The sequence below is a fragment of the Peromyscus eremicus genome, chromosome 23 (genome assembly GCF_949786415.1).
Source record: "Peromyscus eremicus chromosome 23, PerEre_H2_v1, whole genome shotgun sequence".
Lineage (NCBI taxonomy): Eukaryota > Metazoa > Chordata > Mammalia > Rodentia > Cricetidae > Peromyscus > Peromyscus eremicus.
Window position 1 is genome coordinate 32,430,186 of NC_081438.1, and position 71,108 is coordinate 32,501,293.

The 71,108-nt window shown below is 52.9% G+C and overlaps 1 protein-coding gene across 1 annotated transcript; it reads right to left on the reverse strand.

The window, feature by feature from the left end:
• Nucleotides 1-3,833: 3,833 nt before the first annotated feature.
• On the reverse strand, nucleotides 3,834-58,855 carry Fam20c (FAM20C golgi associated secretory pathway kinase). Its single transcript, XM_059249568.1, has 10 exons — nucleotides 57,750-58,855; nucleotides 55,871-56,049; nucleotides 46,504-46,582; nucleotides 20,130-20,222; nucleotides 17,468-17,583; nucleotides 7,727-7,907; nucleotides 6,641-6,750; nucleotides 6,432-6,513; nucleotides 5,851-5,910; nucleotides 3,834-4,759 (listed from the first exon to the last, which is right to left on the reverse strand). Exons 1-10 carry the CDS (start codon nucleotides 58,340-58,342, stop codon nucleotides 4,510-4,512), a joined length of 1,743 nt encoding a protein of 580 aa, XP_059105551.1. The 5' UTR covers nucleotides 58,343-58,855; the 3' UTR covers nucleotides 3,834-4,509.
• Nucleotides 58,856-71,108: the final 12,253 nt, after the last annotated feature.

The following is a 71,108-nucleotide window of genomic DNA, read 5'->3' on the forward strand; positions in this document are numbered from 1 at the left end:
GCAGCCTCTGCTAGAGTCTACCGTGAAACAGCTGTATTTGGGTCATTGCATGGACCTGTGCAGTAACTCATAAAAGTGGAAATAGTGAAGATATAGAAATGCAGCCGGAAGAGCATCAGGTCCCTCTGGGTGAGTGGGAGCAATTACAAACTGATGGAGAAATCTTTAGTTTATGTAAAACAGGGGTTCTCAACCTTCCTAATGCTATGACCCTTTAATACAGTTCCTCATGTCCTGGTGACCCCCAACTATAAAATCATTTCGTTGCCACTTCATAACTGTAATTTTGCTACTGTTAGGAATCATAATGTAAATAGCTGATATGTGACTCCAAGGGGGTCATGACCCATTGGTTGAGAACAGCCATGGCATGGTCTATCACTGTAACAAACAACTGCCACTTTGCTGGCTTTAGCTAGCAAGACAAGTGCTTATTTCTTTATTTAGCATGTGTATGACATATGTGTATATGTGTATGTGTGTGTGGTGTATGTGTTTGTACACGTGCATGGGTGCAAGTGTGTGTGTGTGTGTGTGTGTGTATGCATATGGAGGCAAAGATCAACGTTTTTCTTTGCTTTTTATTGTAAGATGCTCACTTACTTGAGCTCATTGACTGGCTAGCCTGTCTGGCCAATGAACTTCCAGGATTTGCCTGTTTACTCTCTCCTCATGCTTGGGGTATAGACATATGCCACAGTACTTAGTTTTTTATGTGGGTGTTAGGGATCTGAGCCCAGGTCCTCATGCTTGTATGACATGAGCCATCTTCCCAGACCCACATGGAGCCTGCTGGCCAGGGCTCCTCAGCCCTCATGTCTTTCTGCTACATGGAGATAGCCTCCCACAGAAGAGATCAAATGTATGGCAGCTCATGCATCTTGTACCCTGTGTGGCCTCCATGCTTCTCCCCGGTATATCCTCCTGTGGTCTCACAGCTCCTTGGATTGGGGTAAAAGGCAGGTGTGAGTTTCAGGAGTTAAGGTTCTTTGGTCCCTCTAGAGACTTGTGGTACCCACAGCAGGGACTGTGGGGGTGAGGATGATGGGCCAGGAGGATGAAAAGAAACAGGTGCGGCCAACCTACCTCCTGTGCATGCAGGCTGAGGTGAGGTGCCATGAAACCCAGTGAGCGCACAGGCCAGAGAAGAGCAGGAAGACTGGCTTGCATGCTGCGGAGCATCTGCGTTTGACCCGAGGCCACCGCCTGGGTTTTGCACCAGCCTGAGTATCCATGCTGTCCTGGAGTGGCTACAGCAGATGCTGGTGGGCAGAAGACTCCATGCCTCCTCTCACTGACCTCTTGATCCTCTCACAGGGAGGGAGGGCATACCACTCCCAGAGGGCACCAAGGTTCTGGACCCACTCCCAGTCTTTGCTCAGCATCTGGTCCTGCCATTTGCATGGATTCACTCTCTGTTCTCTCCTTCCATCATGTGGGTCCTGGGGATTGGATTTAGGTCATCAGCCTTGGTGACAAACACCTTTACTCACTGAGCCATCTCATTGAATTTGTTTTATTTTTGAGATGGGGGTCTCACTCTAGCCCAGGCTGGCCTGGAACTCCCAGCCATCTTCCTGCCTCAGCTATTACCTTATAAAAATGTTAAAAGGACCCGTGGCATTGGAGTAGGGGCCACCTGTGTGAAGTCACTCACCCTTTCCACCTCCATCAAGGCCCTGTCCCCAGTCACACTAGTGCTTGGACATCAACCTGTGGAGGCGGGGTGTGCCTGACATCTTCATTTCTAATGAGATGTCTGTCCCGGGTGATGTCTGTGCATTTGCAGTTCTCACAGGTCTAGTGACTTGGTCACATCTCTATCTCTGTCACTTCTGTAACCCAGTGATAAAGACACTCCTTTCAGTCTGGCCTGCCATAGGGTCCCATAGGCCTGTTGGTAGTGGAGGACCTTAGAAGGATTGGAGTAATGGTGAGGAGATGTCCTGGGACCCCTGTGGCCATGGACAGGGACACCCGCACAAACCAACACTTGTGCCCTGCCTACTGGAAGCCTGCATTGGAGTTGGCACACGGGACAAGGGAAGTTGGCCTGTCCTTGGCCAGACTGCCAGACGGTAGTTCTGTTTCCTCCTTGAGGCATGGGGCAAGTACCAGGCCTTCTGCTGAGACAGGAAGATGGGAGGCAAGTTTGGGGGCCACTTGATCACTGTTTAGTTCCCCAGTGGTTCAGTGGCCTTAGGCCATCTGCTGGTATACTGTGCAGAATGTTCCCTGGGCCCAGGTGGGGACTTGGGGTCCAGCAGGCCTCAGCATCCCCAAGTGTTGAAGTGCCTGACACTGTGTTTTCCAGCTCAGGAACCTACTGGCTTAGGGTCTGACTTCCCGAATCTGAGCCTCAGTTTCCCCCATTAAAGGAGGAAAACAGGGCTGGGGAGACGGCTCAGGCCACGAAGTGCTTCCTGTGCTAGGTTGAGGCTCCGAGTTCTGTCCTCAGAACATACACACACACACACACACACACACACACACACCCAAGGCATGGAGGTGGACACCTGGAATTCCAGTGCTGGGGAGGCAGAGACAAGAGTTTCCCGGGACTCCAGGCCAAGCAGTTAAACCAAATTGGTGAGCTCCAGGTTCAGTGAGAGAACCTGTCCTAAAAAACAAGGTAGAGGGTGGCACAGGAAGATATGTGACATCAGCCCCTGCCCCCCACCACACACACACCTGAACTGCATATACACACATACACATCTACACAATAAGCTGGCCTTGTACTATTGCATCTGAGAACATCAGGGCTTTAACTGTTGGGTTCTAGTGCCACTACTGAGCCTCCCCCCTCCCCCACACACACTAAGGGAGTGGCATGTGAACAGGTCACAAGGTGACAGCTGGGAATGCCTGGAATAGGAGCAAGCCATGTTTTTTGGCATTCTTGTGACTCAGGAGTGCAAGGGTCCACAGTGGGTCCTCGCCACTGTCCTCTCCTGGACTCTGCTTCTGGGAGGAGGCCCAGCCCCTGACCAGTACAGCAGCAGCTTACTGGAAGGAGGTAGATCCTTCCAGCAGACGGTGGGGGGGTGGGGGAGAGTCTGTGGTAGTTTGAAAGAAAATGGCCCCCAAAGGAAGTGGCACTATTAGAGGTGTGACTTTGTCGGAGTGGGTGTGGCCTTGTTGGAGGAAGTGTGTCACTGTAGAGGCGGGCTTTGAGGTCTCATATATGCTCAAGCCACACCCAGTGTTTCAGTTCACTTCCTGTTGCCTGCATATCAAGATATAAAACTTCCAGCTCCTTCTCCAGCACCATGTCTGTCTGCATGCTGCCATGTCCCACCATGATGATAATGGACTGAACCTCTGAAAATGTAAACCACCCCAATGAAATGCTTTTCCTTTCTAACTTTATAAGAGCTACCACAGTCACGGTGTCTCTTCACAGCAGTGGAAACCCTACCTAAGACAGGCTCTGAGCCCCGAGGCCAGCAGCGCAATGGCCTGCAGCTCTCACTGGGCCCCTGGGCAAGCCCTTCTGTGGCTCCTGCTCGGGTATGCTGTGGCCCTACAGAGGGCCGTGTGGATGCCACCCTTGGGGGAGCCTCCTGTGGCTCAGAGCCCCGAGTTTTTCAGGAGCAGGGCAGGATGTAGCTGAGCTCACATCACCTCCCTTGCCCTGCCCCTTTGAAGCACAAGCCTTGCCTAGCCTGATTATCTACTGGGAGCTGTGCAGGCAGCTGCCTTCACAGCCCTAACGTGCTGAAGACCCAGGTCACAGAGACAGCGTAAGGGCAGACCTTGGCCACGTTGTAGGGCTGCCTAGGAGGACAGCTCGACCAAAGAGCAAGTCCCCACCCTGGAGAGCCACGGCACACGCTTGCTGTGTCTTTATTGCACCGTTACCTCACTGCAAACTACTCCACAAAAATGTCCCAAGGTGAGCCTGCTGCTCTGGGGCCACGGGCCCTGCGTGGTGCCTTAACATCCATTGTCCAGAGCTCAGCCAGGGGAGGCAGTGTCCACCTCCAACCAGTAAGGCCTGGCTACTGTGCGGCAGTGGACAAGTGGATGGCTGGTCGTCTGTATCCAAAAATCCATTCTTGGGTGCCCAGCTGCCCCCACACAGGCCACGATGTCCAGCCGAGCATCCCCTCCCTGCAGCTCTGCAGCCTCGGAGGGAAGAGGATCCGGGAAGGGGGAGCAGAAAGTGCATTGTAATTGAGAGCCAGAGTGTGATCACATCACGGAAGGTCCTCTAAGTGGCCCAGCGGTGATCTCTGGTCTGCTGGGTGGCTCTCCATTGACAGGAGTGTGAGCCTTTTGTGAAGTACAAAATAGTAAGTAAAGGTCCCTCTGCTGCAGGTCCAGAGTGCTTTGTCCGGTCTCTGCTGGACCCAGAGGCCCACACATCCCTATCAGAGCCATGATGGAGACCTCAGGCTCCCTGCCGCAGGTCACGCTATGGGGATGACCCATCCCATCCGAATTCACTGAATTCACAGGTGGCTCGGCTCTGCGCTCCTCCTTCCTCACAGGCAGCGCAGGTCACTACCTCTCAGTGGAGGCTCTGTGCTCAGTGGCTAGGTCGTCTTCCACCACACTGCTCAGCCCATCCTTCTCCACGCAGTCCCGTATGGCCTGCAGCACTATACGCAACCGCCTGTCCAGGGCCTCCAGGTGCAGCTGGTAAAGCACTGGAGCCACCTTGTCATGCTGCAGGGACTCGGCCATCAGCAGGCTCAGTTTGTGCTCCTCCTTGGCCAGCAGCTGCAGCCTCAGGTAGGTGGACCTCCGGATCCTGAAGAGAGAGTGGGGTGTCACCACCGGGAAGGAAATAGGGTGGGGGCTCTGGCGGGGTGGCATCTGGAGAGAGAGACAGAGAGACATAGAAAGGCAGGGACATAGAGACACACAGATGGAGACATGAAGACAAGAGACAGAGACATGGAGAGACAGACAGATATATATAGAGAAACACACAGAGCTCAGAGTCAGAGATGGAGACATAGATAGCGGTATGTAGGAGGGTAACTGAGATAGACAGACATGAACAGAGCCAGAGAGATGAATAGAGGGAGATAGACACAGAGTGGACAAGGAGGCCTGAGACCCCAGACTTCACGGTCTAAGTCATATGGAAATGGGTCATTCTAGATCAGTGGTTCTCAACCTTCCTAATGCTGTGACCCTTTAATACAGTTCCCCATGTGGTGGTGACCCCCCCACCATAAAATTATTTTCGTTGCTAGTTCCTAATTGTAATCTTGCTACTGTTACAAATCGCCATGTAAATATCTGATATGCAGGATATCTGATATGCGACCCCTGTGAAAAGGTAGTTGACCCCCAAAGGGGTTGTGACCCACTGGTTGAGAACTGCTGTTCTAGACATCGATACAGTCCTGTCCAGAGGGCAGGTGACAGGACAGGCACCCCAAATCTTGAGGACAGATCCAAGACTGGGGTAACTGCTCACCTGGGAGACTGTCCCTCCTCAACTGTCCAGTGGCCCTGGCCAGATGTACTCTGTGCCTCCAGAGGGACATAAGTAATTTGCTCCGGGAGCCTATGTCCAGCCACCAGTGTGTATGTGTGTGTGTGTGTGGGGGGGGTAGGTTTGAGAGGCCGTGGAAAGTGGGCAGGATGAGTTTGGTAGCCATGGGCAGGACAGAAGGACCTTTTGTCTGGACTTACAACCCGCTGAGAACCCTTATAGGTGGGAGGTGCCCAGGTGAGGCTTAGGGAAGAGGGGTCAGCAGAAGCCTTGGGCAGTGAGGTGAGATGGGCTTGGTCTGTGGATGCCTGCCCACCGGCTCCGCCCCCTGCCTCTCAGGTAGTGATTGGCTGCAGCTGGGGCAGGGAGCCGTCCAGCCAGGCAGGGGCTCATACCTGCAGCACTGATGAAGAGGTGCTAGAATGGAAAGCTCATCGTGTGAATATTTCCCAAACCTGCAGGAGGAAGGTAGAGTGGTCAGCTGGAAAGCCAGAGAGGGTACAGGGCCCCAGCCCTGTAGGGCCCCACCTCTCAGCACCATGGTGCCGTAGTACCATGGCAACCTCGTAAGGATCATTGGGGTCAAGGCTGATCCTGGCCATGTCCAGCATTGGCAGTATTGATTTTTTTTTTTTTTAATTTGGGGATGGTATTCTGCCTTATTAAGCAGAGGTTAATGGCCTCTCCCAGGCGGAATTGATGGCTTGCTGGCCCTTATAGTCAAGCCACAGGATCTCTGGCCTCAGTTTCCCTAGGGTAACAGGAAGGTATGATAGGAAGTACTCATATGGCCACTGCCATAAATCCAGCACCCTGTGGGAGTCTTCCCTGCCGAACGATGCACGCCCTGACGTGTCTTGGACCCAGCCTCTCAGGTGATTCCCCTGCCCCAGGGACTGCATCTCAGGCTAGGCTAGCCCCCCACGGGTGGGGGATGGCTGGCTTCCCAGGGTCTTCAAGGGCACGGAAGACTCACCCACGCCCATTGTCCAAGTGTATGATGAAGGTCTCATTCCCGAACTTCTCAAAGGTCTCGTAGTGATGTCGGTCCATGTTCCCTGCGGGGACAAGCACGCATAACTGCTCAGAGGCCTCTGCCCTTCCTGAGCTGTGGGTCACCAGGTGGTCCCCCCAGGCAAAGGTGTCTAGGTGTTCCTGGCAGCCAGCACGCCCTGTAGGACGTACCCATGAGGAAATCGAAGACAGTCATGTCCATGATGTCCAGGATTCGGTGGCCACTGTCGTAGGGTGGCGTCTGCTTCACCTCCTCACAGTAATCGGGGTCCACTTCCCACCTGTGGTGGGGAGGAGGGGGCATAATGAGACCAAGATTGAGGGCCTCTCCTCTGAGTGAAGAGGGAGGTCCAGGCCAGATGCTTGGCGCTTCCTGGCTCAGGAGATCATGGGCCAGTAGGTTCTCATTTTGTAAGAAGGATTCACAGTAGGGGTGGAGTATCTGGAGAGACACATCTTGGGACAGGCTATGAGGCTGAATTCACAGGAAGGAGTAGGGGCCTGGGAGGTGATGAAGCCATTCTTCCCGCCTAGCTGGGACCAGGGCTGAAAGCATTATTGGCTGGTGTCATGTTTTTTATGGGGACGGGCTGTCTTTTCTAGCACCTAGCAGACAGGGGTGTGGGGGAGGTGGTTGTGTTTTGAGCAATCCCAGTGGCAGGCCAGCACCTCTCCTACCTCTTAGATAGGGACCCTGTGGTGGTGAATACTATCAATTTGACTGGATTTAGAATCACCATGGAAACACACCTCTGGGTGTGTCAGTGAGGGTGTTTCCAGAGGGTTTTAACTGAAGCAAAGACCCACTCTGAATTTTGTGTGTGGGTGGCACCATTCCCTAGGCTGGGGTCCTAGGCTGAATAAAACAGAGAAAGCAAGCTCAGTATCTCATCTCTCTCTCTCTCTCTCTCTCTCTCTCTCTCTCTCTCTCTCTCTCTCTCTCTCTCTCTCTCTGCTTCCTGACTGTGACCAGCTACCTTGGGCTTCTTCTGCCGCCATGCCTCCCTCATGATGATGGACTGCACCCTCAAACTGTAAGCCAAATGCCATCTCTTTACATGTCAGCAACAAGTAACCGGGACACATGGCTGCCACTGTCTCACAGCGGCACAAGCGGTGCCCTTTGCACTGTCCTTGCTGTGCCTTTTGACCCTGAGCCACGGGCTACTGACTCTGCCCTCCAGGCCCGGTGTCCTCGGCTATGGCTATGCAGTAGGCAGAAGCTGGCCCGTTAAGTCCCTGGGGTGCCTGACTCACTCTGCCTTCTTTCGCTTGTGGTAGGAGCGACGCCAGGGGTTCCGCCACGTCTTCCTCTTGGCCAGCGACAGGTCAGGCAGGAAGGCCGCCAGGGAGCCTTCAATCTGGTCGGGCTTCCCGCACAGGGCATGCTCCGTGGAACAGTAGTAGGAACACTCCCCATAGAAGCAGATGTTGTTGGCTGAAGAAGGGTAGATCCAGTCAGTCAGTGGCTGCCGCCCCTAGAAATGCCCACAGTGCAGCTCCGGAGGTACTTCCGTCCTCACAGCCAGGACTCGCCACACAGTGGCTGCCACTACTCCTGATCCCACGCCCCGGAACACCCTCGGAGCCACAGGGAGTCAAAGTCAGGCCCTGTCGAAGTCAGGACTGCTTGCTGCTCACACTCCAATCCCCTAAGATGGACTCAGGCTCCTGAGAGTAGAGAAAATGTAATCATACCCCTGAGGAAGCTCTAGTATTTATCTGCAAAGAACAGTTACAGCCCAGCCATGAAAGGAACCCCTTACTCGGGCAAAGACATGAACAGATCAGGTTCCAAAGAAATACAGATGGGGTCTGGACAGGCAGAGATCAGTGGCAAAGGCTGCCACAACCATGAAGACCTGGGTTCCAGCCCTAGCACTCATGTAAAAACCCGGGTATGACAGCGCCATGCTCAGAATCCCAGAGCTGGGAAGGTGAGACAGGAGGACCCTGTGGCTCACTGCTGGGCAACCTGGCCTACTTGGTGAATTCTAGGCAAAAGTGAGGGACCCCATCTCAAATAAATAAATAAATAAATAAATAAAAATAAAGGGCCGGGCGGTGGTGGCGCACGCCTTTAACCCCAGGACTAGGGAGGCAGAGGCAGGTGGATCTCTGTGAGTTCAAGGCCAGCCTGGGCTACAGAGTTCCAGGAAAGGTGCAAAGCTACACAGAGAAACCCTGTCTTGAAAAAAAAAAAAAGGTTGATAGTGACTGAAGAAGAGCCCCCAAAGTCTCCACACATATGCCCACAGACACACACTTGCAAATGGTCATAAAGCCCATGGGAAGACATTCAGTCATCTCCTTCATCTGGAAAACCTGCACCAAACCCACAGTGAGAAAGTAGCTCACACCCTCTTGGACGGTGGTGACCAAAGGGCCATATGGTGACATGTGTCAAGGAGGTAAAAAGCCCTGGGCTCCCATCAGGGTCATCCAATGATGAAGACACTGGGAAGACAGCCTAGTAGCTGTCAGAGGGGTACATGTTGGGATTGGCTCCAACCCAGCTGCTCCAGCTTGGGTTCCCAGCATGTGAGACCTGGGGAAACATTTCCATGCTCAAGCCTGTGTGGCTCAGAAAGGGAAGAAGCCACCTAGACACCATCAGCCAACACTGGAGAAAGGAAACAGTTTTCTTTCTTTTTCTTTCTTTCTTTTTTTTTTTTTTCTTTTTTTGAGACAGGGCTGGCCTGGAATTTTCTATGGAGCAGATGAATTTTGACTTGTATGTGTGCATGCATGCATGGATGTATACATGTGTGTGGGGAGTACAGAGGACAATCTCAGACACCATTCCTCAGACACTGTCCACCTTGTTTTGGCGACAGGGTCTCTCCCTTACCTGATGCTCGCCAAGCAGGCTAGACTGACTGGCCAGCAAGCACCAGGGAAGGGCCCTGTCTCCACTTCCTTAGATCTGGTATTACAGGTGTGTGACCCCACAGTGAGCATTTACTTCTATCTATTTATTCATTTGTTTGTTCGTTTATTTATTTATTTTAAGCGTGGAGTCTGGGGGTTGAGCCAGGGTCCTCGGGCTTTGAAGACAAGCACTTTACGGACCGTGCTCTCTCCCCAGCCTCGAACCTTGAACTTCTGTTTCTCCTGCTCCCACCTCCAAGTGCTGGGATGCCAGTATGCATCACTACGACTGGTTTATGTGGTGCTGGGGATGGAACTCAGGGCTTCGTCACTGCTAGGTAAGCCGTCGGCCAACTCAGCCACCTCCCCAGTGACTGGGTCTGCTTGTGACCCCAATATGGGGGATGTTCAGACAGGGCGATCCCTGGAGCTTGCTGGATAGACAGTCCAGCCCCATCAGGGGGCTAGTTCCAAATTCAATAAGAGAAACTGGCATCAAAGAAGACATCTGATGTCAACCTCTGGAACACACACTGTGGTAGTTTGAATGTAATTGGCCCCCATAAGCTCCTTAAGGAGTGGCACTATTAAGAGGTGTGGCCTTGTCGCAGGAAGTGTGCTCTTGTTGGAGGAGGCTGAATGGCACACACCTTTAACCCAGACCTCGAGGCTGGAGGGCGCACCTTTAATCTGGGCCACACCTTCTGTTGGAAGTGTGTCACTGGAGGGGTGGTCTTTGAGGTCTTTTTCTCAAGCTTCCCTCAGTGCGACAGTCAGTCAACTTCCTGTTGCCTGCAAGATGTAGCGCTCAGCTCCAGCACCATGTCTACCTGCATGCAGCCATGCTTCCCTTCATGAACATAAGGGACTGAAACAGTCAGTCAACTTCCTGTTGCCTGCAAGATATAGCGCTCAGCTCCAGCACCATGTCTACCTGCATGCCGCCATGCTTCCCTTCATGAACACAAGGGACTGAACCTCTGAAAGTGTAAGCGAGCCACCTCAATCAAATGTTTTCTTTGTAAGAGTTGCCGTGGTCACAGTGTCTCTTCACAGTAATAAGAGCCCTAACTAAGACAACACACACACACACACACACACACACACACACACACACACACACACGAGGAAAAAAATAATACGAAACAAACTCTGCAAAGCACACCTAAGCTGTATAGCCATCAGAGGGGAAGGAGGCCGGAGAACTGCCAGGACCAGGTCTGGAAGGGGCAGGGGTGGGAGGGGGTATGTGTTATCTATGATTTCGGACACACCCGTGGCACACAAGTCCTGGCTGGTCAGGCTCACTGCCTCTCCTCTCCCCTTCCCTTCTTGGCCTCACCACCCCTCCCTAGTCAGTGCTGCGTAATTAAGGTGGAAAGGATCAAAAGGAGACCAGCCCACTGCAGCTCCAGGTGCTGATGCAGTTTTAGCCAGCTGCCCCTCACTCAGCCACCGTCACCCCTCACCCCTGCCTAGTCAGAAAAGCAGCAGAGGCCAGGCAAAAGCATGATCTGGAGGAGGAAAAATTCTATCCCACCTCTTGTTGGCCAGAACCATGAAATTGGATGCCTCTGTTAGCCCGCTGGCCCTACCTGAGCTGGGCTCAGAGCCTATCACGTTGGGAGAGGAAAGGAACCCTGTTTCTGCTCCATACAACTTGGTTTCACATGGGCATGAAGGACTTCCAGAAACAAACAAGGTGGGTACAGAGGACCAAGGTACACATACGAGACATGTCAGTAGAAACAGAGACAGACAGAAATGTGTTCCTTAGAGCTGGGAGCTTTAGAGGCCCAGCCAAACCTCTCAGCTGTGGGGCGCGGGGCACCAAACTGCCCTCTCTGAACTCTACTGCCCAGGAGCCACCTAGGATGGAGCTTTTGCAGGCTCTGTGCCTGAGCTTACAAAAGGCCCCTCTGAGGCCTGCCCCACCTGGAAGGGAGGGGCGTGCACCTCCTGACTGACCCAGAGCAGAGCAGCTCAGAAGTATAAGGGTGTCTGCTGTGATCAAAGGCTTTCCAGCTGCACTTAGCTCTCAGAAGCAGCAATGGCAATTTTGGCAGCGGAAGGATCTAGAAGCGCAAGCAAAGCAGAAACAGAGAATCCAAACAGACCCGGCTTTCTAAAGTAAGATCAAAGCTGCCTCCAAGACCCTGTGCTTCAGAGAAAACCAGACATCTGGAAGAAATCTGGCTGACGGGGCAGAGTGGTCTGGCAGGGACAGCTAGGTGGAGGCAGCTGTGTTCTAGAGTGGCTGGTGACACCCAGTTCTGCATAATGTCAAGAGTGAACCATCCAGGCCAGATGAACCCCCCTAGGGGGCCCTGACAGCTAGGGAAGATTCTTGGGGTTCATGGGGGGGCAACCAACAACTTGCAACCATGAGTTGCAAATGGGGAGCTGTGGGCCAGCGGATGGAGCAGCAGCTGCAGGGGGCTGTGGGGAGGGGACACCTGACAAATGGTGGGAAGCCCAAGGGATGCACAGGGCAATCAGCTGAGGTTCCCAACAAAGACATGTCTCATCTGCTCAGATGAGTATTTAGTTTAGTCTTTTGTTTATGGCAAACAAACAGGGCCCCGGGAACAGCTCAGCTGTAAAGTGCTTGCTGAATGAGGACCTGAGTGAGCTCCCCAGAACCCACATTAAAAAGCTGGGCACTGTGAGCCGGGCGCAGTGGCACACACCTTTAATCCCAGCACTTGGGAGGCAGAGGCAGGTGGATCTCTGTGAGTTCCAGGCTAGCCTGGTCTACAGAGCGAGTTCCAGGACAACCAGGGCCGTTACACAGAGAGACTCTGTCTAGAAAAACAAAATAAAACAACAAACAAACAAAAAAGAGCTGGATACTATGGCTCACATCTGTGATACCAACTTTAGGAAAGGCGGAAATGGTTGGATCCCTTTGGCTCAGTGACCAGCCAGTCTGGCTGAACCTGTAAGCTCCAGATTCAGTGAGGGACCCTGTCTCAAAACACAAGGTGGAAAGAGATGGAAGAAGACACCTGACGTTGTCCCGTGGGCTCCACATGCACCTGTTTGGGCGTGTTCATGTGCCAAACAAAAAAGAAAAACGAACGAACGAACGACATCCAGGATTCTTCAGTATTTCAAAGTGACCAAGCCCACAGTATATTGACGCTGCACTGGATGACCTTGGTGGCTCCTAGCTCCAAAGCCCTCATCTATGGCTGCTGCTTGGACCCCACATACCCTCATGAGCTGTCTACTGCCTTTCAGCAGGGCTGCTAGGGGCCTTGGGCCACAGAAAACACAGTCTAGCAAGTTCTTAACTTGCTGCTTCTGCCCTTCTCCTGAAGCCAAGCTGGATGTGGAACGCCACTGGTGGCAAATCATCTCCAGGGAGACTGTTAGGCATTTGACATTTGAGGGGACGTGACCTCACATCTTCAGATCCCAGTGCCAAGAAGTCATGGAACCAAAGAGGCCGTGTGTCGGCCCCCAAGTGGACTGAAGCAGAGAGGAGAGAGAGAGAGCACAGTGACCCATCTGGGACAGAGGGCAGCATGGCCTGGCAAGGGGCAGGAGGCTGAAGGTTCTGGTGGTGGAGGGGATTCACAGATGTCTGTATTTAGAGCACCGAGAGTGATAAATGGCATCTTAAATACTACACAGAGGGCCAGGGATGTCGCAGTTACTGGAGAAGTGAAGATCTGAGCTCCATTCCCCAAACCCACAGTAAAAAAGAAAGCAAGTTGGGTGGGGTTGGTGCACATGTGTCCCAGGCCTGGGAAATAAAGACGGGAGGCTCCCTAGGCCCACTCAGTGAGCTCCAGGCCAGGGAGAGACAGACCCTGCATTCAAAAATAAGGTTAAAGGTTCCTGAGGAATGGTAGCCAAGGTTGGCTTCTGCATGCAGATGCGTGAGCACACACGTGCATACGCACTCACATACCTACAGATGACACACATATGCACAAAATTCCATGAGCCGCTATAAAGCAGGGGCAAGGTGACACCTTCGTCACAGACCCATCCAGAGAAGCAGGAGAAGCTAACAAAAGTGCTGGGAACTCCTGATCCTCTGCTCTGGCACCTGGACCTTCTCCACTGGGGCAGAGATAGGGGAACAGGTTGTCAGGAGGTAGAGTGCAGTCCCTCCGTGTCCCCAGCTGTGGACTTCCCAATGGCTGTCCTACTACCCACATGGTGTCTGAGAGCTCTGGGGGCTGAGTTATCTGGGCCCACAGCTGCGGGGAGTGAGACCCCTGTCACTAGCCTGGATGCTGAGCCAGCAGCTCTGATCTGAGTGGGTGGTCTAGGTGAGTGACATTATTCAGCCTGCGTGGCCTCAGAAGGGAGTGTTCTCAGCAGTGACTGGCATTTAGACCCCTGCCTGACCTGCTCGGGATCATCTTTATTTCCTGTCCTCATTTGAGACCTCAGGATTGAGGCCTGAGGGGAAATGCAGAGTGCTGGGTCTGAGCAGCTGTGGCTCAGCCACTGCTAAACAGTGCCACCGCCAAGAACAGGGGGAAAATCACCATAACAGTTGCAATCAGGCCTGGAGAGATGATTCAGTCTGTAAAGGCCTTGCCACACAAGCATGGGATCCTGAGTCCATTCGCAGAACCCACATTAAAAAAAAGCTGAATGTTGTGGCATGTGCTTGTAATCACAGTGCTGGGGTAGTGGGGACAGGAGGATCCCTGGGGCTCGCTGGCCAGTCAGCTTAATGTAACTGATGAACTCCAGGTCCCAGTGAGAGACCCTGATTTAAAAAAAAACAAGGTGGATATCACCTGAGTAGGATACCTATATGAACAAGTACATACAAACATGAATGAGTGCACACACCCATATGAATGAGTGCACACAAACATGAATGAGCACACACACATTAATGAATACATACAAATATGAATGAGTGCACACATCCATATGAATGAATGCACACAAACATGAATGAGCACACACACATTAACGAGTACATACAAACATGAATGAGTGCACACACCTATATGAATGAATGCACACAAACACGAATGAGTACACACATACACATAAACTGAGTACATACAAACGGGAATGAGTGTATACACAAGTTGGATTAGACTATGCAGCAAAGGACAAGAAGCAGTGAGGTCTCCAGGCACAGCCAGGCTTCAGCTCAGCCCTGGTGCCTGAGAGGTGTGCACAGCTGGGGGGCATGGTGGTCAGTCGCTGTGGGCAGTGGAAGGAGCTGGAAGGCAAGAAGCTAAGATCTGGAGCTGCAGAAATGAGTGGCCACCAGGGCCAGTCCCTGTGGCTGAGGCAAGCAGGGGTCAAGATGGGAATCTCAGCAGAACCCATCTACAGCACAGGCTGTCTCGTGGGCCCAAGCAACTATGTGTGATATACTTCTGCACAGCTAACTCCAGAGACTCTCCACCTAGGATTGTCCAGCTCTTGATAGTCACAAGGAGCCAGGCACTAAGGAGCAAGGAAAGATGAATGTGTGTTTCCACTTTTTTAAGTAATCGTGTGCGTGTGTGTGTGTGTGTGTGTGTGTGTGTGTGTGTGTGTGTGTAGACCATAAAAGGACGTGGTGTTTCTCACTCTATTTGGAATCCCAGTGATCTTCCCGTCTCCGTTTCCCATAGCACTAAGGTTGCAGGTGTGTGAGGGTCCATGCCTGGCCTTTATGTGGGTGCTGGGGGGGGGGCGCATTTGAACTCATAACCGCATGCTCATGCAGTAAGCATTCTTACCCGCTGAGCCACCTCCCTGGCTCCCCTATTTCCTCTTATCAATGGAATCTGAGATGGTGGATGGTGGAAGCGGAGCTTCAGCGAGGCGTGGGTTCATGGCCTCAATTCTGACACATTTATGAATGCAGCCAGGAAAAGAACCCCGAGTGCTGATCCGCAGGGACGACAAGCGAGAGCTTTGAGGTTGGCTTTTGTGAGCCTCCAAGACTGAAGATAAAGCTGATGAAGGCCTTAATTGGATGTATCTGCGGGAACTGCAGGGGTGGGAGGCATGGTGAAGTTCCTACCTGCACTATCAGGGGAGTGTGGCTCCCACGGGGGCAGCTGCTCCGCACTCCCCGACCCTCTACCCCGCTCTGCTTTGTAGGATGTCTAGGGGACCCCTGGCACCTTCAGAATGTATAGCACAGAATATACAGGACAGTACAGGCTGGAGATGTAGCTTAGTTGGTAGAGTGCTTGGCTAGCATGAATGAAGCCCCAGTTTCCATCTCCAGCATTGCATAAAGCAAAACAAAACAACAAACAAACAAAAAATAGGTGTTGCCTCACACACCTGTCATGCTAGCACTTGGGAGGTGAAGGCAGGAAGATCCAGAGTTCAAGTCACTCTTGCTACCTAGAGAGTTCCGGGCTAGCCTGGGCCACATGAGACCCCATCTCAAAAATACATCAGGGCCCGAGGACATGGCTCAGTGGACAAAATATTTACTTCCCAAAATGAGGACTGGAGTTCTGAGCCCTAGAAAGAACTGGCCTGGTGTGGAGGCCACTTGCAGTGTTATCAGTCAGGACGCGGAGACAGGGGTAAGCTGGCTGGCTGGAATAGTAGGGATTGGTGAGATTCTGGTTCAGAAAGAAACCCTGACTCAGTAAGAGTGGAGATTGGACTAGGAATGTTCTGAAGTCATTCCTTTGAGGCCAACTTTGACCACACACACACACACACACACACACACACATACACACACACACTATAACACACACTCCCGTATACACATACACATACACATAAACACATACACACATATCATACATACCACATACACACACACAAACACCACACACTACACACACACACTATACATCGCACACTACACACACACACACACACACACACACACACACACACACCACATATACCCCCAAATAAAAAATAAACAACAACCAACAATCACACAGTAGGCAGAAGGGGTATTCCAGAGCCCGCAGGGGCATCAGAGAGACCTGAGATAAGCAGCTGGTCACAGGCCTGGACCACAGGGAAACTCAGAGCAGAGGGTTCGAATATTCATGCAGAGATAATAAGCACAACATGACTTGGTGTCTGTGTGTGTGTGTGGGGGGGGTTCACAGCGTGAAGACTGAAGTCTCATCAGTGTGAACACCCCAGCCACATACATCTCCCTGGGAAGCAGGGTGTCTAGCGGTGACCTTCAGTACACCAGATGTTTCTGGCCAGCGGCTGCATCTGCAGAGGAAGGCTGCTTGCCACATCTCCAGGGGGCAGCCCCACTGGCTGCTTTCTGATCTAGACAGGTTTGGGAGAACAGGGCTCTCACGACTGCCTCGGATACACAGCGAAACCCCGTTTCAAACAAATGAAACCACAGCCAGGTGTGGTGGTTCATGCCCGTAATCCCAGCGCTTACAATGCCGAGGCAGGAAAACGGAGAGTTTGGGGCCAGCCTGGTATACATAATGAGTTCCAGGCCAGCCTATCCCCCTAAAACCCAAGTCAAACCCTAACAACAACAACAAAGAACCCAATCAATCAATCAATCAATCAATCAATCAACTTAAATGCACAATGGACCACAATGGAAAGCCCTTTGCATGGGCACAGGAAGGTGTCACTAAGAGACCATATGTCTGCAGATTGGCACACATACATGTCACACATAGTGGCCACTCTAAGTGGAAACAGCTGCTAGGTAGATGAATTCCATGGTCTCTGTGATGGTTAATATTGACCGTCAACTTGATAGGCTCTAGAATCGCCTAGGAGACACACCTCTGGGCACGCCTATAAGAAGTTTCCAGATTAGGTTAAATGAGGTAAAAAGACCCACGCTCAGTGTGAGCAGCACGACCCCACAGGCTGAGGTCCTGGACTGAATGAAAAGGAGAAAGTGAGCTGAGCACCAGCATCCATCTCTCCCTGCTTCCTGACTGTGTATGCCACGTGACCAGCTGCCTCCTGCTCCTGCCACCACGCCTTCCCTGCCATGATGGACTAAACCCTGGAACTGTGAGCCACATAAACCCTTCCTTCCTTAGGGTGCTTTGGTCAGGACATCTCTGAACAACAGGAAGAGTAATCTAATCCCTCATCTTTTCAGAGGTGACCAAAGCCAATATGTGACCTAAGCCACATTAGTCCCCCACCCTACCCTGTCCTCAGCAAAGTTACCTGGAGACACGAAGAAGGTTCTCCACAGCTTCTTATCCCGTGTGACGTCCCGGATCTCCTTGGTCATGTTGATCATCCTGCCAGCCACCGGAGGGACTCTGCGGAAGTCTAGGATCCTGGTGAGAAAAGGTGGGAAGAGGGGTCTTTACTTCCTGGGGCTGATTCTCAGTGTCCGCAGAGGCCAGATGCTCTATTGTCACTCTTGAGTCGTCTGCCACACGAGGCTCTCGGGCTCAGCACAGCCCAGAACCATCAGTGCCGGGAAGGTGTGCACCCCAGAGGGACTGAAGCCTCTCAGCCTCATTCGTTGACTCTGGCCCAGCCTGATAACTAAAATGTGCCCCCATTCCAGGGCTAAATTTAAAAAGGAAATTAAATTAAATTACCCACTCTTAATGGGGCTCTTTCTGCACACATTGCCGCTTGCTTAATTAAATGGAGATGCCCGATGCTAGCTTTTTCCTGCTGACACAGGATGTCGAGATGCGTTGTCCTCGGTGGAGGGGTAGACAGAGGGGGAAGGACAGACTACATTCCTGTGATGAGGGGCCCCAGGACTTCACAGGACAACTGCAGCCAGCATCCTGCCACCCCAAGCTTCATGGCTCTGTTTTCATGTGTGTGGACACACGTGGGTGCGGCACATAATGTCAGCCTTGTGTTCAGTTCTCAGGAGCTGTCAATCTTGTTTTTGAGACAAGGTCACTCAGCAGCCTGGACCTCACTGACTGAGCTAAACTGACTGGTTATCAAGCCGCAGAGGTCCTCCTGTCTTTACCTCTCCAGCCCTGAACCGCAAATGTATGCCACCCTGCACTGAGGTACATGTCTGAGGACACAGCCCATGTGCAAGCATTTACCAACAGAGTCATCTCTCCAGCCCCATGGCTGGTTTATAAGGCGGTAACTTGAGTAACCTCATGGTGTACTCATGGGTTCAGGATGCTTAAATGTCTGCCTTCTGGGGATTTCTAGTTCCCAGGTAAGGTTTGTGATCTGCACCGGTCTCCCAGGATCCTGTGAGAGAGCAGATTCTGGCTCACAGGTCTAAGATGGAGCCTGAACTCTGAAGTTTAGCCAGCCCCGTGACAGCTGAGCTAAGATCTATGTCCAGCCATGGCTGTTGTGCAGTCAAGGGGGTCTTGAAGGCTGAATGCAGAGCCGTATCCCTCTTCTATTGCCTAGGCAGAGGTCCCTCTGTTCCCCGCAGAGATGACCCCAGGGTCAGGGCTGTCCCTTAGGAGACAGCGGACAGAGCCTCCCACCTATTATTACTTCCTATTGCCACTAAAACACCACTCCCTCCAAGGTGCCTTCCTGATCTGTTAAAACCCACAATGCCCAGGACTTCTCTCTGCCCTCATTTCTTCCCCCTTCATCCCCAGTGATACTATCTGCCATCTGCTCCTGCTGCTCCTTGCTGGGTGCAGGGGTGTTGGTGCCCATCAGGATCATAAATGCCATGAGGGCAGGTTGACTCTGGTTAAGGGTACGGGTGGCTGGCTCTTCTGGGGCCTCACTTTTCCCGGTCTGTAAGATTGATACATGAGGCTGGGGAGACAGCAGAGCCTCAGTTCATTATCTAGCAATCAAGTGTAGTGGCACACGCTAGTAACCCCAGCACTGAGGGGGCAGAAACAGATTGATTCCTGGGGCTCATTAGCCAACCAGCCACCAGCCTAGCCTGCTTGGGGCATTCCAAGTCAGCAAGTGCTTCTGACTAGTGGAGAGCTCCTGAGGAATGATACCTGAGGTTTTCTGTGCATGCCCCACACAGAAACACACACACACACACACACACACACACCCTGATGGGCCTATGATGGTTTAGTATGGAGCAGTTGTGGAGGTAACAATGGTGGCTGCATGGATCCCTAAGGCCAGGCCCGAGCCTCTCTGTAGGTGGTATACATGGGTACACAGAGGAATCTGGCTCTGGATGGCTCTTGGCCGTGTGCAGAGAGGGGACTCACCTGTTGAGGAATATTAGTTTAAGATGTGTTACATTCATTTAGGCTGTGGAATATTTGTTTATTGATGCAAAGATGAGTTGCATTTATGTTGCATTTGTTTAACTCTGTGAAGCTGTGTTACTGTGTCTATCTAAAACACCTGATAAAAAGTTGAATGGAGCCGGGCAGTGGTGGCGCACGCCTTTAATCCCAGCACTCGGGAGGCAGAGCCAGGCGGATCTCTGTGAGTTCGAGGCCAGCCTGGGCTACCAAGTGAGTCCCAGGAAAGGCGCAAAGCTACACAGAGAAACCCTGTCTCGAAAAACCAAAAAAAAAAAAAAAAAAAGTTGAATGGCCAATAGCTAGGCCGGAAAGAGAAATGGGAGGAGCTGCCAGGATATATAGGAGAAGAGGAAGGTGCGAGAAAAGGAGAAGGAGAGGAGGACACCAGAAGCCAGCCACCCAGCCAAGCAAACAGCCACCGAGTAAGAGGGAAAGAGAGGTACATAGAATAGAGAACGGGAAAAGCCCAGGGGCCAAAGGTAGACAGGATAATTTAAGAGAAGCTGGCTAGAAATAAGCCAAGATAAGGCCGGGCAGTCATAAGAATAAACCTCCGTGTATTTATTTGGGAGCTGAGTGGTAGGCCCCCAAAGAGTAAACAACAACAACAACAACAACAACAAAAACCAACAACCAACCACACTCACCTGTCGAGGTGGAAGGCAGCGATCTCTGCATTGTGCCTCTCGTAGTCAGAGAAATAAAAGAAGTCAGGTGGCGTCTCCTGCTCCCTCGTCTGCCTGTGGAACACAGAGACAGAGTCTGTCACCGAGAGGAGCTGCGGATGGAGGGGACAAGCTGAGGTGCGGGTGCAGCTGGAACCCAAGCTGACACACATTTCCAGATGCTACCCGCTAACCGGCTGCCAGAGGCTCATCACTGAGGGTCAAATGAAGGGGCCCGTGAGATGGCTCAGTGGGTAAAGGTAGCTGTTGCCACAGCTGAAGAGCTGGATTTCAACCCCCAGGACCCACATGACAGGAGAAAAGCCATGCTTAAAAATTGTCCTCTGACCTCCACATGTGCTGTGACATATGTACCGCCCCCCCCCATAAATAAGCATATGTTTCTTGAAAAAAATAAATTATAGGCAATGGGGAGATGGTTCAATGACTAAAGCCCATGCTTTGGATGCATGGGGACCTGAGTTTGATCATCAGGACCCACGTTTAAAAGGCCAGTTCTGGGAAGGCAGACAAGAGGATCCGTGGGGCTCACTGGCAAGCCAGCCCAGCCTACTTGATGAGTTACCAGTCCGTGAGGGATAAAAAACAAGTTGGGTCAGATGTGGTGGGACATGCTTTTAATCCCAGCGCCCAGGAAGCAGAGGCAGGCAGATCTTCTGTGAGTTTTAGGCCAGGCACATGGGAGAGGTCAGAATCTGCTCATGAGGAAAGTTGAGGCCACACTCATGCCTTTATATGTGGTCAGAGTATTTGAAATGTTTAAAGAGTATGTTGGCTATATGAAGCCCTCAGGTAGATAGATGGTCAGGTGTCGCTCATATCCTCAGCCACATAAAAGCCCCCTGCAGCACCAATGGCATCTTCAGAACCGTTGGAGCAAGCCTCTCAACCTAAGGAACTTCCTGTATAAAAAGGCATGAGGTCTTGATTCTCCTTTGGGGTCATCCTGAGCTCTCAGAACTGTGGGAGACCAGCTGAGGAGAGCAGGGAGCATGCTGGGTGGACAGGGGAACCATTAGATCACCACAGAGCCCTTCCTCAGTCAGGAAGTCTAAAGGTCAGTTGGGGCTGGCCAGGGGCTCCCATGCATCCATCCTCGACCCACAGGCAAGTGACTGGTCAGTCAGCTTGGGTCTTAGTCCCATGCCTCTGTGCATGTGCGTGCGTGCGTGCGTGCGTGCGTGTGTGTGTGTGTGTGTGTGTGTGTGTGTGTGTGTGTGTGTGTATGTGTCTGTGTATGCATGCTAGCCATCCTCTCTGGGCCCCAACACCAATCTTTGGCGGGTTGGCACTTGACCCTCCCTGTCTCCTTGCCAGCCAAAGAACACGAAGCTTTGAAAGGTCAGTGTCATTCCACAAGAATCAAAGGTCTCCCCACTGATGCAATTTGACCTTAACAATGTGAAATTGTTAGCCTGGCATTGCCCGTGTCCTTCTAACACAAAATCTGGGTCCCTCCTGGCTCCTTACTTCCACCCCAGGCCAGACAGGTGGGAACGCAGCCTGAAGGCTCACCTCCCAGGATGGATCTTTCAACAGCCATGCTGTTTTCTTTTCCAGGTGTGCAAATGAGGGCCTGGGGATCACCCCGCTCTGTGGGCACTTTCGAGCAGTCTAGGCCTGGATGCTCCCACAGTGGAGCCACACACACCTTCCAGGTCTAGATCCTTCTTTATAGGTAACACAGCTGAAGCTGCTGGGCCCTTCGGGTCCTCAGCCCCCACTGACAGGTGAAGCTAGTGTCTTACACACTGGTGAGTGATGAGATTTATAGATAAGGCTTCCTGTGGCCTAGGGTGGGCTTCAGGTAGCAGGCAGTAACCAAAACAACTCTGATAGTTCCCTGAACAAGACTTGATCAATCATCACATCCCCTCCTGAGCCTTCCAGAAGCCAGTGTGGGAAGGTGAGTGTGTATGTGTGTGTGTGTGTGTGTGTGTGTGTGGGCAGTGTGGACCCCATGACTCCATGGACACACACCTTGACAGGTGGATCACGGAAAATAGTAGTGGCCTCATACACCTGTGCCCATAAAAACTAGAGGACAACCCTGGGTGTTGTGTCTCAGGAGCTGTCCATCTGTTTGGCTTTTGTTGTTGTTTGTTTGAGACAGGTTCTCACTATGCAGCCCTGGCTGTCCTGGAACTCACTAGGTAGACCAGGCTGGCTTCAAGGCATCCGTCCGCCTCCTGAATGCTGCTGGGATTAAAGGTATGTGCCACTACACTACACTACTGCCTTTTTTTTTTTTTTTTTTTTTTTTTTTTTTAAGACTAGGCCAAGACTCATTGGCCTGGAATTCAACAAGATAGGCCAGGCTGGCTGTCCAGAAAGCTCCAGGAATCTGCCTGTCTCAGCCTCCCTATGCTGGGGTTACAAACGTGCACCTGTATGTCCTGCATCTGTCCCCCTATGTCCTGCATTTTACACTGGTGTGGGGATCAAAGCCAGGGGGGGCCTCCCACCTTCATAACAAACACTTTAATGACTGAGCTGTGTCCCCAGGTCCCCTAGAAGGGAGGGTGCTGACAGACTGATAAACTTGCAGGATGGATATCCACCGGACACTTGGCACGGGTCTCAGTGACCACTGAGGACAGGCCTCATGGAGTTGCAGTGGGCACCTGGGACCAGGCAGGGCTGAGTCAGGCAGTGGCTGCGGAGGGTCCATGCAGGGCTGAGATGGTTAACTTCTGGCCACCCACTCCAGGCATGCATATGTCGGCACATGCGTGCCGTCACATACCCACACAGGAACTGCACGTGTATTAACACTGTGCACATGTGTGACACACAGACACCCTACAGTGCAGGCCGTTGGGGGACTTTGGAAAGAAGGGGTTAAAACAAGCTCCTCTGATGCTTCCCAGGTCCAGGTGTGAAGGGGGGCCTTGAAAAGTCAGCCTGACTACCCCCCCCCACCCACCTGAAGAGCCTCCAAGTGGGACACACACACCCCCCAGCAACTTTCCTTCTGGAGTGCATGGATCCTGTTGTTAAAATACAACCTGTGTGGGACTGAGGATGTGGCTCAGTCGGTAGAGTGTACTGGGTTCGATCCCAGTGCCACATCAACCAGGCATGATGGTGCACACCTGTGGTCCTAGTGCTTGGGAAGTGGATGCTGGAGGAACAGAAGTTCAAGGTCATCCTGGGCTACTTGAGATTCTGTCTTAAGTTAAAAAAAGAAAAAAAGGAAAGAAATTCACAAAACCTGCATGGCCACTTTCGCTGACATAAGCCATCTTCCCTCCCACCTCCTGCATGTCCCAGGACAGTCGAGACCCCCACAGCTGGCCTTTGCCTGTGCTGTGCCCTCTTTTCTTTCTGGGAAGCTTGACTTGGCTGTCTTCTCTGCGTGCCCTATCCTGACAGGGGCAGAAGCAGAGTGGGGGCTCCCTCCCCAGAGCACTTGGCAGTGTGACACTGGAGGGCATTGTTAGCCAGGCTCCGGGAGAAGCATTGGGGAGGAGGGTGTCCCCTCCTCAGGATCCCGAGTGCAGCCAAAGGCTTGCCTCAGAACTGCTGTCTGAGGACAAAGAACAAGTGGGCAGCTGACCATCACCCTACAGTCACCTCCACTCACTGACCTGGGGATGACCAGGCAGTGGACCAGCCTTCCTGTCCACAATCTAACCCTCTCCCTCCCTCCCCCTGCCTGCTCCTTTAAAGAGGTGACATTTCTCAGATCCAAGGGGCCTAGAGCTCCATGGCTCCCTGAAAGGGCCTCTGGCATGACCTGATTCCTGGTTCTGCATCCCTGGGTTCAGACAGTTACCTTCTACCCTCCACGGAAGCTGGCTGATGTCCCAGACCCTCATCAACCCCTCCTCCCATCACAGCCTGCAGGTGTCCCTGCCTCCCAGGTATCTCCTTTCCTGGAATAACCCAAGGGTTCATAGAAATGGCAAGTGTGTTCTATTCAGAGGTACACCTCTCATGTTCTGAATGTCTCTCGGGCACTCTACATCCGTTCTGACTTGGGACTCCTGGCATTCTGTTCTTCCTTCCTTTCCAGAAGAATCCAAAATGCTGCCCTGTGGAACCTTGCCCCTGAGGAGGAGCAGGAACAGTGCTTGCCCCTCAGACCTCGATTTCCCTTGTCTGCACAGTAACGGAGAATACCAGAAGAGCCCAGCGTTGTCTCCAGGTGGAGCTGAGGTAAAGGAAGGAAGCATCCTCAGATGTTCCCCCAAATGACCCCAAGCCATGGTTCCTTTCCCCAGGCCACCAGCCATTCCCTGGCTCTCACTGCACTCCACCTGGAGGCAGTTTATTCCAGACTCCCCCAAGTCTGGGATCCATGCGAGCCCCCGGTCCCTCTGGATCTCTCAGGGCACTCTGGTGACGGGACTATGGCTACGGACAGCTTCCACAACGTATGAATCCGTTTCTCTTAAAGCCGGGTTCTGAGGCGACTGGCAGCCAAATTGCCCCTAAGTATGTGTGTGGAGGGGTCTGTTACACATGAGGGGCCCCACGCACCTCTTGTGACCTGCTGGGCCAGAGTCCTGGTGCTGGGCCCAGGAAGCTGCATTTTTAGTAAGCTTCTATGATTTCCCACAACCAAAGCTGGGGCCACTGCTGTGGGCATCCCACTGAGGCTCTGGCCCCTAAAGACTAGCCCCCTTATCATCCATAATTAATACCGACTTGCCTGTACCCGGCTCCCCCAAGGATGCCCGTAATCTCACAATAGAGCAGCATCTACCACAAGCTCCCACGGGAGAGGATTACATGGGATCAGGGCCGTACTCAGGGTTGGAGATGCTGCCATCCCCAACTCTCTACCAGAGTCTAGGGGACACTGGTCCACTGACATGTTGGAGCCACCATGCCAGCCAGAAGAAAACCCAAGACATTAGATACTTGATGCAAGTTACACGAAGTGCCTGACAAGCGTGCATACGAGGGGACCAGAGTGGGCCAGACACTGAACTTGTCCTCTTGCCCTCCGAATTCTCCAAGAGACAACTCCGGAGCTGCCACCCAACAGATTGACTCCGGTTGCCCCACACATCAGGTCCCTCAGACGTAGGGACACCCCCCCCCCCTCAGTTCAGCAGTCTTGTCCTTGAGGCTGGGTGGCGGCCCTGCTATTTATTATTACTCTTTGTGGTGGCCTATGATTCCAGCACTGGAAGCTGAGGCAGGGGGATCACAGGTTCAAAGTCTATTTTCTACAGAGTGAGTTCAAAAGCAGCCTGGGCAACTTACGAAGACCCTATCTCAAACAAAACAAAACAACAACAACAAAACCCCAAAACATAATACAATACTGCCACCGTGGTAACTTATGCCAGCCACCATGTGCACTGCTGACCTGCACCATAGCTAACAGGCCCTGGCCTGAGGAAAGCAAGGCCAGTTACACTGGGATCTGCTATATGGACGCCCAAGAGGCCTGTAGACTCTACTCCTCCCTGTTATCCAAGGCCAGCTCAAGTCTGGACCCTCCAGAGGCTTCTGGAACCTGCCACAGACTCTATTCAGGCTCTGGCCTCTTCCACACCATAGTGTTCTTGGGAACTGTTTCCCACCCTTCTAAGGCCGTGACCCTAAAGCAGTGACCCGGTCTGTGTTGAGGAGGCCTCAGAACAGAACTAATTCAGGTTCCGGAGGTCGTCGGTAGGACAGCTTCCCAGTGGATGTGTAGGCTCAGTGGAGACGCAAGAATGAGAGAAGCTGGGCGTTCTGGAAGATACTGACAAGATAGCCTGTGGGCTACTGTGTCAGATCTGCACCGAGATCAGGTGGGAAGTGAGGACCTTCCTTAGGAGACACTTGAAAAGTGCCCAGAACACAACCTTCTGCCTGGCAGCTAGCAGAGATCCCAGTGGGCAGCCGGGCTTCAGAGCCATATGCCGCCGGGGATAAGCCCAGGCCACTGAACAGTGGCACAGAGACATCTCTGGAGCTACTGCAGCCAGTGTTGCTATGAGACCTGAATGTTGCCCCTCATGTCCCTTCAGAGACCTGCTGCCTGGCACCCCTGTCCACTCTCACCTCTGGCTGGCAGACGTTGGCTGCCTTTGCTGGGTAGAGACAGAGTGTCTGCCTCTGGCCAACTTTAGGGTAGTGCTTTGGAAAAGTACTAGACCGCTGTGCCCCAGGCAGAGGACACATTTGGTGAACCTAGTCACACAAGTCCCAAGAGCACTCGGGTATGGCAGGCAGGTGCAAGGGTCAGCCTTTACCTTCCAGGAGGGAAAGATGTTATCAGACACTCAGAACAAGGAACTGCCTGGATCAGGGGAGGGGTAGAGCTACGAGGATGTGTGCTTCCTGGAACAGGAGGGGTCTTTGAGGAGGCTGGGAACCCATGGCCCAGGTTGGCCACCAACAGCTCCCTGCAGGTTAGGCCCAGCCAGATGGCCTCAGTGTGGCTGGGCAAGCTGCCACCCGCTGGAGCAACATAGCCATATCAGCAAGTGGGAAGTATCATGCTCACCCAACAGGCTTAGCATGGGCAGCCTGCTTGTGCTTTCTGGGGGGCGGGGTGGTGGGGGATAAGGAAGGCTCTAAGTTCACAGAAAAAAAAGTGAAAATAAGTTAGTGGCCAGCCAGGCATGGTGGTGCATGCCTGGAACCCAGCACTCAGGAGGAGGAGGAAAAGGATGGCCCTAAGTTCCTGGCCTACATAGGGAGTTCTAGGTCAAGTTGGGCTACAGAGTAAATAAAATCTACTCCCCCCAAAAGAGTCATCTGATGTATATATGAAATGAAAGAATTCTCTCCTAGGACTCATCTGGGGAGAGACTTTGTGTGTGGCCGTCACAACCCACCTGTGCGTCCCCCGGACTGCGGCCGACAGCATAGCGGAGTGGCACACCCTCCCTTTATAGAAAGATCTGGAGCTGGGGGACCGTGTGCTTCTGAGCATGGATGCTTGCAGCTTGTGCTGAGGACTTGTGGTGACACTGTCCTCATTTCAACCCTCCCGAAACCTCTGAGATGTGAGTGGCCCATGAGCCCTTTTCCCAATGGGCCGCAGTGTATTCTGGCTGTGTGCCTGAGGGGGCTTCAAGACAAGGTCCATGGTTCCTCTGCCCTGTTAGCACGGTAGGGCTCCACAGCCTCACAGTGGTAAGGGGGCCGGGCTGTCCTGTCCCCTCCATGTCCTCACAAGGGCTCTGGACCAACAGCTTGGAGTAAGAAGGGCCTGTAGGAGACTTTTGAACACCTGCCTTTTGGTCTATGTAGGTCACTCACTCAAGTGCACTTGAGGTAACCCTGTGTAGGGGCGCCAGCAAGGTGCTGGAGGAGTCACAGGGCATTGTGACAGCTCCTCCCCTCAGTAGACTACTGCCATCCCCACATGTAGCCAACACCTGGGGAGACCCAAGGACTAGGTGGCCAGTGGGCACACTTCCCCGAACAAGGATTAGTCACGGGGACGCCCCACCTTGGCCTCTAAGATCAAAATCAGCTCCAGATGGCCGCACCTGGCCTTCAACCTGAGGCGATCAGCTGCAGGAAGTTGCAGATCTGGCTTTTTAAACCACCAGATGGGGCTGGAGAGGGTCATGGGCCATGCACTGTGGCTTCAAGCAGGGTAGTCTGCACTATAATCCTGGGTTGAGGAGAGAGGGAACCCAGGAAATCCCAAGCAAGGTGCTTGAACAGGCCTTCTATCACAGGGATGCTTACAGCATCATACAGTTCCACACTGGTCCCCAAAGGCCACTAGAAAGGCAGGCAGGCAGGCATCAAGGTGCCTACAACCTTCCACGTTCTCTTTGCCTTGTCCCCGGGGCTGAAACCACCGAAGACTCCTTCAGAAGAACTTCTCTGAGCGCTAACGAAAACACAGTAAGTGTCGGTTGTGTTTATTCATGGGGACGTGAGAAAGAGTTCTCCCGTGCAATCCTCTGGGCTGACTAACGATCACGCAACGATGTCCACACTGGAATCTCCAGGGATCTGAGCACACAGCTCCTTACAGGGGAAGAAGGAACTCAGCACACACTACTTGGGAACTACTTGACATCGTTTTCCTCACGGTATAGCGAAGGAAACCAAGACAAGAGTTAGGAAATAACCTGCCCCAGGCTAGGAAGAAGTGGAGCCAGATTTTGCAGCTGAACGGGCTGACACCCCCAGTCCTGGCACGGAGCCACACAGAGCTGTACTGGCTACAGACCAGGTCTGGGCCTGGGGCTGACTGCCCACGCCCTTTCTGGGGCCAGCTGAGGCAGCAGTGATGCCTGGCTAGAGGGCAGAGAACCAGCTGGGACCAGCCTGCTCCCGCCTGGCGACAGTGCCAGCAGGCTTCTGTGGACCTCTCCAATCACTCACAATACACACGCCAATCAGCTTGTTGCTGACAGCTGTGAATACCCACAGAGAACCTTCTAGGTGCTGGGCTCTGTCCTCAGAGCACCAAGTGTGCTGCCTGCCGCATTTGCTCCTCACGGTTCGGTGAGCAGTGCTGTCAGAAGCCCATTCCACAGATGGAACTCAGACAAGACGCCAGAAGGTGGAACTCAGAGATTTGGAACTCAGAGAAGGTGCCAGAGGACACCGGCTGGGAAGCCAGAGAGAGGCTGTCTACACGGCCTCTGCCCTCCATCTGCCCAGGGCCTCCTGTGTGTGCCTGACCATCTAGATCAGTGGTTCTCAACCTGTGGGTTGCGACCCCTTGGGGGTCGAACAACCCTTTCACAGGGGTCTCCTAGACCATCAGAAAACACAGATATTTACATTGCGATTCATAACAGAAGGGAAGTGACAGTTATGAAGTAGCAATGAAAATCATTTTATGATTTATGAGGGTTGAATTATCAGGAAAGTTGAGAACTACTGATCTAGACTGTGGAGGGCACTCACTGAGGACTTAAACTAAAACGGAACTTATCCTATCTGGGTGATGGAGGATCAAGTTCAGGATCAGGGCTGGGCAGGGTGTCAGCCATCCCTTAGCTCACGGCTCCATCACTCCATCTCTGTCTCTGTCTTCACGGGGTTTCTGTGTTCAGCACCTCATATTCCCTTTCAGCTCCCATGCACAAAAATGTGTAATTCTAAAAGGAACACCGGAAAATCCAGGTACTCACCCCATCCCCAAATTCCTATGTATCCACATCTTCAAAGACTCTATTGCAGAATAAGGGCATGGGGCTGGGGCTGGCTGGCTGGCTGGCTGCATTAGTAGGGAAAGTGCTTACCATGAAAGTACAAGGACCTGAGTTCGATTCCCACACAACCCATGTGAAAATGACTCTAGGTTAATTGGTAAGTCTCAGGTCAGTGAAGAGATCCCATCTCAAAAGATGAGGATGGCTCCTGAGGCCTGCAAACACAAACACACACACACCACACACTGCATACTCACACCACACACACACACACACACACACACACACACACACACACACACACACACATAAAAAAGAGAGCATTTACAAGTTCAGGGGATTAGGAGCTGATGTCTTGGGGCATTCCCTATCCCGGGGCTGATGTCAAGGACACAAAACCTCGAGGAAGACAAGACACCCCCTTTCCTGCTAAGTGCACAGTGGGTCCCTGACTCACCAAATGAAGGCGTGGAGGCAGAAACCAGCCCTTCTGCCTCCAGTAATCTTCCCGTCACTCACACAGCAGAAAACAGCCCCCTTGTCATTAGGGAGATATATTAAGCTATTTAATACCAGGCTTTCTGCAAGTGAATGTTCTGGAAGGTGAGGGGGCTTCTCCTTGGGAGAAGATCAGTGTGACCTTCAGTCCTGGAGTGCTCAGAGATGCTTCATGCTGAATGTGGCATTTCTCATTTCAGCCCCTCGGGTGCCACTGTGTACCAGTCTTGTTTAAAGCCTCAGGCACCGTGTTTACATATCGGTCTCTCTCGGGTGGAGCACATATGGGCCATGTCCTTAGAAGCTGGAGTGAACGACATCTGCAGACAGGAGTGAGACCCACAGGCCTAGGCAGGTGGCTGCTCTTTCCTGGTCTTTCTACTGGCTGTGGGTGAGAGTCAGAGGCAGGGAGCCCCCGAGGACTGGGTGGGTGGATGGTGGCAGTGATGTGTCATAACTATTTGTGCACTGGCAGGAACATGTACCACGAGTCCCAAGAAGGCAACGTCCTCACAGTGAGGGGAGATGTGACTCTGTGTGCCCCACCCTTGAAACGGACCAGTTCCCTGTGTGTCTGGAGGTAGGGGGGAGGGTCCCTTTGGTAGGATAATTCCTGCTGGCTGCCTCTGGAGGATCCTTGAAGGCCATGGGCAGCCTGTCAGTGTGCCTACACTGCTTCTTGTCCATGTGGCTTGAGTATCCTAAAGCCTCTCCGTCTCCAGCGAAGCTCCAGGGCCAAGATAGGTGAGCTCTCCTGTGTGTGGTACCCTCAAGGAGCATGGGCTTGGCCAATATGGTTGGCTTTATAAACACATGGAGGCTGTCGCGTGCCAGCACATGTCAACAGTTCTAATGCTCAGTGGTGGCCATTTACTGGGCTACTACTGTGGAGGAAAATGGATACAGTCAGGGACAGGGAGGCTGACAACCCAAAGAAGTTGCTCAAGCTTTGGCCAGATGGTGTCTTCATATCTCCCTGGGGTGGCATTCCACCACAGCTCTGTAAGAGCAGGGGCAGCCCTCAGACAGGACCCATTATCCTCCTTTGCTCACAGGTAAGAAGTTTGCACGCAGGCAAGACTCCGTGCCCCACTGCGTCATGACTGTCTTGAGCCCTGTCTCTTAAACAGCTTAGGGGTGTCTAAATCAGCAGGGGGGACCTGAGCTTATAGTGCTCAAAATTGCCACAATGCAGGATCTCAGTGTCTCTGTGAACTGGAAGATTCCTGGGTCTCTATGGAGAATCTGTTTCCCAGAGCCCAGGGGCCGAGAGGCACCATGACACCCTGTCCTGCTTCTTTATGTTGACTGTTCTATTGTGGTGCTAAGGATTGCTCCCAGGACTTCATACATGCTAGGTAGGTGCTCTACCACTGAGCCACACCCCAGCCCCTCACTTGGGGGGCAAGGGGTCTAGGCAGGGGCTCTATCACTAAGCCCCATGCCTCTAACCTACTTTTTACTAAAATTTTGAGACTAGGTCTCACTAAGTTGCCCAGGCTGGCCTTGAACTCACAATCCTCCTGCCTAAGCCCGCCCAAGGTTGTCAGCCTCCCTGTCCCTGACTGTATCCATTTCCTCCACAGTAGTAGCCCAGCCTGGCTGATTTACTTACTTGTTTGGGAAGCTTCCTTGCTTGTTTTGGGTTTCCCAAGGAACTCATAGAGCAGAAGGTCGTCTTCCTGTTCTTCTGTGACCTGGTGAGGACCTGTGCACCAGCTGTGACTCTGTTTCTCCACTGGCTCTGACAGTCTGGTTGTACAGCCAGAGCTTCAGAACGAAGTGGGGGAAATGCTGATATTCAGATAGCCAGGACCCTTCAAACTCCTGGTCCAGCCATCTCTGCACAGTGGGGTGTAGGAGGTAAAAAAAACAGCTGGCCTCTTGGATGGCTGAGAATGAACTGGAGCGGAGCCTCCCTGCTATGGCCAAGTCAATGAAAATCAATAATGATTCAAAGGTTTGTAACCCAGGGAAATTCAAAGTCATGCAAAGATGACCGCCAAGGGGCAGACTAGTTTTGAAAATCACAGGGGAGGGCTGGGGAGATGACTCAATCGGTAAGGTGTAGTACACACACACACACACACACACACACACACACACACACACACACATGAACATATATATGAACATCCCCTCAAAACAATAGAATCAGGACTGGGGACAGGCTTACTAGGTAAAGGGCTTGCTATGCAAGTGTAAGGACCTGAATTCGTATCTCCAGCATGCATATAAACACTAAGAGGGCGTGGTGACCCACTGTGACCCCCACCTCCAGAAACTGAGATAGGTAGCCCCAGCTATAAGCTGTCTATCTACACTAACCAAATCTTCAAGCTCTGGGTTCAACTGCCTCAATACATGAGGTGGAGCTCTACACTCACCTTTGGCCACCATACGTGTGCACATTCATGTGTACGGGGATCTGCGCACACTTTTGTGAATACACACGATGTGCACACATGCTTGCATACCCCCAAATAAATAGAATAAAATACAATGGCGGAGAGTGGATTTGTCTGAGGTAAGAGGTCTCTCATAACTTTGAAACTGCAGCTCAGCTCGGCGGGGAACGGCGTGGAATGAAACGGTGCTCTCCAGGCTCCAGGAATGCAGAACCCTCTTCTGTGTACCTCAGTCAATTTATTTAAAGGTGATAAAAAAAAAAATCAAAAACAAAAACAAAAACCCGAGACGCCAGGAACGACGAAGCTGGGATTAAATATTTAGCACAAGTTGCTGCTCTCATCTTGCTTCCCCTCCAAGGAGCCCTCGATGTTTAGAAAATACCAATAGGGGAAATAAACTGAGCCCAGAGCCAGGAGCTCACATCTCAGACTGTTCTCTGGCTTAAGGAAGGTCTTAAATCTAGAATTTCCTTTGGGGGCCATTAAAAAACAACAAAACGAAACAGAAGACTAAAACCGAGCAGATCTAATCAAACTGCTTGGGAACGAAACCCCCCCCCCCCCGACTTTCATCTCCTTCCCCCGGAACGGAACGAGGCAAATGAAAAACGGTGTTTCCCACCCTCCTTTTAATCCTCTGCCCCCACTCAACACTGTGGGCTCCCTCGCGACTGTCACAGCCACAGAAAAAAGAAGGATGACACTTTCCGTGTGGCTGTTAGGAACAACTTTGGAGAAAAGGACTTGCTGGATTTTTCAAAAGTGTGGGGGGAGGGGGGTCACCTTCCCTGGAGCCTCGGGAGAAAAGCCCCAGCATGAATGGCACCGAGGTCCCCAGGAGGCCACCAAGGGCACGAGGGCTCAGCAGGTGCAGCCTGTGGCTTTGCTCTGAGCTGGCTTCGCTGGGTTTTGTAATTCATTCTCGTCCCGGCCCCATTTCCCAGCATCGCTATACAGTTTGTTAATAATTCCTTTTTGTGGTATTAAGTAAATAGCCTTCCAGCTGTTGCGTGAGAACAAGGGCTGGCTAACTGCTGAGGTCAGCCTCAGGCAACGCCATTTTGGCCATCTGGGAACCACCAGGTGGGTGCCAGGGCAGCAGGGGTTGGGGTGGGGCGTGGGGTGGGGGGGTGGGGGCTAGTGGGGCCTTAGCAGCCAGAGAACCACATCTCAGGCATTAAGATGGGGGCATGGCTGGGGATGTGGCTCAGTCAGTAGGATACTTGCCTGTCATACACAAGGCCCTGGGTTCAATCCCCGGTAACCAAAACCAAGCCAAGCCAAACCAAACCAATCAACCAACCAACCAAACAAGCAAACAAAAGCCCAGAAGAGTGATGGCACAGACTTGTAACCCCAGGCCTTGAGATGTCGAGGCAGGAGATCACAGGTTCAGTGCCACCCTCAGCTACATAGTGAGTTTGAAGGCAGCCTGACAGGAGACTTGTCTCAAAAAAGAAAACAAAAGAAAGTGATAGGAACAGCTTGAAGACCTGTGCTGACCAGATAGACTGAAGGGAGGAGGCTGCAGTGAGTCCCAGCTCTGCAGACACATGGTCTGGGGGCATTTCCTTCCTGTGCTCAGGGTCCTTGTCTGTGAATGTATGAGGACACCATGGCTCTTGGGAGGCTGGCTGAGACCTCTTCACTGAACTGGAGGTAGCATGGGATAGTTCCTGTACAGTCTTTTCCAGAGGTTCAAGAGGGATAGAGGTGGTAGCTGTGCCCTGAAGTTGGACATGGGGACCCTTAGACAGATGGAGAAAGGCCACAGGGCTCCAGCTGAACAAAGTGGGGATGGCAAGGGAGACTCTTTTACCAGTGGTCCCATATGGCACTCTGATTGGTCAGCTCCACCCCTGCCTTTCACAAAGACCATGTTGTGGACCTCATTAGAGTCTGCTTGTTCTGCTGACAATGGACCTCAGCAGCTAGCAGCTGTTAGAGGTGCAGGCAGGCCAGGAGCTGAGGGTTTGTGCTGGAAGGCTCTGAGCCCAGCCAGGCTCAGCTGAGGACAGGTTCCCTGTGGGGGGCAGCGCACAGGCCTCTGAGGCCCCTGCACTCCTGCTGTGTCCCAGATCTTCTGCTTCCTGGATCTTTAAGCTGACTCTGTCAGGGTTATTGCTTGCTTGTTTTTCAAATTAATACAGATCATGTTCTTATGACTACAAACATAATCCCAGATCTGAAAATGACCCAATTGTCTACACCTGAGCCAGTGTTGTGCTATCCAAGGCAGGAAGGTCACACTGAGTGCTCCAAAGAGAGTGCTCCAAAACAGACCCCTCTGCAAAGTCACTGCAAGGACATGTCCACCCCCCCCCCCATAGCATCTGCCCCACAAGTCCAGGTCCCAGCTGCCACTCTGTAGTTATGACTTTGGCTCTGACCCAGATACATGTGCCTATGCTCACACACAAGCGTGCACATGCAATGCGCGCACGCGCGTGCATGTACACACACACACACACACACACACACACACACATGCGTCAGGTAGGAACAATGCAGGAGCATACAGAATAAACACCCATACATACAAGCACACACATGTAATAAACATGAGCACATACAACACGTACTCACACATAAAAGCATATACATGCAATATGCACATGGGTATATAATATATATATATTACATATCCATATAAGAACACACATACAACACATACTCACTCCAATACACACTCACTCATGTGCAAAACATACTCATACAAGAACATGTGCATGAAATATGGAAACACAAGAACATGCATGGAATACATACTCATGTACATAAGCATGTCCATGTATATATGTACACACAGCTGTACACTCTCACCCAGAATGTATAAACCTATGCATGCATGTTCCCGACGTGCTGTGTACTCTCACACTGGGTGTTCCTCATGTTTCAGTTAGTTCCACCGGGCCTCTCCCCTCTGCCTTGCTCAGACCTGGGTCCTGGATCTTCCAGCCCTCAGTAAACCACAGTGGCAACCTCCTCCCCACCACCCAAGCCCTTGGGGAAGCAGGACATTTCTTACCAGTCATCTGCTCCTCACAACAGTGCCTGGGAAATCAGACCACAGGCCTCAGTGAGGAATCAGAGACTAAGATGTCCAGAGGTGCTGGGCTGCTGTGAACTCTGGTTCCCTCCATCCTCATGTCATGCCCTGTGGGGCCCACCCCATTGCTCATGGGATGTTCTCATGACACCCCCCCACCCCACCCCCCATGCATGCGCACGCAACTGCCCATGCTCGGCTGAGTGATTCTAACCAGCGCGTCGTATCACAACACACACGCAGACCAGCTCACAGCCATCTGGCTCTCAAGTCTTGGAGTGGCCTCCAGGACTGTTCCCATTCCTAAGCCGCCCACTATTCCTGACGCTCACGTCCTTGCTATTCCAGGGTCTCCTGTGTCCAGTTCCTCTCACAGGGCCACAGAACTGCCTGCCTGGTGTCAACTCCTGGCCCTGTGTCTACAGCTTTGCCTCTGACGCCATCTCCTGCTCTTGCTGCCTCGTGCGGCCCGGGGAGCATCAGAGAAAAGAGTGCCATAGCCCATGTTCCCACCAGATGCCACTCAGAAGGTGGCCGAAGCGCCTTTAAGGCCTCCTGTGCCGTCACGGGTCCTGCCTGCAGCTACTCTCTACCTCCAATCCTGTTTTGGGGTGCTCTCCTCAGAATCCATGCCTGCTCGTAAGAGTGGCTTTCTTTGCACAGAGCTGGTGGCAGGGTTGCCCTGCCAGCCCCTAGGCTCTCCGATACCACCTTCCATGTTCCTCTGCCCGGGTGTGCTCCACTCACAATAGGATCTACTCCCCTCTGGAGTACCCCTTTCACTAGTCTGTGTTGACTGTCTCACAGGGCGGGGAAGTGTGTCTTTCTCATGGCGACTCAGCAGCCACTCAGAGCGAAAGCCCAATATGCATGCCAGGTGGGGGCTGGGGCCATATGGAACATGGAACAGGCCTTCCCCAAAAATTCTGCCATCCAGGTATAGGAAGGCTACCTTTCAGACAAATCCCATGTGCCAGAGTCCTTGAGAGTGGTGAGTCACAGAGCAACCCAGATGGTACGAGGGGGTTCAGGAGGCCCCTTGATGAATGAGGAAAGGTCTAAGGCTCTGATCTGTGATCCTCACTGAGGAGCACGTGGACGTCTCAGAAAGCCAGAAGGCCAAGCCACAGGACAGCCAAGGATGGGCACAGGCTGGGAGACCAGTGTGAGCGGACAGTAGATACAAAAGGGTCCTTGTCTACTTCTGGTCAGGCCCAGGCCTCTGCTGGCTCCACACCGTGACCAGGATTGGGCAGTGTGTTTGTTTTGGGGGCCTGGTGAAGGCCCTGAGCAGCGAAAGCATGAGCTGTTCACCAGGAGGCCAGGGGATCCTTGGAAATCTCTAACCCTGCTTACTGGGCCTCAAGCCTGAGTGTCCCTGAGCCTTGCCAAGACCATCCCTGTATAAAGTTCTGTTCAGCCTGTCAGATAGCACTCACTGAAGTCCCCTGCCTACCCCAGGAGCATGCTGAGGTCCCCTACTCACCCCAGGAACATGCTTAGACCCCTTCCTGACTTCAGAACTTCTTTGAGGCCCCTTCCTCAGCCCAGGAATACACTAAGGCCTCCTGCCTGGATGGCCCAGCATCTGAAACTCTGTTCCTCCCCCACCCCCACCCCCGTTTTCCCTTCCCTTCCTAGCATTGAACAGCCTTGACCACAGGGTCTGAGACCACAGGGTCTCCGAATGGATGGCTGGCCCCGAGCCAGAGCTCTCTGCCTGGGCTGTTTCTACTGTCTCTGACCCTCTCCCCGGCCCCCCAGATTTATTTTACTATTTTATGTGGATGGATGTTTTGCTTGCACGTATTTTAATGCACCGGACTATGTCTGGTGTCCAAGGAGGTCAGGAGAGGGCATCAGATACCTGGCGAATGGAGCTACAGAGGGCTGTGAGCTGCCGTGTGGGTGCTGAGTCCTGGGCAAGGGCAGCCAGCTCTCTTAGTAGCTGAGCCATCTCTGCAGCCCCGTCTTTGGCACTTTTTCCTTCTCCTTCCTTCACTTACACATCGGCTCTTTGGTACAAATGTGAGCGTCAGGCGTCTGTGACATGAACAGTGTCTCCATCCCACCCTGCCTTCTCCAACCTTCTGCCAGCTCCTCCCCAACCCCTTCTTCCTGGTAACCAGGCTTCCTGTCACCCAGAAAAGAAACACACAGGGAAAAGAAGCCCTAGTGCCGCACCCACCTTTCCCCAATGGTGTCCAAAGGCAGGTGCTCTGTGCATGGCCCGTTAGGACGAAACACTCACTGTATTTCTCAGCTGGTCATTTCTTAATGACCTCCGAGGTTTCTGAGCCAGTCATGCCCTGTGCTCATCTGGGTTTAGGTTGTACCAGCATAAGCTATAGGTCTCCAGACTGTTGGCTGCCACCTCCCACTTCCTGGCCAGCCTGGGGCTGAGCCAGGCCAAGGACATGATCCACACAGCAAGCGGGAGGCCACCCACAACCCTCGATGTCTGCCACAAGGACTAATCAGACTCAGGCTAGGGTATGAGGTTCCCACTGTGATTTCACTGAAGACAGTGAGTCATATTACAGTGTAAAAGGACCACACTACTGGGCCTAGTGTAGACCACTGAGGTCACCAGCATACTGCAGGACACTGGAAAAAGCCCCAGAGGGGCTGGACATGGTGGCATATGCCTACAACCTTAGCACTCAGGAGGCTGCTGCAGGAGGATTATTACAAGTTCAAGGCCCACCTGAGATACAGAGTGAGTTCTAGGCCAGCCTGGATTGGAGTTGTTATGCCCTCTTAGCAGACAATGTCTGGATCCAGGCTTAGGTAGTCTTTCCTTCAAGCAGTCGTGTCCCTGGCACCTAACCTAGGAATCCTGGCCTCATATCCTGGCCTGTGGTCTGCTTGTTGTTTGCTTTCAACTCTTCAAGCCTTGTTCAAGCCTTGTTCTTCCACCATTAAGAACAGTCCATCACAAAATAATACACGTATGGGATACCCAGGCAAGTCAAAGAATGTGAAGTATGCTACAGAGTTGGCATTTACACAAAGCCCCCAGCTGCCCACAGTCACACAAATCACCTACTCACGTAACCTCATCTAGTCACACAAACCACCCAGTCACAAAATCACCCATAGTCACAGCCTATCCAATCACACAATTGCCTATAGCTACAAAACCACCCAGCTGCACTACTGCCCACCATCACACAACCACCTATGGGCATCCAAGTGATCTATAAGTACTCAGCTGCCCACTCACACAACCACCCACAGCCACATCACTGCACAGCAACTCAGTTGTCCAGGACATCCTAAATCAGACCCTATCCCTATGCGAGGTTGACTTAGGGTGGCCCTCCTCCACACCACTAGAGACACCTCAGCCCCAGCCCACAGGTATGGACAGCTCTGAATGGTGGTGGGACCTTTGGGTCTGTCCGGTCAGGAACCAGGTAGGATGTAGGATATGCTGTCCCACTAGCCAGAGGCTGAGGCACTTCCCAGGCTGGGATCAGCCTCTGCAAGCCACCCCTGGGCCACTCAAGGTGGATGTTTACTGAGAGCCACTCAGCAATGTCCTGAATGTTCTTTCCAATCCCTTGGGAAATGAAAGCAAATGCAGCCAGGAATCAAACAGGCAAAGAGCAGATTACATGTAGGATGAATCACTGTCCTCCTGCCTTGTGGAGTGACCTCCTCCCTAGAGAGGAGCCTTCTGGGAGGGAAGGGTCCTGGACCTTATGCCCAGCAAAGGGAACAGTCTGGAGGGATGGGTCACACAGTAAGCTTTGTGGCTAGGACTTGACCTAGAGATATTCCTCTGTGCTCCAGGTGCTATGTGGATGTCCCAAGTGGGTCGCCAAATGCCATCAGCCACAAGGCCAGAAGCCACTGTGCCCAGAGAAGGGTTTTGTACTGGTTAAACGTTGCCAACTCAACATCAACTAGAGTCACTTTGGAAGAGGAAGCCTTAATCGAAGAATCGCCTCCATCAGACTAGCCTTTGGGTTTGTCTATGAGGCATTAATAATTGATGTGAGAGGGCACGGGTCACTGTGAGTGATGCCACCCTTGGGCAGGTGGTCCTGGGTTGTATAGAAAAGCAAGCTGAGCAAGCCAGTGAGCAGTATCCCTCCAGGTTCCTGCTTTGAGCTCCTGTCCTGACCTCCCTCAATGATGAACTGTAACCTGTAAGCCAAATAAACCCTTTATTAGCCTAGTCGCTTTTGGTCAGTGTTTTATGCCAGCAACAAAGAACCAGACTAGAACAGTTTCCTAGGTGCCCTCCTCCATCACACTGCCCAGCCTCCATGGGCATCCTCTTCCCCTTCCTCACCCTCCCACTCTCACTCCCCACAGCCTCCATCCCACCCACCCCTCAGCTCACCCATCCTGTGCTGAGGCAGGAACTGTGCACCCTGACACCCCGAATACTTATCTGAGGCAAGGGCCCAATGTCCAGGTCCTAAATGTCCTCAGATCCAGCTGCTGCCCGGTCTCACTCAGTGCTCATGTCTGTGCTCAGACCCCAGACTTTCCCACCGGACCCCACAAGAATGTGTGGCCCTTGTCTTCCAGCATGGTACCCCTTCAGCATGCAGCTCTGAGCACTTGATAAGCAGCTGAAATTGGAGGAGCTGAAGTCCACTGTGGACAGCTGCGTCCAGTACCTGCTGCACTGAAGCCTGTGCTTCAGACAGAGCAGCTGAAACCTTGTAGGGAGCCGATCTTGATGGTGTCAGCCAATCTCTTGGACTGTGCACGGGGCTCCGCCTGTGGCCTGGACATATCTGGCCTTCACTTGACCTTCACACTCTCGTGGCCTCCTTGAAGGCTGCTTCCAGCTGAGTGTTCCTGCAGGGCTGTCTTTCCTTCTAGCCCTGACCCTCCTGACCCTCCTCAGGGAAGCCTGCCGGTCCATCTGCCTGCTTCACAGGTGCTCTTTCTCCAGTGCATTCTGTGCATGACTGCATAAGTACTAACCACAGCTGCCATGGTGGGCTAGACACACACACTAGCTCATCCCCTACTCAGCACCCAAGTGACCTGCATCTGGGAATCACAGCCCTGTGGCTTTTCCACGAGCCTGGACCTTGAATCATGTCTGTGCCAGACCCAACCCAGAACCTCTGGAAGTACCTGCCGCTGCTAGATGAGTATTTCTGCCACGAGACGGTCAAGTTGCATCAGGGGCAGCCTCAGGCATGCCTGGAAGGTTCTTTTCCAAGAAACAACTTGGTATTTGTACTGTTGAGGCCTGCAGCTGACTCCACCCTGCTGAGCTCTGCTCCTGTAAGCAGCTTCTGGCGATGCATCCAGGGCATATCCTAGGCCAACTCCCAAAGGCAGACTTGGGATAAGCTCTCGGGCTTTATATCTTACAAGGCTTTGTGGACAGATGATAAACTGAGTCCCAGTGAGGCCTCATGGTTTCTCTGACACACACACACACAATTATATTAAAGTTTAAATAGCTCACCAAACCCACAAATAGCAAAAATGAATAAAGTGGACACCCTAAAAACTCATAGCCTCAAAGGATACCATTTATGTAATAAGAGTTTTTTAACCCTTTGATAACAAGAGACAAGTAACCAGCCAAAAAGATTGCAGGAGTGCTGAACTGGTGTATCTCCAAAAAAGACATAGAGATGAGCAACGAGCTCATGAGAAGACTCTGGTGTCCTTGGCCATCAGGGAAATGCAAGCCAAAGCCACTGTGAAGTCCCACTTCACACCCATGAGGACAGCTGCCATCAAAGACAGATGTGCTGGTGGAGACTGGGGAAGCTGACACCCTGGGCTGTGCTGGTGGGGTTATAAAGTGGCACAGCTACCGTGGAAACTAGATGTAAACAAATGAGAATGCTGAGAGACCCAGTAGCCTTCCAAGGCTTGTGCCTAAGAGACCCCAAACATGAGCATGGCCAAGGTGGTAAAATAATTGCCTTGAAAGCATGAAGAACTGAGTCTGGTGCTCAGAATCCATGTGGCAATGTCAGGTGTGGTGGCCCATGATGGTAATCCCAGTGCTGGGGAGGTGGAAGCAGACGGATCGCTTGGGCTTTCTGGCTAGCCCTTCTAGTAAGTTCTAGGTCAGTGAGAGACCCTGTCTCAAAGGAGGCTGATGGTGTTTCTAAGACCACATCCCAGGTTGTCCTCTGGCCAACGTACTTGCACTGTACTTGTTGTTATAAAATGGGGTTCCCTGGATCAGCACTGTCTGCTGCAAGAGGCCGTTATGAGCAGACCTATTGGTGTTCCCTTGGGGAAGGAGTAGTCTTGGAAGGCCGTGGGGCCTCAACTGAGGTTCCAGCTCCTCCTCCCAGACATTTTATGCAGTTCTGCCCTAATTTCATGTGGCCATCGGGGCCTGTGAGGTACTGGAGTGTGTAGTAGTGGTTCTCAACCTTCCAAATGCTGTGACCCTTGAATACGTCTCCTCGTGCTGTGCTGACCCCCAACCATGAAATTATTTTTGTTGCGACTTCATAACTATAATTTTGCTGCTGTTATGCGTCATAATGTAAATATCCGATGTGCAGGATATCTGATATGTGACCCCCCCAAAGGGGTCATGACCCACAGGTTGAGAATCACTGTCTGTAGGACTGGGGAGGTTAACTGAAGTAGGGGAGAGGTGCTCTATTTGTGCAACTCTGGATAAGCCCCCGTCCACGCTGGGTGAAGAATTTTAGGTGTGGTAGCCATGGTTCCCTCACCCACGCCCTGCAAGCCCAGTAAACCTACTGGTTCCGCAGGTGAACTCTGGTAAAACTGCACTGTGTTTTGTTGTTAGAAGAGGGTATCCACACTGTTTATCTTTCTCCAGGGAAATAATTTCTCACAATACACATGCATGCAACCCCCCTCCACATGAACCCCTAAAGAAACATGTCCATGCGACCAAAGGTTCAAGGCAGCATTATCCATTACAGACCACGAGAACAATCCATGCCCACCAGCGGATGGATGGATAAACAGGGCGGGGCCCATCCACACAATGAAATATTACTCATCAATAAAAAGGATGGGAAGCATTACCACATGTCCCAGCATGGGTGAATTCAGAAAGGACTACATCACTGTAGGCCAGACAGAAGGCACCACGCACCGCTCGATCCATGCCCATGAAAACCCAGAATAAGCAAATCCACACAGCGAGACAGGAGATTAGTGGTTGTCGGGTGCTGGGGGAGGGGTGGGGAGAGACGGCTAGATTTTTAAGGAGTTTCCTCTTAGAACAATAAAAACTAGTGGTCAGGGATACACAGGTCACTCAGTACCAGAAGCTACGGTACTCAAGCAAATGGTTTTGGAAGGTGTGGTGTGCATTTGGTGCCAGGAAGGCCACTTTTTAACTAACAACAACAACAACAACAACAACAACAACAACAACAAAAACCTTAAATACTTTAAAGCAATGGTTCTCAACCTGTGGGTCACAACACCTTTGGCGGGGGGAGTTGAACGACCCTTTCACGGGGGTTGCCTAAGACTATCAGAAAACACAGATATTTACATTATGACCCATAACATTAGCGAAACTACAGCGATGAAGCGGCAATGACAATAATTGTATGGTTGAGGTCACCACCTCATGAGGAGCTGTATGAAAGGGCCGGAGCACGTGAGGATGGTTGAGAACCACTGCCGTAAAGCAGGAAGGCCCCCCTCCACCACGAGCTGCAGTGCTGGTTGTGGGTTCCTCCTCCCTCCCTCCTCTTCCCTCTTCCTCCTCCTCCAAGTCCCTCCTTTCCTCCTTCCCATCCTTCTTCTTCCTCCTCTCCCCTTACCTTTTCTCCCCCTCCTCCAACAGAGACTCACTCTGTATTCCAGACTAGCCCTGAAACTCATGGCAATCCTCCTGCTTCAGCTTTCAAAGTTCTGGATCACAGCTGTGATCCACTATGCCTGCAAGGTATGTATGTGTCTTTTAGTGTCTGCTAAAATACATAACTCCTGACACTGCGCGACAGCCCATCCTGGCGATCCTCCTGACTCTACTTCCCCAGTGCTGGGATGACGAGCGTGCACCACCACACCTGGCTTTTTCACACGGGTTCTAGAGATCCAACTTAGATCCTCATATTCGCGCGGCGAACACCTTACGGACTGAGCTATCTCCCCATTCCCTGTCATGGGTTTCGACTCTTTAAGGCCATTGCCAAGAACCACATCATTCCATAGCCTCAGAGGAGCAGGGACGAAATGGGCACCAGTGTCAGGTCCTGGGCCCCTGCCCAAGGTCATCAGGGTCATCAGTCACTGGCAAGAGGACTGGAGTCAATGAGTCTCAGGTGCCCAGAAATTTCTGGACCTGGTCCATGGAGGGACAGCAAAATGACCCAGACAGACAGACAGTGTGAGAAGTTTACAGCAAACTGTGCCACCTGCTGGCATGGGGACCCCACCCACAACCACCTGCCCCATGCCCATTTTGAAGACAAAGTCCAGGCTGGCCTCAGGCTCTGTCTCTGGCCAGCCTTAAACATACCCTTTTCCTTTCTGAGTCTTCGTTTCCTTAACCTGTTTCCCTGGCAACACCCTGACCTGGCTGGTACCTCCCACCCTATCCAGGCCACACACTACTTTCCCCTATTCCAATCACAGCCCTAGAAGCCCTCCAAGGAGAGGTGGGATTCCCAAGGGGGTTCCATTTAGCCCCTTATGTGACCACTCAGGGATAGGGTGGTGCCCACCAGGTTGGGGGCTCCTTATAGGGCTCTGGACATCTCAGCACCCCAGGCTCTCTGTATGTAGTTACGAACAGCCTGTCTTTAGACTCCTTTGTGGGGACGAAACAAAACATAAAAACCTTGAGTGCAGAGCTCCATTTTCCCGCCCTCTTCATGGGACACAGGCTATTCAAGAGCCTGGGAATGGCTATGGTTGCAGCTGTCCACAGCTGGACATACCTTACCCTCCAGCTACTCACACAGAGACAGGACACAAACCAGAATCCAGAACCACCCCTATCTCCACTGATGTGGCCATCTGGATCTCCAGGGCTTGCTGTCCTGAAACTCTGGGCCTTGGGGAGCCTCTCTGGACAGCTCTGGACGTGTCTGTAAATTTCGGCCAGGCTTGAAGATACACTTCTCAGACAGGAAGCACAAACCTGCCTCCCGGAGCCTAGGCTCGCAGAACCTGGCTGAAAAGGAGATGCATATGCTGTCATTTTCATTTACTGTCCCCGATCTTGGCCAGCAGCAGGCTGTCCTGATCCATTTGTCACCTGGCCTGGCCCTAGCCTCTATACAGGCAGGTTCTCATGACACTCTCCTTGCAAAAAACCAGAAACCAGCCTTAAAATAGCCTGAGAATGTGGCTCAGTTGGTAGAGTGCTTGCTTAGCATGAACAATGCCCTGGGTTCCTTCCACCCTCCATATACAGGGTGTGGTGGCACATGCCTGTAATCCTAGAACTGTGGATGTGGAGACAGGAGGATAGGAAGTTGAGGATTATCCTCAGCTACAAAGCACATGTGAAGGAGAATGAGAAAGGGAGCAGGGTGGGAGGAAGGCAGGGAGAGACAGGGGAGGGAGCAAGCCTCCTTTAAGCAACATGTGGAGGTTCATCCTGTAATGCCAGCACTCTGAGAGGTCTGAGGTCAGAGGACTGCTGAGTTTGAGGCCAGTGTGGGATACAGTGAGATTCTGTCTCCACTAAAGCCCCCTTGAGAGACTACAGGAAGTCATGCCATTCTCCCTGGCATCTGGCCCTCTAGGACACCCTGGGATGACTACACAGGCTCCAGGCTATGCAGAGACCTTCTGCTTGCTCCTAAAGGGCAGGGACACCCAATGCTTGACTGTGTACACTGACCCTGAGTGGTGGCGTCCAGCTCATGGCTCTTCTCATGCCAAGCTGACATCACTCCCTGCACAGGACAGATGCTCGTGTGACATTTTCTTGCATGAAGAGGGAAAGAAATGCTGTACTCTCAGCCGCAAAGCCACGTGGCACCCTTGGCCACTCCACCTCACAGGCAGCAGCATAGGCCTCACTGTCTCCTGGTTTAAGCCCTATGACCAAGTTTTCCTTTGCCTGTGGGAGTGGGTGGTGCTCCTGAAGGCCTGTATATGAAACAGGCTGCCTGTCCTCCTTGGGAAGCCAGGGAGGCCCACTATCCCCCCTGAGCCCATGCTGGTCTGCCTGGAGACGTAGGACCAACAGGAACAGCAAAGTGCCTTCCCTGCTTCCAGAGTACTCAGCATTTTTTTTTTTTCCAATTTGAGGATTAAACAGGAGGGAAAGCCAGATCTGTAGAAAATTCAGAGCAGATAGCTGAGACCTGGTCGGCCAACACAGCTGGGCTGCCCCTGGGGACCTGCACCCCGCAGCCAGTTGAACTGAAGCCTCACTCCCACGACATGCGTGTCCTCCTTGGCCTCTGTGGCTGCAAACCGTGTGTTTAAAGAACAATGCCAGAGCCTGCCTGCTGCAAAAACGCAAAACCTCGGGCCAAGCAGGGGAGCCAGCTGTGGCAATGAGACGCACGCTCTGGTAACGCCTGAGTGTCCTGAGTGGACAGGTGTTCCACAGCACTCCCTCACTGATGCTGGTGATGAGATGTCTACCTCTTCTGTGACATTCTGTGGGGCAGAGAGCCCACTCCAGTACTACTTCATGTTAGGATGAAGTTGTGCGCACATGCATACTCTCAGCCTTATATTTTGAGGCAGGGTCTGTCACTGGACCCGGAGCTCACCAATTCAGTTAGACTGACTGGCCAGTGAGTGCCAGGTATGGCCCTGCCTCAGCCACCCCAGGGCTGGATTATAGGCAGGCCACACCATGCCTGGCTTTTAACATGTGTGCTACAGATCAAACTCAGGTCTTACGCTCTTGTGGCAAGCCCTTTACTGATTAAGCCATCTCCCCAGGATGAAGTTTTATAATGCACAGGCTCCCCACAGATGACTTACGGTGCCCCACTGCCACCTGGATTGGACAGCAGGCTGAGTGAGAAATAGGCCATACCACCTGCAGAGCTCTGGATGGCACCATCGGCCCTGTGTGGAGTCCCCCACAGCCTCTGAGCATGTTAGAAAAATGCAGTCTCCCCTGCAGGGGTCTCTTACAGTCCCACATTGCCAGCCCCTCATTAAATGCAAGCATTCACCTTCCCAGAACAAGATGGACAACCATCCCCAGGTGTGTAATGATGGTGTCAGGCCGGAGAGGGACCAGGAGGGTGCAAACAGCCTGGCTACTCACTTAGCCATCACAGCAAGTTCACCCCCAGATAAATGTTGCCTCCCCCACCCGGCCTTATGCTTGCACACTGTGGCCCGGCCTCACGCCCGCCCTGGTGTCAGGCACTTACTTCATGGGTTTGAATAGCGCCTGCCCATAATTCTGGAAGGTCATGATGAGCTTCAGCTGTGTGCCCCCTGACTTCATGGCTGCAGGAGGGAGGGAAGAACAAACAGGGTGACTCAGTGGCTGCCTTAGGCCCCCAGCTGCCCCCAGACAGCAGAGCCAGATAAAGGCTCTAACTACCCGTCAGCTGGATCTTCCTCATGTGGCTGGGGGTGCCCATTGTGCCTGAGAAGTGAGGCATTGCAGCAATGATGCTCCCCTGCCAGCTGGAGCCCCTCCTGATGCAGCAGGGGAGTCCAAGCAAACTCCATAGTGTGAACTGGCAAAGGGCCCAGGGGGTGGGCAGGTGCACTTGCCTGCCAGTCCAGGAGTGCAGACACACACATGCACACCTCCACATAAATGCATACTTCACAAACACACCTACACACACCCTATGCCCCACAAACAACACCTCCATACCCACAAACATCCCACACCCCCACTCTTACATAAACATCCCCATACTTACCCTTAAAATACCCACCTACATCCACACACACACACACACACACACACACACACACACACACACACTCACCACTGCTTGCCTAGGCACAGGCAAGCTACTAGGATTTAGTGAAGTCTGAGTGGTCACTCTGAAGAGACCCCCAAGTATCTTTAGGTTAGAAGCTCCTACATCATCAGGACATGGAGGGATAGGAAAGCTTCAGAAGGTTCCAGAAGGCACATTGTTCTGGTACCTCACCATGTCAGAAAGCAGATGGATTTCCAACATGACCTTTCTTCCCCTAACCTTGGATTTCCCTTTTGCTGATGAAAGAGATAGAAAAAGCCATGGGGGCTTTTCTATTCTAGGTCAGCCATGGCAAATGCCCCTAGGTTGCTCAAGGCACAGGGACACAAAGGGGCCATCACAATGCACAATGTGGCAAGCTCATGCAAATAGGAGCAGGCCCGCTGTGTATAGAGGCATCCTGTATCCATGGCAGGCCCGGGGCAAGGGATCACGTTACAGATGTAACAGAAGCCTGCATTGGACATGTGGGTAGACAGGAAGTTACAAAGGGTGAGATAACTTTGGATTCCTTGGTGTAGGAAGAAATGCAGGCACGTGCCGGGGCCTGAGGTCACCATGACAGCCGCTCCTAGGGGCGCATAGGGCTGGCCACAAAAGTGCAGACATAGGTCCTGGTGGGGGGGCTGAGGCAGGCCAAGGATGGGAAGGCTGTACAGGGGTATCTAGAGTCCCCCAAAGAAGGCTGAAGATAGGTGGTGGTGAGGACAACTGGGGACTTGCCCTCGACATCTGGTTCCCAGGTACAGGAGGACTGGCAGAGGACTGTGGCTGATGACACCAGGGTCAGGGAAGGCTCACAGGTGTATGTACGTGTGAGGATGCCACAGAACAGTAAGTCTGAAGGTTTGGTGGAGCTGGGCATGGTGGCACACATCTTTAATCTGAGTACTTGGGAGGCAGAGACAGGGGGATCTCTATGATTCCAGGCCAGTCTGGTCTGCACAGTGAGTTCCAGGCTAGCCAGGGCTAAATAGTAAGACCTTGCCTCCAAGAAAGAAAAGACAAAACTTCAGTGGAAGAATGACTGTGGTGGTCCACTCTGATCTAGACACTAAAGTCTGCTTAGCTTCCCCAGGCTGAGCATCCTGGAAGGAATCTTCACTTTTCCAGCCTCAGTTTCCCCTTCTGTAAAATGGGGCCATGGATGCTTGCTTATCCTTGTGTAGCTATTTCCTCCAAATTAAAACACCTCTTCCTGGCTGGATGTGGTTGCACAAGCCTTTAATCCTAGCACTTAGGAGGTTGAGGCAGGTGAACCTCTATGAGTCTGAGGCCAGCCTGGTTTACACAGTGAGTTTGAGGCCAGCAAAGGCTACATACTGAGACCCTGTGTCAAAACAAAAACAAAACAAACAAACAAACAAACAAACCTCACCCAAAACCAACCAACCAACCAAAAAAGATTACTCTTTGTGGGAGGCTCATTAAGATTTAGCAAGTAAATGAAACGTAAAAGGCTTGGGAAGTTCTAGTTAATATAAGCAGTAACAGTTGATGGGGAGAGAAGACCCTCCCTCAGGCCAAGCTGCCCGTGGGTCATACAGGGGGGCTCCAGGGATGCAGTTCTCCTGAGTCTCGCCCACGCCATGGTGGTCATGTGGTACAGCTGCCTTTGGGTCATCCGTACAAAGTTACCCAAATACACTCATTGGATCACTAAGCCAGACTTGGTCCTGTCATTAGTGCCCTATCTAGGGAGAGTAGGCATTTGTTCATACCCCCTCGGGGAAAGTCACATGAGTTGTGGAGAGGATCGGGCTCAAAGAACAGCCGTGGCCTGGACTCACCTAGACAGTGGGAACAGCCCCTCAGCTGGTATAGCGGGGGACCTTGCTGGGCCTAGATGGCCACCTACGTGGCTGCTTGCTGTGTATGATGGGCTGCATCGGAGACTTAAGACTGATCTGGGGCTCCACCAGGTCAGAGTAGCCGGTGTGAGCGTGTGCCCTTCTCAGGCCACCACACATCTCACGCTTCCTTCAAACTCAGGATGCAAGCACAGCACTCGGGGCAGGTGGTTGGTGGTGACCCCACCAGATGTGTGGCTACCACCCCGCCTTCCTTCTGAGTGACACATGAACGCTTACGGTTTGGCGAGTAAGCAGGCAGCTTATGAAACATTCATGCTCCAGGAACCTCATTCTCCCCCTGAAGACAGGGACACATGGATTTTTTTTTTCAGCCCTGAGACACAGACCAGCAGCAAGCCTGCACCTCTCCCTTGGGAGACTGGCAGGGGATTTTAATTTTCTGTCTTTTCCTTATCTGTGCTTTCTAAATTTGCACACTGAACATCCACTGCATTTCCGGCAAAGTGAAAAAGAAGGAGGTGATTAAAAAGTTTGTGGCACCATTAAGTCTTGGTGCGTGTCCCATTTGCACCTAATAACAGAGACTCCTGGGCTTAACGGCTCCTTCCTGGGCACCAGACTCTTTTTCAGGTTTGTAATCCTGGCTTTCAAAGAGCGAAATATTGTGCTAACCTGGCCAGCCTGGTCTGCCCCCACCCCTCCCCTGCCGCCAGCTTGCCTTGCTTTGAATAGGCTCTCATTGTAACTGAAGCTCACCTCAAACTTGCTGTACAGCTGAGGACGACCTTGGCCTCCTGACCCTCTTGCCTCCATGTCCTCAGTGCTGTTTATGCAGTGCTGGGTATGGACCCCAGGACTGTGCACACGCTAGCCAAGCGCTCTAACCACTGAGCCACACCCCAGTCTTGTCAATCTTTTCCTAAGGGGGTCCCATCTGCCTGCCTGTCGCCCCGACATGGTATATGGCCAGTTCCCCCCACTCCCAAGGAGGCAACCAGAACTTTAGAACACAGAGCCCTGAGGTGACAGAGGTACAAACCGGAAGGCTCTGTCCTGACTCAGCCTACCCCTTAGCACTGCGAGCTGTCTGAAGCTAACTGGGGACAGTCTGCTTGGAACCCAGACCCCACATATCTGACACAGACTGCTTTGTGTAACGGCAAAGGCTCAGGGTGTCTGTCTAGGTGGGCAACAGACACAAACACCCACCAGATCGTGTGCTAGGCTGCTCCCACTGGGCACTAAGGAGATGGGCCAGAAATGGGTGGTCAGGGTCGAGGGGCCAGGAGTTGGCAGCGCCGGTAGATAGCATGGATTTTCCTCATGGAGACAGACGGAAGGTCATGTTTAGAGGAAAGCTCCCCCTCCTTACTGGGGCAGAGGTAGCTCTGTGAGAAAGTGAGACCCACGCTCCAGGCTTGAGAGCCACTGGACACCTCTTAACAGGGCACTGTGTGGTTTCCAGTGGACTGAGACCACATTTTATATAAACTAATCTGATTTTTTTAAAAGACCTATTGGGGACTGAGGACGCAGCTTAGTTTGGTAAAGTGCTTGCCTAACATGTCCTGGGTTCTCTCCTGAGCACTGGGGAGGCGAAGGCAGGAGGCTTAGGACTTCAAGGTCATCCTGAACTTCCAGCAAGTCTGAGGTCACCCTGGGATACAAAAGACTCTATCTCCAAACAAACCAACAAAGACCAGTGGGTCACACTTGAGATACCGATTGGTGGCCCTTGGGGACTGTCACCACTGCTGGACCTGACCTTGTTGTCTCATCTGGGCGAGGGGATCGGTGATTCTGTTTGGGGTTAGTCAGGCAGTAGCGTGACTATTTTCACACACACCCCTTGCTGCCTTTTAAGAGACAGAGGGGAGACTGTTCTAGAAGATTAATGGAGGCAGGTGTTTGCATTGTAAGTGAAGGCCTCCCTAGGGAAGACTCACATTCGGAGAATGTACCACTCAGCTTTTCCCAGCTTGTCTCACATGTCCCTGAACTGAAGAGGCATGACCACGGTTCAGATGCTGGGCACCCACTGAGTCCCTCTCCACCTGCCAGTCTTTGACTTGAGGAAACGGCATGGGGCACATTTACATGGTGGCCAGTGGCAGATTCCCTGAAGGCAGCACTGCAGGCAGAGGAGCTGGACCAGCTGAGGGAGCAGGCGCTAACTGTGGCTGCAGCCGGGTCTTCAAGCTCCTGGCCTGTTGAGAGGCTTTCGGCTTCAAGCCTAACACTGGCTCAGACCAGACCCACGTGGGGCAGCTTCTGTAGCCTCCACCCTGGTGTCACTATGTCATGCTGTCTCTCAGGCAGCTCACTTTTATTTTGAGAGTGGCAGTCACAAGAAACCCCAGAAACGCCCGGATGGAGCTTGCTCTGTCCTGCGGAAATCTCTTGGCTCAATCCCTGCAGCTTCCAGGCTGCACAAGGAGAAAATGGGGAGAGGCGAGGTGGGATGGGGCAACCCAAGTCCCCACTGGAGAACATCCTTGCTCTTGTCCTTCTGTCCTGTGGCACTGAGCAACGGATAGCTGTTCACTGCCTCCCAGGTGCACTTGATCTTGGGGTCCTTGCTATTTCAGGAGGTCCCTCTACCACTGAGGTCTGTGACCTGCAGTCACTCTCCCACTCCCCACCCCTCACGCATGCCCTGAGTCAGAGGCAAGGACCTGTGACCCTGTTGTGGCCGATACTGTCTCTTGAGAGCTGTAGCTCTGTTGCATCAGACAGGGATGAGACACCCTCCCCCACCCCCTTCACAGGCAGTATTTCCAGGGACACCACCGTCATAGGCCCTTTGTTCCTTGAAGCTCACAGCCAATTCTCCCAGATTCCATCTCCATCCATTCTTTCCCTCGGGCAGATCAATTAATGACAAGGACTGAGTCCTGTGGAGTCGTTTTCTTTTGTTCTGCCTTGTTCTCGAATCCACGGGCCTTGATCTGACCTAGATGGAGCCACCTTAGAGATCTTTGCTCAGGCCGGAGGCCACCCGGACCCTCCACTTCCAGGGAGACTTCTCCTTCAAGCGATTTCAAGTGTAGAGCGTTTGCATTTGTAATTGTACACAACAGCGATTTGATTATCACCGGTCCCAGCCGAAGGCGTGGCGGGCCTGACTTCCAGCTGAGCAGAGGTGGATGTGTGGGGAGCCTCTTTCTTTAAAGGCAGCAGTGGCCTGTTACCAGGCAGCCTGGAGCCTGGCTATAAATAAATCTCTATTGGCCTTGGCCAGCTGCGCTGTGGGCCACACAGAGCCTCGCGAAAAGGAGCAAGAGGTTCTAAACAGGCGAGACTTAATGGAACCATTCCAAGAGGGTGTGGAACCCCCCTGGCACCGTTTCCCATCACAACAGTTACTTCCCGGCTCCATATTTCATAGTGAGATGAACAACTTGAAGATTAAAGTCATCACTTCTGGGGCTGGGGGATGGCTCTGTGGATAATGTGCTTGCTGAGCAAGCATACACACCAGAGTTTGGAAGCCCAGAACCCAAGTAAAAGCTGTACAGATGTGGTGGCTGCCTGTAATCCCAGCCCTAATGAGGCAGACAGGGAATCCCCGGAGCAAGCTGGCTAGCTAGGCTAGTCAGAGCTGGAAAACTCCAGATTCAGGGAGTGACCCCGCCTTGACAAGAATGAAAAATAATTGAAAATGCCTACTGCCAACTTCAGGCCTTCACACCATGGGCACGTTTGTGCATATACACCCACAAACGTGTACGCACACCTCTACACGCATGTGCACAGACGCTAATAAACACAAACAACACAGGTACTCGTACATGCTCACCTACGCATACACAAACTTAAAAATACAAACAATAAAGTTGTCACTGGTGGGCCACAGGGAACCCTGAGTCAGAAGCAAGGGGATACCACCCACAAGCAAATCTCCCTTCTCTGGAGCCTCGGTTTCCGTAGTAGCGGGAGGAAGTTGGAAGGCAAGACTAGCCTTTGGAGGCTCTCCTTTACTTTAGGTCACAGCAGCACCAGGCCCCGGGCAGAAGCAAATCCTATTTACGGGCACCCAGCTTGTCGCCTACCCAGTGGTTATGCTCTAATGAATGCCCAGGAGGGGCTGTGCCTCAAGGAGCCAGGTGTCCACTCAAAACTTTGGCTGGACCTTTACACCCATGACAACCTTTGGGGCAGCTCAAGATGAGTCAGGCTGGCCAGAGCGTCAGGGAGTTGCCGCCAGCAGGCAGTCTCCAGGACAGTGTGCAATCTCCAGGGCATTATGCTGTGGCCACGGACAGCCATTTCAGGCTACTTCCGACAGAGCAAGATGTCTAGGCCAGGCCCACTTCTGCAGGTGTAAACCCTGCAGCCCTGAGAAGACATTGGTGTCTGTTTGACACCCAATTCTAGGCCAAGAGGCTTGGTGTGCCCTGAAACATGGTTGCCACCTAGAGATCCATACCAGGTAGGTGCTGTCCAGTTCTGCTCTTGCCTCTGACTCATATTTACACACTGAAGCCGGCTCCACTTGGGGGGCAGATGCCACATATCTGAACCTTCTGGGCAGCAGGATTTGTGGATCCAGAAAGGAAGCACTACTCCCAGCCATGAAGCACCTGTGACTTCACCTTGGGGAAAAAGCCATCTTTTACAATGATCTCAAACTCACTTAATCACCCCCAGATACATTCAGGCTGGATCAGGTTTTTCTGCCTGGTGGCTCTTTAGCTAAAGTCACTGTGACTAGTGATTGGTACAGCTGGGATCCCTCAACACTCTGGGGGCAGGCAGTGTCCTTTGTCTGCCTGGGTGATGGCCATCTCCACTGATCTACCTTCCAATAGCTGCTGGGTACCTGAAGAATGAAGGACCCAGCATGTCCACGATGGGAATGGATGAAAACCACCTCAGCCATTGTGTTCCAGGACATCAGTGTAGGATCTACTCAAGTATCCCTTGGGCCAAAAGGATACTGACTGACTCCAGGATGCCCAACCAAACCAAAGCCCAGGCTGAGTCTAGGCTGCTCCTCCATCAGCAACAGAGCTGCTCACCCCACTGTGAAGTCAGAGTCCTACCTCCACCATCCTTCCCGAGGAAATCAGACACATGAAGATGGACAAAGGTCCTTGAGGGAGCACAGCTACTGGTGAGGCCCTGGAACCCCAGTCTCCCTGATCTCTAAGATGCTGGGATAGAGCCCCTCACCTTTGCACAGAGCAGGTATCAGTGAGGGAAGGGAATAAGAAATTGAAGCACCCACAAGGGGCTGGCCAGCTGTGGGGGTCATTTAGCATTCAAGACTCCTAGGCTTGTTTTTTGCACATACCTAAGGATATCACCATCTTCAAGGTCATTGTAGTACATGCTCCTCACTCCTCTACTGAATGGTCCACTGAGGCAACAGTACTTCTGAAAGCCAGTCTCACCACTAGGTCCTTCCACTGGCTAGGATATTGCTCTCCCACTGAGTCATGCCCCAGCCTCTCACTGGGGGATTCTAGGCAGGGCTCTACCACTGAGCCACACCCCCAGCTTCTCATTGGGGGATTCTAGGCAGGTGCTCTACCACTGAGCCACACCCCAGCCCCTCACTGGGGGATTCTAGGCAGGTGCTCTACCACTAAGCCACACCCCAGCCCCTCACTGCGGGATTCTAGGCAGGTGCTCTACCATTGAGCCACACCCCAGCCCCTCACTGGGGGATTCTAGGCAAGTGCTGTACTGCTGAGCCCCTACTACCAAGCTGCATCCCCAGTCCTCTTTTAAGTTACTATTTTAAGAAAGGGTCTTGTTAAGTTACCCAGGCTGGTCTTGGGCTTTGGATTTTCCTGTCTCAGCCTCCTGAATAGCTAGATGACAGGCTTTACCTTTATGGCCAGCTTGGGTATTTCTTTAACAGTCATATTATAATACTCCAAAGAGAAAGGGGCATGGATTATGTCTTCTTTATAACAAAGTCCCCGTGTTAACAAGGACTATTCCTCATTTATCCCAAAACCTCTGGACTCCATAAGGGGCATGGCAGGGTCAGGTGGGGGTGCACTCAGATCCCTGTGGTGGGAGGAGGGGGCATGGAATACCACTAGCTCACTAGGTAAGCTGGCCAAACCCTGGGGGAACTGTGGGTCCCGGCTCTTTCACCAGGCAAGAGCCCAGCACACACCCGGATCAGCAGAGGCCCAGACACCTCTAAAGAGGTAGTTGCCGTAGGCAGGCAGCTTCTAACTGCTCCATGTCAGCAATTGGACCAAAGCCCATAACTGGAGGGAGCCTGTTAGCAGATCTGCTTTCAAGACACATGGCAGGCTACCCAAGCACGTGCAGCTGGGCACACCAGGGCCACCCTATACACAGCCCCAGCCTTCAGCCTGTCCTAGGTCACCTCTCAAGCCACAGTGACTATCAATCACTCACAACCTGATAACAACCCCCAAACCTGCTCAGAAACTGCCCCTTATGTGCTATTTTCCTGAAATTTAAAACTGGATTTTTTTTTTTTTTTTTGGCTCATTAGATCACAATGCCCTGGAGATGTTCCCTTTAAACTGCTCCATCCAGGATACCTAGGCTCCACCTTGGTTCCTCCCTGACCTGGTGAGATTCCCCAAGCCCCTGCTGAGTTCTGAAGGGAGCAGGCTCAGAACCTCAGACCCTGGCTGAGCCATGCAATCTAGCTGCCCCTAACAGGAGGGACAAAGATGGCTCGTGCATAGGTGCTGGAAGGAGGTGCCGCAGCCACCACGGGTCACCAGGGCGTTCTTTTACAGAGGAGGGAGGGCCTATATGTCTGTGTATATAACCCTATTAGGGGTCAAAGTGGTTACCCTCACTTGCCAGCAATGAGCCCTGAGGTATCCATCTGGCTCCTGCATCAACAAGGTGGCCATCTAGACACCTCTAGAAGGTGTGGCTCCTTTGCCAGTGACCCGCATAGGAAGCCAGCTTCACACAGCCCTGGTGTTCGTCCGCCAAGGTACACTTGCACCAAGGGCAAGCAGGTAGCTACCTACCGACGCTCGTGATCTTCTGAGAGCCGAGGTCCTGCAATAAGGCATCAATGGCCGGGTTGTGTCTGGAGTACAGCTCATACCGGTTGATGCCGATGTGGAATTTGAGCCAGTTAGGATAGAACTCCACGGCTGCCTCACCGGTGGGCAAGAATTCTGCTCCTTCAGCACCTTCATGTGGCCTGCAAGGGACAAAGGCAGGCCACAGTCAAGTGTCAAAAGAGAGGTAAAAGGCTGAAGGATGTTGGGGAGCTGGCCTGAGGGTCAGGGCTTGCGACTTTGGGTTCAAAGTACAGGTTCACTAAGAGCTGCTTTTACACTGCTACGTCTGCACTTTCTTCCCTGGCTGCGGTTCCACCACCTAATAACACACCTTAAGGCCTGTAATTCCTATTTACCCTCTAGAGACGCCACAGACAACCCTAACTACCACCGGCCTAGACCCAGAGTGTCAGCGCTCTCCCGATACCTCGGCCCTGGGGTCACCAAAAGTGCCCCCACACGAATGATGTCACCTGGGAGTGTGTGGGAAGGGGACTGTCAGCTTTTCCTGGGGCCAGACAGCCTGGAAGTCGTAGGCACACCCAGCCAGCCAGAAACCTCCCCAGCTTTCTGCCTTTGTTCCAAAGACCAGGGGCAGGGATGATGCAAGGGGCTGAATGGGATTTTAATGAGTGCAGCCCTAGGTGGGGAGAGCTGGATGAAGGAATCAGTCAGTTCAGCCCAGGTTCAGAGGGAAGACCTGCTGCCTGTCTTCTCCGGCCATGGGATTGTCTGGAGGAAGAACGGACCCTCTGGGAGCCTGCTGGGCTGGAAGGGAAGAGGGGCCACTTTAGTTCTGCTTCTACTGACAGGTGAGGATCCTTCGACTCCAGTCTGTCCTACACTAGAAACAGAAGGAGGACTGGGGTCCTCCAAGAAGCCACACCCTGACCACTCTCTGAGCTGCCTCTGCTGGATGGTTTCTGGCCAGCAAAGCCCCCAAAGCCACCAAACAGCTCACATGTGCAGCAGGCAAAAGGCACAGGGCCTGGTCACATTCCAGGGGGAGAAAGGATTTCTGAGGCTGTTTTGGACCTCCCTCTCTCTCTCTCTCTCTCTCTCTCTCTCTCTCTCTCTCTCTCTCTCTCTCTCTCCCTCTCTGCTGCCCGGGAACCTTTGCAGGTTATTTGCTCTAGCCAGCTGGTGGTTAATATTTCACTCTGCCGGGCTTATTTGGATCTGTGCAGCTGTGGGGGTGGGGGTGGGCACAAAGCTGGGCAGCTTGGAAGATAACTCCAGGATTGCTCGGCTTCCTTCCAGTCAGGGTGGCCCCGGTTCACACCCTCGCCAGGAGGCCTCCACACAGCCAACATCTCTTCTCAGCTGCTTTTGTCCCCAGTGACTGGATTTAAAAGACTTATTAGGTACATTCAGGCCTTCTGGAGGTGTCCACCCCGAACAGCTCACCCATCGGTCTCAGAGCCAGCAGCCCAGCCCTTCCCAGGGGAAGGCGGCTCCCACTCTCCCTGGCTGGCTCTCCCAACATATTCATTCATCTGCTTCCTCAGCCATCGCCAGGGCTGGCCACCATGCTTCCTTGTAGGTGGAGCACTGTGCTCTCCTAGCTCCTGGTGGGCCGCCAGCTTCCCACACCAGGGTACTGGGGGCCTCCCAAACCCCATCAGCCCTTCTCCCTAGGAAATCATTGTGGAGACAAAGGCAGGACCCAGAGCAAGAGGCGCATCTGCCCCGCCCACCAGGCGTCCCTACTCAGCCTCCTCTAAGGGTCCCCAACGGTACACAAAATGCTTGGCCTGTGAAATGGCTTTCTAGGGGGTGTCTTTATTCCCGGCAGGGTCGGGTGCGCCAACCCCACCCCAGCCTCCCACTCTCTGCTCACCAGTCAGGATTCTCTGCCGCTGCCTTGGGGTTAAACCTGATGTCGCTGTTCACATTAAACAGGACGTCGTCCTCTGTCAGAGGAGGTACAGCCCCCTGGTAGAGTGGGTGCTCAAACAACTTGGCCAAGAGCGATCCGTCCCCGCTGGGGCCAGGGGGCGGCACCCGTGGCCGGGGCCCAGGGTCTCGAAGCAGCGGCCGGTGCGCAGGGTCACGGGGTGGCGGGGAGCCGGGCTCCGGACCCCGTGGAGCGTGATCAACCGGCTCCGCTGCAGGAGGCAGCTTCTCCAAGGAGTGGGAGGTTAGGTTAGAGGCTGGATCTGAGCTGAAGTCTTGCAGGATGCGCAGTGTATGTTTGTTGGGCCAGCCTGCGTCGCCACCGGCGGACTCCCCCGGGCGGCTCCTCGCCTGGGCCCAGCCTGGGCCAGCTGCCTCTGCCGCTGGCTGAGCGCAGGAGCAGCCAGGCTCCCCGGAGGATCGCGCGGCGCGCCGGTCCAGCTTGGGTAGCAGGTCAACAGCAATGTGCAAAGCGCAAGCCAGTAGGAACACCACCAGAATGAGCACACGAAACCTGCGCACCAGGATCATCTTCATGGCCGCGCAGGCCAGCGGGCTCGGGGGGTTCCGGACGCGCGCTCCACCGGCGCCCCTCAGCTTGGCAGCAAGCCGGCAACGACTCGCAGGTCAAGGTCCATTCGGCGTATGAACAGCTACCAGCTCCGGGGCTGTCCCCAGACTCGGACGTCGGGGAGGACACCCGCCACCAAAGCACCGGCTATCCAGGCCATCTCGGGGGTCGGCCAGCAGCCCTCGTCGGTGGCAGTGATGACAGGGAACACAGCAGCAGCGGACGAGGGTCTCCGGGACGGCGACTACACTCATTGGGCGTGTAGGCAGAAGACGCGGCTGTTCATGCCGGCTGGGGCGCGACAGATCCGATCCAGAGTGTAGTGCTCCCGCTGGGCCATTCCGGGTTCTGGGCGAGTGACAAGGCGGCTCCTCCGCGGTGTTAAGCTGCAGCTAGGAGGCCGGGCTGGAGAGACTGGGGCGAGAAGGGGAGCGCGAGGGGGCGCGCAGGGCGCAGCCGCGATCTGGCAGGTGCAGCGGGCAGACCCGGAGCGCAGCGCCCGCACGGCGGAGCTCCAGGCGCCCCGCGCGCGGCCCGCTGATATCCGAGCGCCGCGGAGCCGCCCCCCGCGTCAGCGCCCGCAGATTGGCGGAGCCGCGGCCCCGCGAGGCCCGGCCGGCCCGGCGCTCGCCCGCGCTCAGCTCTCTCCTCCCCTCGGCCGCGCCCCGCGGTGTCGCCGCGCCTCCTCCGCGCTGAGCCGGGAGCCCGGGAGGCCCGGCAGGGAACCCGCAGGCAGCGCGGGCTCCGGCTTTGAGCGCGCGGCTCTCGGCCTGGTCGCCTGCGTCCCCGAAGCTCCGCGCGCCGCCAGCTGCAGCCGCGCGGCTCCTCCCCGGCGAGTGGAAGCCAGAAAGCAGGCCAAGTCCCTCCCCGGAGCCCGCGGGGCGTCTGCGCGGCCGGACGAGCTCCCCTCCGGGCGGTGTCCTGGCACCTCGGTCTCCGCAGCCCGCTAAGTGGAGGACGAAGGGGCGACGTTGCCACGCGGCGGAGAAAACGGCGGGGGAGCGCGTTGGGCCCCAATCCGAGGGGACGCCAGGATCGCGGCAAGGCTGCCGGGCCCACCCCACCCCAGGGGACACGCCTGCGCCTTAACCCTGGCAGCGCCGCGCCCGGCCTGGCGGAGAGGCTCGGATGCGTGGGCGGTGGGCGGGGCGCGTCTCGCTGCCTGCCCTCTGGGATGCTAAATCGGGGTGCCCACTTAGGGGAGATCTGCTTCCACCACGTGGCCTCATCTGTCGCCACGGGACTTCTGGATCCCGAACCCCTAGTAGGAAATAGAAATCCCTGGGAATTTCCGCCTAAAATTCGGGGAAGGTAAGCGGGAAAGGGTCACACACAAATCCACAGGCTGAGCAGACCTCAGGGCTTCAAGCACCTGCAGACTTCCACAGCAGCCCAACCCAGCTGCCTCTGTAAGGGACTGAGGGGCGGAGCCTGTGCGCGAGGGAGCTCCTCTTTGTCATGCTCTCCTGGCTGTGCTCCCAGGCCCACTAATACTCTCGGTGAGTCTGAGTTCTCTGTGAATAGAGTGCACCGCATATGTTATTTCTGAGGATTCAACGGTGAGTCCGTGGTAGCTGACATCCAGTAGATGCCCACTAGCTTGTTAGAGAAGAAGAGGGTCACAGCCAGCCAGCTGGTCAGCAAAGGTGCCTCCTAGGCCGTTAGAAAGGGTGGAGTTACATACTCCTGTAACAGGAGCTGATGCCTGTGTTGGACTCCGTAGGGAAACCCAAGAGAGCAGTGGGTGGGGCACCCCCAGAAAGGTATGGCTTACACCAAGGAAACTGAGCACTCTGCGTTGTTCATCCTTCCTCCCACTCACACAGACAATGAGTTTGTGTGTAGACCGATTCTAGAATGGCCAAGGAGGTGGTGGTCCTGAGGTGGGAGTAGGGAGGAAGCACCTCAACCTAGGACCTCTGGGGATAGACGAATGCCCTCAGGGCAGAGGCACCAGCTGCTGGACTGAGGAATGGGGGCGTCAGTGTGAGGGCTTCCCTGGGGTTCTCCTGGTGTCCTGGACACTCCATTCACTACAGCTGCGTGGCTTCCTGGGGGAATTCCTGGCTCTCTGGCTCTTACTAGGGAAGCAGGGTGTAAGAGCGAGTGTATGCAGGGGCCTGGCCTTTTTTTGCAGTAACACCTGTTGCTGTCTGCTGACAGGCGTCTCTTTACTCTCGGCCCTTCCTCTCCCCAGGATGCATGCACTTCTTGGAGGGTCTCAGAGGAGACTTAGCTCTCTCTCATGGCTCCACCCAGAGGCCCCAGGAAGGCCAAGGTGACTCATGCAGAAAAGGTCTCTGAAGGCATCAGAGGGGTCAAGATGGTACCAGAAAGGGGAGGAGTTAATAGGGTGAGCAGAGGGGGATACCAGAGCCCTGGGACTGAGTGGCCACCCCTGGAGGCACAGACGGGATTGGAGCCAGAAATGGATTGGGGATTTCCATTTACTCTAGGCAGATTTGGACCCAGGAACCAGTAGAGAAAACTAGAGACCTCAGAACTGGGCTGGGGCCAGGAGGGACAGGAACATGTAGGGAATGCAGCTAGAATAACCCCGAGCAAGAAATCCCAGGGGAATCCAAAGCATCTCCAGAAAGTCAAGAAGCACTTCCGGCCATTATGAGCAGCAGAAAGAAGGAATAAAGGGGAACAGAGGCTGGAGAAGGGAGTATTATTATGCCCCCTAAACAAGATCAACGGCGTGGGGAGGCCAGGCAGGGCAGCATGCAAAGTTGAACCTACAGACACTGCGGGGGGGGGGGGGGTTAAAAAAAAATCCGATCCCTTCCAAGTGTAGAGAGAGAGAGTTCTTAAGTCCACAGAAACCTCCCACAGAAAGAGACTCCTCTTGTTCCGAGCTTCCCAGGAGCCTGTCATGTATCAAAACAGCTCAAAATAACCAAAATGCTGAAGAGGCACAGTTGAGGCATATTCTAATCTCATGCAGTCATAGGAAGGTACATCCTCACCCTCTGTACTCATAGAGACATCTTGATTCCCTGCAGTCATATGGGGACATATCCCCATCCCTTGCACTCATGGGCCATACCCTGGTCCTGCACCCATATGGGGGCATATCCTAGACCCCCTACAGTCATATGGGGGCATATTCTGGTGTCTTATAGCCATATTTGTCATCTTATTCTGACTTTTGCATGTGTGTGTGAGAGAGAGAGCAGAGAAGTGGGGTTGAGCCTGGGGATGCTTGTAGCACATACTTCCAGTTGCTGGGAGGTTGAGGGAACTTGGGGTCTGCCCTTGACTCAGGAGCTCATGGGATTCTCTGAAGACACTTTGAATGATCACCTCTCACCAACACCCATCACTCCGCCAGCTTAAGTCAAGAAGATCTGCCTAGGAACACCTGGGTTGCCTGAGCCAGTACATGCCTTTGCACTCAGGAAGGTGGCTGGGCACGGGGGTGAGGCTCAGGGCCAGTGAGGACCCCCAGAAGGATTGTAAAAGGACCACAGGCGCTTTGGGGATTCCAGTAAGCTGAGAGCAGGGCCCTGTGGGCAAGGTTGGACTCCATACAATATCAGAGCAGTGCTCTGTCTCTGGTGACAGCTGGGAACAGTGGGGCTGAGAAGTGGTCTCTCGGCTTCTGCCCCCAGTTGTTCACTGCTCTTGGCACTCCCGGAGTCAGGAGGTGCTGTGTGCCCTGAAGCCTCGGGGAGCTGTCAACCCTGGCTGGCCTGTCTCAGCAGCAAGGCTGCTTGCAGGTGGATAAAGTTGACACAGAAGCACAGGCCCAGTGAGCAGCTGCCTCCATGTGACAAAGAAGTTGGGTGTGCATGATGCTTGGAAAGACGGAACATGGCTGAAAAAAAAAAAATCCAGGCAGTGGTTATCCAGGCGTGCATGGCACTGTAGCAAAGGGAAGAGACTTGGACTAGGAAATTTCAGTGCACAGTAGGCTGGAGCTGGCCCACCTGGGTGTGTTGGCCAGTAGGGTGCGCTGTCCATGTGCAGAGGGACCCCAGGATCTCCCAGGCTCACTGAGGCCGATCTTTGTGGGATGCCAAACATTCCTATCCAACAGGTAGAGGACAGTCTGGATAGGCCCAGGACCCCTTCCTTCCTAGAGAAGGGGAGAAGTGTAATCCGGGAGCTGTCATGTCCCCTGGACCCCACTCTGGTCAGGCTTGGAACTGCCCAGGTGGCAGTAGAGAGGGGGCCATTGGGCCACACAGCCCTGCACTCACAGGACTCTGCTGTCCCTCTCTTTGAGGCTTCCTTACCCACAAGTCTCACAGCTGCTGGGGGAAACAGGCCCTAGTATCGGATTTACCCTGCAGTTCTAGTTAAAGTTCTTGGCGTGAGGAGGGGGGAGGGAAGACCTCAGTGGGATCTGCATCTCCTAGGCTGAGTCTGAGGGACTAGGGGAGGAGGATTCCTGCATGATTGGCAGCCCTCAGCATGGGTATGCAAGGTCATTGACCATCCCATTGGTTAGCATCTGAGACGTCCCTTCCCCAACCAGGTCCCAGGATTCTGAAAAACAGGAGTCCTTTGTTCTAAGCAAAAGGAACAAATCCAAAAGCCAAAGAGGGTTTAGGGACACAGGCTTGGTGGCAGCACTTGGGAGGCCGAGGCAAGAGGAGGTTCTAGGACAGCCTGAGCTACTGAGGTATTGAGGAAAACTTGGCTCAAGGAAACACCATCAAAAACAACCCCAGATCACACAAATATAACAAAGAGCTTGACTTTATACACTGTATGTTTTAAATCCCGGGCTTATTTTTTTTCCCCATCATACAAGAAGTAGTTATAAAAGCTGACCATCTTTGGAACATAATAAGAATGTGAAGGGATTCCAAAGGTCTGATAAAGTTCCACATATTCATTGAGCTGTGCAGATAGGCATCTGGAAGGTACATGTGCATTATGTGTGCACTAAAGATGCTCCTGGCATGTGTGCACCTGCCTGGAGCATCTTCACTCTACACATGCATGCTGCATAAGCCCTGGGCAGGGGCACATGTGTGTGCGCATGCTGGGATGTGGTGCACAGCTATATATGCATGCCCAGCAGACTCACTTGGCAGGGCCCTGTGACTCCCAGAACCCCGAGGCACTGTGATAGTGTGGAAGCTAAGCTTTAGAAATATTTCCATCTGGAAATTGGTATCACAAATAAAAACACAATTTTTAGGCGATAAAAGAATCTGAAAGGGAAATTAGAGACTATTTAAAAATGCACACAGACAGGAGCAAAACCTATTAAAATCTGTAAGAAGCTGCTGCAGAGGGACTCAGAGGAAACCCAGAGGGAGGGCTTCGTTTATTAGAAGTGATAATGACTCAAAAATGAATGGACTGAGCTTTCAGCCTGAGAAAGTAGGAAAAGAGCAGTAAAATATGCCCCCGGAAGAAGGGATGGATTTGCACAGAACAGATGGGAATGGACGTGAAGTAGAAGGAACATTGGTGGGGTTGGTTAGAACAGTGAAGGCCAGGGCTAGAGAAATGACTCAGCTGTTAAAGGCTAGGCTTACAACCAAAACAAAAAAGTGAAGTCCTGGGGCTAGCAAGATGGCTCAGTGAGTAAGTCGCTTGCTGCCAAGCCTGGGACCCGTGTGGTAGAGGGAGAGAGCCAGCCCTTATGAACTGTCCTCTAACCTCCACACATGCTGCATTGTGAAGGCACATGCATGTGCACACAGTTTTTTTTTTAAAGGTAATTAATTGTAAGTGAAGGCCAGTCAGGCATGGTCGTATACACCTGTAATCCCAGCACTGAGAGGTGGAATGCAGGAGGATTAGGAGTTCAGAGCCATTCTTGGAGACATAATGAGTTGGAAGCTAGCATTGGCAAAAAAAAAAAAAAAAAAAAAAAAAAAAAAAAAAAAAAAAAAAAAGGTGGAAAGAAATGGAAAGCCATCACGCCAGGATTCTGTACCCAGCCCAGATGGGCCCTGGAGAGTGAGATGCCTCATTCGCTTCACGGAGCACAAGAACACCTGATATTCAATAAAGCCTGAAGAACTCTTGCTAACATCCAGTCCTCAGCACTGTTGAGCTTCAGCAATCGGAACAGCAGGGTCACCTTACTGTGGCTAAGGCATCTGTGGGGTCTGTGGGGCTCCTGGGTGCTTGTTTCATGGGGAAGAGCTGTGGGCACACACGCCAGGCATGCCCTCACTCCTCGAAACTTTCCTGGGGCATTTCCCTTGCCCACCTCTGATGGCAACCATGACTGTACCTCCGGATCTCTCCTGAGTGGGACCTGGTGCCTCATGTCCACTAGGCAAGCACAGCATCACTGAGAAACACCCATAACCGTTTTGTTTTGTTTTGTTTTTTTAAAATCTATTTTGAGACAAGGTCTTTCTATGCAGCCCAGGCTGGCTTGGAACTTGCGGATACCCTCCTGCTTCAGCCTCCAGAGTACTGGGATGGCGGGTGTGTGTCACCATGCCCAGCCCCCAAGACCACCTTTGCTGCTCGTTAGGTTTCTCTGCAGACTTCCATCTCTGTTCCTGCCCTGGATGAAGCTGACGGTGGTTACTCCAGCCATCCTCCCTTGTTTGTGTCATGCTTGGTCACTCTGCTCAGGGCTCCACGCTGGTAGAGCCTCCACGCATCCCAGGCCGAGCTCTCCCCAGCACTGCATCTCCCGTGCTCTCCTAGTCCACCGTTTACTTAGCGCATGATTGCCAAGCCACAAAGCCATGCTTGAGGAAAGCCCTGTGAACTCAGTTTCCAAAACATGTCTCAAGCCAGCACTCCTCACCACCTCCAGTGTGTGCGGCCGCCCTCTCCCTCCGGTCCAATGGCAGCAGCCACTGAGTCAGCCTCCTGGGTTCCCATCTGGTCCCACCCAGGACCATCACCCCTTCTGTGCGTAGCTGGCAATCTCACCGAGATGAATTGCACAGGCTGATGCTCTGCTCTGAGCCTTGCACTTAGCCCCCTTCTTGGAGTGAAATCCTTGGTCAGGAACACCTACCTTCTCAGACTGCTTGCCTTTCTCTCCTCCTCCTTACTGGACAGGCAGGCTCCTCCTACCCCAGGACCTTTGCAGGGCTGTTGTCCCGCCTGAAGCAGCTTTTCTGCACACAGCAGCAGCATGCTCCTTTGCTTTTCACAGATCTTCATACAAATGCCACATTCGACCAGAAGGGTCTTCCCCTCCACCGTGCCCCACCCTTGGGACCCTCTTTATCCCTCATCAGGCTTTGTTGTCTTCATAGCTTCGCCACCAGTACCTGAAACATTTATATGACCTGTGTCTTCATTTATACGCTACATATATATCCATGTGGTGGCTTACATTTATCTACATTGTGTCTGAAAGGGTGGGAGCTGGAGAGAGGGTGTGAGTCACCTGGCTCCCACTGTCCACCCTACAGAGGACAAAGGTCAGCATCAGCCTTCCTCAGGGATTGGCTTGATGGTAGTGTACTTTGCTTCTTTCTTTGAGCTGCAGCTGCCTGGGTTCGGAGGTTGGTATCTGTTGGTGGGCCAGGCAGGTGCCCTGGTTCCCATGTTGTTGCTCCAGCCCCTTTGAAAGAGCAGAGTCAAGAGTCCTCAGGACATTCTAGAAATATATGTCCTTTGTTGATGAGTACCAGGCATAGTGGGTAATGCCTGGTCGTATGTGAGATTACAAGTCCTTGGGTTTAGCTTTGAAGGAGAGGGGACGAGGGACTCAGATTCCAGGATGTATGTTGTGTGCTGTGGCAGGGGGTAAAAGGACTGAGGAGTCAGTGACCAGGAGAGTAGCTGGTTTCTGCTTGACTACTGTGCACTCCCCCACTCCTTGTGTGTGTGCGTGTGTGTGTGTGTGTGTATGTGTGTGTGTGTGCACATGCACGCGCGCTTTGCATGTGCACACATGCATGCAGGTATAAGAAAGGAGGGGATGTGTACATGAATGTGTGCATGTCAAGGCCAGGGGTTAACTTTGGGTACCATGGCTTCCAGGGATCTGCCCATCTCTGTCTTCCCAGCCCTTCCTAGCACTGCAAGCATGCCTTATCACACCACATTTAAAAAATGTGAATTCTGCCGGGCGGTGGTGGCGCACGCCTTTAATCCCAGCACTCGGGAGGCAGAGGCAGGCAGATCTCTGTGAGTTCGAGGCCAGCCTGGGCTACCAAGTGAGTTCCAGGAAAGGCGCAAAGCTACACAGAGAAACCCTGTCTCGAAAAAAAAAAAATGTGAATTCTGGGGCTTGAACCCAAGTCCTCCTGCTTGCAAACTCAGCGCTTTCCTGACTGAGCCACCTCCTCTGCCCATTTCTTGTTTCTTAAAGCTGCCCCCACTGGCGGCTGGGGAGGCCAGTGACCACAGCAACTCTGGTGACTTAGCTCTGTCTCCTGTGAGTTCCACACAGTAGGCTTCACTCTGACCTGCAGGGGCCCTTCCCTCGTCTTGCTGGAACTGACCAAAGGCCCCTCCACGCTTCAGAGACACTGGCCAGAGCTGGGTAGAGTGAGGCAGAGCAAGGCAGATGAGCTCTGTGGCCTCAAGTCACCAGGAAAGGTGGGAACGTGGGCAGACCCTGGCAGGAAGAAGGGGGCACAGCCCTGTAACTCAGCTCTGCCGGCCAGGCCTTGCCCAGATCAGCCCATAGACACGATGCCAGTCCTTTTTGAGGGCCCCATTTCCTTCTGGGATATGCTTTGCTCTCCTCCCTCACTTGCAGGAGGAAGGTGAGGGAGGAAGCCAGTGAAGATGAATAAAATTCTTCAGACTCTGGTATTAGGGGAGGCTGGAAAAGGTCTTGGCTAGCTGAGGAATGTAGCATGCCTGGGTCAAATCTGGCCCCCATAAGTGATACTGAGTGTGGGGTCTATCTCTTGGCTTTGGTGTTTCCTGCCTGGAAAGACAGCTATTGTCCTTCATGCCATAGTGTGGACTGAGGCATGGCCATCACATGGCTGCTCACAGGGAAACCCAGGGGCCTATGGGAAGTTAGGGCCTCTGCCTGGTACCCCACTGGGTCCTCCGAGATCACGGCTGGAGTCGGGCATACCAAGCTCACAACCATACACACCACTCACCTTGTTACTAGAGTTGTTAGGTTAGAGTCAAGGAGATTTATTTAAAGTGGTCACATTGAGAAGATGAGCAAAGAGATCCAGTGATCCCCCAAGGCCATCACTGGGGTCCTAGAATGACGGTCAGGTTTTTAAATAGAGGGGAAGAGGTATACATAGCCAAGGAGTGCTGGGCAAAGTGTGGTCCTGTCCCTCGTCACTGTCTCCGCTCTGGTCCCCCTGCAAGGTGATCTGGCAAGTTGTTAAAACTGTATGAAGTCTCTTTCTAGGAGACAGATTTCCTTCTGGCTGGCCCGGGATTCAGCCTTTTCCTTCTCCCAGAGTGAAACTCCTGGGGGAACATTCCAGTTCCTTGGCACCCATTGTTTCAATAGTCTGATAGCCAAATGGATGGACAGATGTGTCTCTTTAGGAAATCTCCATTAGTGAGATTGTAACATCCATGCTTAGGCTCTGATGGGTTTCCCTGTACCCAGCTTCCTCTGGGACAGCTGGGCTCGTGCTCTCACCCCTCAAGGCTGTTGGGGTCCACTGTCCACCACAATGTGAGGGACCAGGTGTGCCTGGTGAGTTCCTAATAACTGCCAATCTGCTTCTCATGAAGTAGAGCCCAGAGACTGCTCCGCTCCCTCAAAGGCACATTTCCACCACCAGCCAAGTGCCGGGTTCTGGCCTTAGGGTATTCTATGTTCTTCTGCAAACACTGAGCTGGAAGTACTGGAGGGGAAGGGAGCCATATGAGGAGTAAGCCTTGAGGGCAGAGAGACCCAGCAGAGGGTGAATGTGTTCCCCAGCCCGGAACAGAGCAACGGGCACCTCTGAGGAGCAGGTGGAGACCCTCAGGTTGGCCCAGTGGGCATCAGAGGCAGCAGTTCTCACGAACATCTTTGCCCAGCTGCTGGGGCTTCCGGTGCTGGCTCAGCCTCACTGTGGGTCTAGTGTGGCAGGGAGTAGGGACTGGAGACTGTGGCATCGAGGCTGACATGTAAAGGAAGCCAGTTGGCAGAGAAAGAATGGAAGCCCTCCGCCACTTGGGCTTCATGCGACAAAGAGCATGCTCAGGCCAGTTTGCAAAGGAAGACTGGAAGACCTTCATCACCTGGGCTCCATGAATGAACAGAGCATGTGTGAGCCGAACCCACTGCGTTGGGGAAAAAAAAAAAAAAAAAAGAGGCAGATGGCACGAAAATAACCTATCGAGGACCACGTGCCTCACAGCCTACGGCTTTTGAGGATTTTCCCTCCACTCACTAGCCCACTTCCACTTCAGGGAGCATTTTCCCTTTCTTAATATTTTTTTTCTCTATTTCTAACCATGAGCCTCTGGTATTATCCTTTGTCCTGGGACTTAAGAGTCTGGAGTGGTGTGCCCTCTGGACTCAATCAGCCAGACACTGAGCATATTTTTCCTTCTCTTTCTCTTTCTCTTTTTTTCAGACATTGGCTAAAAGCCTAAGCATGCTTTCCCTGACAGCCGGGCCTTTCTTGTGCCTGGCTCTGACCTTTGTGCCTAATTTAAAAGGCTCTCAGCTTCATCCCTCCTCTCAGCAAGCTGCAGGATTTGCATTTTGCTTCCCTGTTGTTTTTCCTCTCAAACTCTAATAAAATTGTCCTGGAGATTCCTGATTCTAAATTATTTCATTAAGAACCCCAAAGGGAACCCGAATTCCCGGACAACATCAGCAGCCTGGAGAAGCGTAGTCTTTCCCATAACCATGCAAGGAGGAGGCCGCTCCAGACCCAAATAGAGAGATGTTTGAAGAGTATCAGGGGCTGTTGCCGAATCTTCCAGAAGCTGTAGCCCCCACAGCACAGAGGGTCGGCGTGTGTGGATGGAGACCCGAGGATGGGAGATGTTGTCATGTAGGTTTCTGGCTTCCTTAACAGGTAGATTTGTGGGGGTCCCTGAACTTATTTCTCTGTTCAGGGCACCATCTGTGGGAGGCCTGCTCCCACCTTTCCAGGGTTCCTGTGAGGAGGAGAGAGGGATAAGAAATATCAGGTAGAAAGAGAACTAGACAAGGAGAAGAAAGACAGAAGCACAGGATAGCTTCGGGAGGACCTGGATCAAAATCCACGGGCCCAGAACTTTATTCAAAGGGCTTTTTATAACAATGCCAAGGGACAAGGCAAAGGATATCCCCCTTGCTAGATACAGCTAAGTATAGATCCTTCCAAACACCTGGTAACTATGCACTTGGTCAAATCATCCCCTTACGTGGCCCTGCTGAGTATAGCAAGCTCAGATCTCACTAGGAAACCTCTGTGGGCTCCCACATAGATTCAATTGTCTCCCAACGCCCACTACCTGGTCTGGAGAAGCAAGATGGATAAGACTCGTAAAAACACTTCATCACAAGTTGCTCATGATGCCGTTCCTTCCCTGCCCCAGGCGCCAGCATCACCCCAGAAGGAGGCATTTGGTAAAATTAAAAGGCATTCGCTACATATTATTTTATGCATGAATGCAATCTGAAGGTTTGGTGATTAGAGTGGAGAAATGCAAATATCAGACAAATGAGACTGAATATTTAGAAGCAAATGTAAAATTTGAGTGGGTGAGTAAATCACAGGGAACCGCACCCATGCCCTCGGTTTCAGGCCTGGAGCTGGTACAGGTGTCTGGTGTGCAGGGAGTGGGGCTCCCCCCACCCCCGTGGGGTGGATGTGCTGCCAGGTGAGGGGAGAGATGGCCCAGCTGCAGGTCCCACAGCCAGTCTCCAGCCACCCCGTTCCTGCTTTCCTCCCCTGCCAAACCCTGAAAAAAATTCCCCTCCTGTGCTGGGGGATCAGGACCAGAAGGCTCCAAGTTGGGGTCATACATCCCACTAGGAGAGCCTGCTTTTACCAATACCACCCACCCCCGAGAAAACAAGCAACTGTGTGCTTGAAACAGTACCTCTTTCCGGGACCCTAGAGGATCAGGAGGTGGACACAGCTTCTAGCCACCTGCATGTGTCCGATAGCAAAGGCCTGGGTGAGCACAATTCTGTTATTCATCATCATAGCGCAAGTCCCACAATTGATCAGCACGGCACAGACGCTTTAGTGCCAAAGAGGGGACCAGGCACTGTCACTGGAATAGTGCTGGGTGTGAAATTATTGCACGCAGATAAATTCTGCAAACAGCTGCCTGCAATAGCATTTATGTTGGAAAGTGTGCACGAGGTCATTATCCGGGGTTTTATAGGCCATTCCTTGGCTCAGCCCCAGGGCTGCTTATGGCTTTGTAGAAAGGCAACATTGCACTTTATGAGTGACAGATGGCGTTTATCACACCTTGCATGACTGTTTATGGAGATGGGGCTGGGGGGCCCCTGCAGGTGGCACCTGACTGGGTACCCATGGGCAGAGCTGCACTAGCCAGAGATGGGACCCTGCTCTTGCTCCAGCTGTCCTGAGTGAGTCACAGTCGTAGCCTTGTCTCTGTGCCTCAGGCTTTCTTAGCTCTGGGGAAGGCCAGTCTCTACATGTCCCTGAGCTGGCTTTTGCACCCCATCTCTTTGGTTCTAAGGCACCTGTATGGACTTCCTTGTCCAGGTCTTACTCTCCTTGAAGAAGGTCAATCAGAGGCCTGAGTTCCCCACTCACGCCACGTTGAGCAGTAAAGGTCAGGGTCTCGTCTATTGCCCCAGTCTGGCTGGATGCAGGCTGAACAGTCCTCCTTTGGGTCCAGGACAACAGCTGCTCAGATCTGCCTGGTGCAGCTCTGCGGATATCC

What these genes read in the sequence shown, in the direction of transcription:
- Fam20c (XM_059249568.1), bottom strand. Translation starts at nt 58,342, where the DNA reads ATGAAGATGATCCTGGTGCGCAGGTTTCGTGTGCTCATTCTGGTGGTG. An exon ending in GCGGCAGAGAATCCTGACTG is followed by an intron (nt 56,050 to 57,749) that starts GTGAGCAGAGAG and finishes TGTCCCTTGCAG; the next exon opens with GCCACATGAAGGTGCTGAAG. An exon ending in GCGCTATTCAAACCCATGAA is followed by an intron (nt 20,223 to 46,503) that starts GTAAGTGCCTGA and finishes TGTGTTCCACAG; the next exon opens with GCAGACGAGGGAGCAGGAGA.